The 70,583-nt window shown below is 36.3% G+C and overlaps 8 protein-coding genes, 1 long non-coding RNA gene and 1 pseudogene across 14 annotated transcripts; 6 read left to right on the forward strand and 4 right to left on the reverse strand.

Annotated features, from left to right (window-relative positions):
- The window catches only part of LOC18777738, a 5,838-nt pseudogene extending 3,000 nt beyond the window's left edge, over positions 1-2,838 (forward strand).
- On the reverse strand, positions 8,251-8,970 carry LOC18777466 (E3 ubiquitin-protein ligase AIP2). The gene has a single exon (XM_020564714.1). The coding sequence runs from the start codon at positions 8,968-8,970 to the stop codon at positions 8,251-8,253; it is 720 nt and encodes a 239-aa protein (XP_020420303.1).
- On the reverse strand, positions 11,534-14,956 carry LOC109949231. The gene is made up of 3 exons (XR_002271780.1): positions 14,712-14,956; positions 13,761-13,824; positions 11,534-12,670 (listed from the first exon to the last, which is right to left on the reverse strand). It is a non-coding gene; the product is annotated as an uncharacterized LOC109949231 (long non-coding RNA).
- Positions 24,892-28,131, forward strand: LOC18775810 (probable enoyl-CoA hydratase 2, mitochondrial). Its single transcript, XM_007209333.2, has 8 exons — positions 24,892-25,318; positions 25,424-25,593; positions 25,826-25,900; positions 26,546-26,636; positions 26,746-26,797; positions 27,130-27,233; positions 27,320-27,396; positions 27,745-28,131. The coding sequence occupies exons 1-8, from the start codon at positions 25,150-25,152 to the stop codon at positions 27,919-27,921; spliced, it is 915 nt and encodes a 304-aa protein (XP_007209395.1). The 5' UTR covers positions 24,892-25,149; the 3' UTR covers positions 27,922-28,131.
- On the forward strand, positions 31,170-32,048 carry LOC18776258 (AP2/ERF and B3 domain-containing transcription factor At1g51120). Its single transcript, XM_020564715.1, has 2 exons — positions 31,170-31,708; positions 31,823-32,048. The coding sequence occupies exons 1-2, from the start codon at positions 31,170-31,172 to the stop codon at positions 32,046-32,048; spliced, it is 765 nt and encodes a 254-aa protein (XP_020420304.1).
- On the forward strand, positions 35,883-40,358 carry LOC18777875 (ubiquitin carboxyl-terminal hydrolase 3). Its single transcript, XM_007209484.2, has 9 exons — positions 35,883-36,084; positions 36,974-37,105; positions 37,260-37,298; positions 37,711-37,816; positions 38,648-38,706; positions 38,826-38,900; positions 39,004-39,052; positions 39,170-39,246; positions 40,028-40,358. The coding sequence occupies exons 1-9, from the start codon at positions 36,010-36,012 to the stop codon at positions 40,124-40,126; spliced, it is 711 nt and encodes a 236-aa protein (XP_007209546.1). The 5' UTR covers positions 35,883-36,009; the 3' UTR covers positions 40,127-40,358.
- Positions 40,916-45,922, reverse strand: LOC18776399 (U4/U6 small nuclear ribonucleoprotein Prp31 homolog). 6 transcript variants are annotated; one of them, XM_020563420.1, is made up of 10 exons: positions 45,828-45,922; positions 45,350-45,735; positions 45,224-45,268; positions 45,015-45,080; positions 44,739-44,876; positions 43,265-44,157; positions 43,118-43,188; positions 41,682-41,784; positions 41,455-41,530; positions 40,916-41,294 (listed from the first exon to the last, which is right to left on the reverse strand). In XM_020563420.1, exons 2-10 carry the CDS (start codon positions 45,377-45,379, stop codon positions 41,211-41,213), a joined length of 1,506 nt encoding a protein of 501 aa, XP_020419009.1. In that variant the 5' UTR covers positions 45,380-45,735; positions 45,828-45,922; the 3' UTR covers positions 40,916-41,210. The 6 variants fall into 6 exon arrangements, with proteins under 6 accessions (XP_020419009.1, XP_020419008.1, XP_020419007.1 ...); XM_020563419.1 differs by having other exon boundaries at positions 40,916-41,318; positions 45,350-45,429; positions 45,828-45,921; XM_020563418.1 differs by having other exon boundaries at positions 40,916-41,318; positions 45,828-45,921.
- On the forward strand, positions 46,120-52,480 carry LOC18777991 (COP9 signalosome complex subunit 7). Its single transcript, XM_020563423.1, has 9 exons — positions 46,120-46,491; positions 47,242-47,317; positions 47,852-47,940; positions 49,692-49,781; positions 49,944-49,988; positions 50,087-50,157; positions 50,609-50,753; positions 51,441-51,532; positions 52,047-52,480. The coding sequence occupies exons 1-9, from the start codon at positions 46,333-46,335 to the stop codon at positions 52,066-52,068; spliced, it is 789 nt and encodes a 262-aa protein (XP_020419012.1). The 5' UTR covers positions 46,120-46,332; the 3' UTR covers positions 52,069-52,480.
- LOC18776415 (ethylene-responsive transcription factor 1A) lies at positions 54,507-55,997 on the reverse strand. The gene has a single exon (XM_007209387.2). It carries the CDS (start codon positions 55,700-55,702, stop codon positions 54,857-54,859), a length of 846 nt encoding a protein of 281 aa, XP_007209449.1. The 5' UTR covers positions 55,703-55,997; the 3' UTR covers positions 54,507-54,856.
- On the forward strand, positions 67,621-69,004 carry LOC18777605 (ethylene-responsive transcription factor 5). The gene has a single exon (XM_007209252.2). It carries the CDS (start codon positions 67,756-67,758, stop codon positions 68,812-68,814), a length of 1,059 nt encoding a protein of 352 aa, XP_007209314.1. The 5' UTR covers positions 67,621-67,755; the 3' UTR covers positions 68,815-69,004.

A 70,583-nucleotide genomic window follows, 5' to 3' on the forward strand; every position in this document is an offset into this window, starting at 1 on the left:
TAGAAAAAGGACGTAGCGGGAATATGCAGTTTTGTCGTCCAAGCTCCGATTAGGACGCAAAATACCTTTTCGGAAAGGGAACGAAGCCACGAGTGTAACTCACAGCTTTGCTGTGACATAAGGTGGATTTTGGCATTCTGCGGTCGTTTGGCCTTCCAAAACTGCAGTTAAAGTTTGGTAGTTAATTTTCCAATAAATTCTGTTTTGGACAGTTTAGGAGTTACGTTATTAAGACTCCAAATTAATTCTGTTTTTTTCAGTTTTATGTAATAACTCCCCTAGTAGTTGAAGGGTTGAGGGTTGTTGAGAAATGTGTATTTAGACAAGTTTGTCTAATGTATCTGCAACTCAACTTTTAATCATATTATTCCAAGAGAGCTTCTCTTAATTTTCTGGTGGAATCCAGTTTTATTGTTACTCACGGTTTCGCTTGAAACCTTTGTTGCTTGTGCTGCGTCATGTCAACTGCACTAAATTCAGGTTGTTGGTAAGAAAAGGTTAAGGCCACGCCACTGACTAGCGTGGCCAATAAAAACCTCTATTTTTTATGTTTAGAGATCTCCCCCGCGGATGCTTATCTAAATTATAACTTTTTGTTTCTATTTAATCTGCTTAATAACATTCTAATATCCAATATGGTGATGGAGCACAATAATGCGCATCCCATAAATCTTAGAGCTATATGATTAAACAACAAATCCATAATTTTTGGATCCTAATATGGTTGACGGGGTGATGACTTGTACACTTATTAATTTTCTGTATGTGGGGCACATAGTTTAAGATACACATAAATGCAGCTAACACACTTGCACTGGATCTCCTCTTATGTTTTATGTCATCAGGAGTGCTGACTCGAGATATACTTCATATTTCAATTTCAGAATCTTGGTTGAACAACTGGAGAGGGTGAATGTCCCTCTGATGGAATTGCATGCCCAAATTGCATTTTGGATCAACACATACAATGCTCTTGTTATGCATGTAAAAGTCTCTTAACCAACCATTGGTTTTCTCTCATTGATTTGTAAGTCTCTCTAAATTTTCTCCTTACCCTTGTGCAGGCATATTTAGCATATGGACCTCCCCACAGCTCTCTAAGAAAGCTGGCCTTATTCCACAAGGTAATTCACTTATTTACCAGTACAATGGGTTTTGCTGGCAGCCTAAGAAGACTTGTGCAACTCATTACAAATGAATATGCTTTCTCTTGAAGTCCTGTCCACCAAGTGTCATTTCGTTTTTTTTTTCTTTCTGAAAGATGGATTAATACATTCATTGGTTCATCCCATTTTAAAATTAAAAGTTAGTTGGTTTGATCTTTGTTTCCTTCTTTTATATTCAAGTCTATTGCTCTTGCCTTTCAAGACATGGACTAGAAGATTCCCATTAAAGACAATCAGAATATTATCTTACCCTTTTTGGCCATTAAGTAAAATGCTCAATTACCTTTTCATTTTCTGTTGTCAATGTTTGAGAAGTTATCAGGATATTTGGTTTTCATGCCCAAAAAAAAATGGTTGAATCTAAAATAAGTGGAGCAAGAAAAAAGAACCAATGCTTTGGTCTATCTGTGTATTCTAAATTTGAAAAGAAAAAGAAAAAAGATGATGAGCTTTTTGGTATAGTGCAGGCTGCTTACAATATTGGGGGCCAAGTTATCAGTGCGAATGCCATAGAGCAATCCATATTTGGCTTCCAAACACACTGAATTCGACGGGTACTTACTCACCATACTCTCTCTGATAATGCAACAGGAATGCTGACATCCATTGAATTATTTCATTTATTTCATAATTTAAATGGTGTGGCAAATCATTTGAGCTCTTCTTATGAATGACAACTTGAACAGTGGATTTTCATTTCTTTCTTTTTTTATCTTTCTTTAATATGAATAAGAAATACCAGGTTTTAGAATACTCATTTGATCTACTTTTGTGTTTCCAGTGGCTTGAAACCCTCCTTTCAACTGCCTGGAGGAAAAAATTTGGTGAAGACAGACAACTTCGCAATTCCAAATTGGGTCTTCTGGTTTCTGAACCCCTTGTTTGCTTTGCTCTTTGTACTGGAGCCTTTTCTGATCCTGCGGTAACCACTTTGCTTTTATTGGTCCTCTTTTCACATTATATTGAAGATTTAATATATAATTGTCTAATGAATGTTAGGTTCTTATTTTCAGTCTTTTCCCCTAAAGCTACACATGTTTATTGGTCAATTACAGTGCTTTGGCACATGATTTTCCCTTGAAATTTCTGTTCATAACTTATCTTTTCTGCCTTATCTCTATGTTTAAAGAAATCCGGTGCTGCTGCAGAAAACTACTTTAAAAACAGAATAATTTTTTTTATAATGGTAGCAACTTTTACTACTAAATTGTTTTGATTGTAAATCATTCTTCTAAAAACACACTCTAATCAGTGATATACTGCTACGACTATATATTGCTAACGGCATTAACGTTTGCTTGTCAATTACTTGTAGCTAAAAGTATACACAGCCTTAAATGTTAGAGATGAACTTGAAGAGGCAAAGGAGGAGTTTATTAAAGCAAATGTAGTGGTAAAGAAGTGAAGGAAAGTTTTTCTGCCAAAGATACTTGAAAGGTTTGCAAGAGAAGCATCTTTTGGCTCTGATGATCTTCTCAAATGGGTCAGTGAGAATGCTGATAAGAAGCTTAATGATTCAATACATAAATGCATTGACAGTAAATCCAGCAAGAAGGCATCTCAGATCATAGAGTGGGTGCCATACAATTCAAGGTTCCAGTATGTATTCTCCAAGGAACTATCTGAGAGACCATGGTGGTTGTTATTCATTCCAAATGCTGGAAGATGTTAAAGTATAAGAGATTTAGCTGAGTTTGTTACTTAAATTATGAGCCTTTGGATCACAGTCCAAATGGACAGCTAGGATATATTCTTAGGTGTAGTTGATTTGTGCCAAGTGTAGCTATCTCATAGGGTAGTTAATGATTGGTTAGATTTGCTGATGTAAGAGAGAATATTCTTTTCTTTTACTGTTATATTGGTATGCACAGATTGTGCATGACTAAGTGTGAGAATACAATCTGATATTTTCATCTTCTTCTTCTCCAAGTTTTCTCTCTACATTTTACTAGAGCTTCATTCACCTATAATCCAAAAACATGGCAGATCATAGTCTGCAAATGCTAACATGGTATCAGAGCCAGGTTTGATCGTTTAGCTGGGCGTTTGAATCTGTGAAGGAAGTGAGCTGCGTTTTTTCTATCAAATCTTGCTCTCTGTGAAATCTGTGTCTAACATGGCAGGATCTGGAGGTGGTGAGCTGCGTGCTCCAATCTTCAATGGTGAGAACTATGAATTCTGGAGCATAAGGATGAAAACCATTTTCAAATCTCATGGGATTTGGGAGCTGGTTGAGAGAGGAATAGAAGGCTCAGATTCGAAGGGAGCTGATGAATCTGATACAAAACAAAAGGAAAAAGAGGAATCAAGTGGTTCTGGGAAGATGGCTATAGCTGAGATCCTGATGAAGGATGCTAAGGCCTTGGGGTTGATTCAAGGAGCAGTATCTGAGGTGATCTTCCCCAGGATTTCTCATGAAGAATCATCTCATGGAGCCTGGAACATCCTGAAGCAGGAATTTCATGGTGATAAGCAGGTAAGAAGTGTAAAACTGCAGGGACTTCGTAGAGAATTTGAATACACTAGAATGAGAGAGGATGAATCTCTATCTGCTTATCTTACAAAGTTGTTTGATCTAATAAACCAAATGAGAGGTTATGGGGAAGAACTATCTAGAGAAAGAATTGTGCAGAAAATGTTAATTAGTCTGCTGCCTGGATATGATCCAATCTGTTCTGTGATTGAACATTCAAGGGATCTAGATGTAATTGAGGTTCAAGAGGTGGTAGCCTCATTGAAGAGCTTTGCTCAAAGGTTGGAAAGACATCATGAGAACAAAACTGAGAAGGCCTTTGCTAGTCTGAGTACAGATACCAAATCTGCTAAGGCCACTGGAAATCAGAATTCCAAGCAGCAGAAGACTTGGAAAGACAAAGGGAAAAAGTGGGATAATAAACCTACGGATGGAACTAAAACTCCTTGCAAACATTGTGGGAAATTGCATTATGGAGAATGTAGGTTCAAGGGCAAACCAAAGTGCTATAACTGTGACAAGCTTGGTCACATTGCCAAAGACTGCTATAGCAAGAAACCTGAACAGCAGCAGCAGCTTCAGTTTGCTACTCAGGTTACTTCTTCACCAACCATGTTCTATGCTAACAATGCAACTGAGAAAAGGTCCATGGAAGAGGTATGGTACTTGGACAGTGGGTGTAGTAACCACATGACTGGCAGAGAAGATGTTTTGATTGATATTGATAGGAATGTGACTGCAAAAGTTGCTATGGGAACAGGACAGTTGGTTGATGTTATTGGAAAAGGAAGCCTGATGGTTCAAACTAAAATGGGAAGGAAATATATCAAGGAGGTGCTATTGGTATCTGGTCTCAAAGAGAACCTACTCAGCGTTGGACAAATGATGGAGCATGGATATTTCCTAATTTTTGGAGATAATAAGGCAGAAGTCTATGATGATAGCTCTCTTTCAAATCTAGTGGCTAGAGTGGATATGAAAGGAAATAGAAGTTTTCCTTTGAAACTTCAAACAGATTTACATATTGCTCTAACTGCAAGTATTAACCAATCAACCTTGCTTTGGCATAGGAGAATGGGGCACTTAAACTTGCAGAGTTTGAAACTGCTGCAGAATGAAGACATGGTGTTTGGTCTGCCAGAAATCAAAAATACAAATGCAGTGTGTGAAGGCTGTACTTTTGGAAAACACTGCAGGAAGGCATTTCCAAAAGAAGCAACCAGCAGAGCTACATCTCCACTGGAATTGGTACACACTGATGTGTGTGGACCAATGCAAACTGTTACCAAAGCAGGAAACAGGTATTTCCTCACCTTTATAGATGACTGTACAAGAATGTGCTGGATCTATTTCTTGAGATGCAAATCTGAGGTATTCACAGTGTTTAAGAGGTTTAGAGCCACTGTTGAATTGCAAAGTGGATATAAGGTGAAGAAACTAAGAAGTGATAGGGGAGGAGAGTACACCTCTAATGAGTTCAATAAATTCTGTGATGAAATGGGAATGGAGAGGCAGCTTACAGTGGCATACTCACCACAGCAGAATGGTGTGGCTGAGAGGAAAAACAGAACCATAGTGGAGATGGCCAAGTGTATGATGATTGAGAAGGGCATGCCACTTGAGTTTTGGGCAGAAACTGTTAATACTGCAGTGTATATTCTAAACCGAAGTCCAACTAAAGCTCTGGACAAGAAAACACCATTTGAAGCCTATAGTGGGAGAAAGCCAGGACTTAAACACTTAAGAGTGTTTGGATCTTTGTGCTATGCACATGTTCCAAATCCACAGAGGCAGAAACTGGATTCAGCAAGCAACAGATGTGTGTTTCTAGGATATGGCAGCTGTGAGAAAGGGTATAGACTGTATAACATTGCCACTGAAAAGGTGATTATCTCAAGGGATGTGGTATTTAATGAAGAAGCTAGCTGGGATTGGAATGCAAAGCAAGAATGCAATGTTTCAGTGCCATTTACTGAAGTTGTGTCTGAAAAGGAGAAAGGGAGCAATGACACAGCTGTGAAGCAAGCAGAACATTCAGTTGAGAATGAATTGCTAACAGAAGACAATGAAGAAAGATCTGTGGTTGATACAGGTACTCAAGATATTGACCACACTCCATTGAGATACAAAAGTCTTACAGAGATCTATGAAAGCTGCAACATCTGCATCATTGAACCAGAATCCTTTGAAGAAGCTGTCAAGGATGCAGCATGGCAAAAGGCAATGGAAGCAGAACTTGAGATGATTGAGAAGAATGAAACTTGGGATTTGGTAAAAAGACCATCTGATAAACCTATAGTTGGAGTCAAATGGATCTTTAAAGTCAAGCTAAATCTGGATGGATCTGTTCAGAAAAACAAAGCAAGGCTAGTAGCTAAAGGCTACACTCAAAAGCCAGGAATTGATTTCAATGAGACATTTGCACCCGTTGCTCGGCTTGACACAGTTAGAACACTGATAGCTCTGGCTGCTCAGAAAAGGTGGAAGCTGTTTCAGCTTGATGTAAAGTCAGCCTTCTTAAATGGAGTGCTACAAGAGGAGGTGTATGTGGATCAACCTCCAGGATTTGTGGTTCAAGGCAAGGAAGACAGAGTTTATAGACTCAAGAAGGCTCTTTATGGTCTCAAACAAGCTCCAAGAGCTTGGTATGAAGAAATTAATTCATACTTTGCTGCTGCAGGATTTCAGAAAAGTCCTAGTGAGGCTACATTATATGTAAAAGCTGCAGAAAGTGGAATCCTAATTGTTTCACTATATGTAGATGATATCATCTACACAGGAAGCTCTGAAGAATTGGTGATGAGTTTTAAAACTGAAATGATGAAGAGATATGAAATGACAGATCTGGGATTGTTGCATCATTTTCTGGGATTGGGTGTGATACAAGCTGAGTCCTACATCTTCTTACATCAGAAGAAATATGCAAGAACACTGTTGGACAAGTTTGGTTTAAAGGACTGTAAAGCAGTGTCAACTCCACTTGCTATGAATGAGAAGTTATCCAAGGAGGATGGAAGTGAACAGGCTGATGAAAAGCTGTACAGACAGATTGTTGGAAGCTTACTATATCTGACTGCAACAAGGCCAGATATCATGTTTGCTGCAAGTCTCTTAGCAAGATACATGCATGGACCTACTAAGAAACATATGGGAACTGCTAAGAGAGTACTTAGATACATTCAAGGTACTCTAGACTATGGCATTGCATATGAGAAAGGAAAAGAGGCAATGCTGGTTGGATATTGTGACAGTGATTGGTCAGGATGTGAAGATGATATGAGGAGCACATCTGGCTATGCCTTTCACCTTGGATCAGGTGTTTTCTCTTGGGCATCTGTTAAGCAGAGCAGTGTAGCTCTATCCACTGCAGAGGCAGAATATGTTAGTGCAGCTGAAGCTACAGCTCAAGCAGTCTGGTTAAGGTTTGTTCTATCTGATTTTGGTGAAGAACAAGTTGAGGCTACAACAATCCTATGTGACAACACTTCTGCAATAGCAATAACAAAGAATCATGTGCATCATCACAGGACAAGACACATAAGCAGAAGGTTTCATTTCATCCGAGATGCTTTGCAAAATGGTGAGATTGATCTGCTATACTGCAAAACTGATGAGCAGAATGCAGACATCTTCACTAAGGCTTTGGCAAGGAATAGGTTTGAATATCTAAGGAGCAAGCTTGGAATTATTTCAGCTAAACACTTAGAAGGGAGTGTTAAAGTATAAGAGATTTAGCTGAGTTTGTTACTTAAATTATGAGCCTTTGGATCACAGTCCAAATGGACAGCTAGGATATATTCTTAGGTGTAGTTGATTTGTGCCAAGTGTAGCTATCTCATAGGGTAGTTAATGATTGGTTAGATTTGCTGATGTAAGAGAGAATATTCTTTTCTTTTACTGTTATATTGGTATGCACAGATTGTGCATGACTAAGTGTGAGAATACAATCTGATATTTTCATCTTCTTCTTCTCCAAGTTTTCTCTCTACATTTTACTAGAGCTTCATTCACCTATAATCCAAAAACATGGCAGATCATAGTCTGCAAATGCTAACAGAAGAAACAAACCTGACTGACCACTTGAGGAAGCTATCAGACTGGTCAATCAAAACCTTCTAATTGTTTTCTTGTTGTGCATCTGATCTTTTCTTGTTTTGAACTCGTTTCTTGCCCTACAAGCCTCCGTCTCACAAGTACCTTGTACTAACCAGGCTTACCATTACTTGCAGCTGTTGTATAATTCTAGTTTCGCACCATATTTGTACATTAATAAGGTTGCTTGGTTTATGCAGTAAGGCAGTAAAGTGTAATTGTTTGTCATTTCAACTTTATCCATGCTTCTAAAGTCTAATGGCAGCAGTATGAAATTATCACCCAAAAAAAAGAAGGTAGAATTAGAAGTAGAATCAACTTCTAAATTCTAATAGAAAATTGTCACAACAACCAAAAAGTAGAATTAAAGAACTGAATTGGAACAATAAATCCGATTACATGAAATGAAATTAAGAATTTAATTGGAAGAACAATGAAATGAATCAGATAAAATACATGAAAATTTCAATGTGGAAACCCTAAACTCTACGTCATCATCATCATCGGCTAGGACTAGGACTAGGCAGGCAAAGAGAAGCGACACAGAGGGCAGAAGTGGCTTTTCTCCAACCACTCCACGATGCAAGCCTCGTGGTAAATATGCGAACATGGCAGACCACGACCTTCCGAACCCACTGCAATCTCCGCTATACAAACCGAACAACAAACCCCAGCCGTTTCCACTCTCACCCTCTCCAGCTTCTCAATTGCGGATTTACTCGCCGGTACAAACGAGGGCTGCACTTCATCATCCGTGGCCACGTCCTCAACGATCGCATCAATCTTGATGCACGCCTCCATATGCACACGTAACCCCCGGCTGCTGCTGCTACACACTCTCCCAACAAGACTCCGTGAGGCATCATGGACTATAGTAGCAGCGACGCACCGAAGGTCCTGGGACGAGACGTGGATAGACTTGGATAGCTCGTTGGATATAGTAGCCAAAATCGATGACGTGGATCTGTCGTCCATTAGTAGGTCAATCTCGATTTTGTCGTGGTAATCGAAGCTCTCGGTGGGTTGGCCCATGTGATCGTCTTCTAACATCATTAATTTGTAATGGTCTTCCAAATCCTCATCGTCCTCTAAATTCGAGGGCAACACAATTTGTGTGACAGTAGCATTGATGTCTAGCCACAATTGAGATTTCATGGCGATTTCGGGTAATTCGGAGACTTCGAGGATACGTGTGGCGTAATAGGGATCACCCAACATCTCCCAATACTCGTCGGCCATAACAACAAGAAGAGCAGCGAACTCTGAGAAAAATGGAACAATGAAGAATGCGGGTGAGCAGCAAACTCTAAGAAAAATGGAAAAAGGAAGAATGCGGGTTGAAAGGAGACGGTGAGACTTAAAGTGAGGCGTTGAGAATAGAAATGAGAGATGCACGGCTAGCTATTAGGATATATATATACATATACTAGTTTCCTAGTTAGATAAGGATTTTGGGGTTCTTGCTTGGCAATCAAGTCACGCGGGTTCTACTTTTCTAATTAATTATGTTTTTTTTTTTAAAACCGAAACTCAGGATTCCTTTTTTTTTAATTTGTTGGAATTTAAACTCAGGATTCAGAGATGTATTTTCAGATTATCAGTTATGATTTTGTACAGCTGTTCCCGCATATCATGACTTAGACAAGTATGTCATCAAATCAAATCCCACATCTCGGATGTAGATATGGATACGAAAAAGTTGAGTGGGATATGTCTCCAACTCTCTTATCTCCCCATACTATCTTTCTTTCCTTTGGCTTTTGTTTGTGAAAAATGTCTCTGCTCGGCGCTCGCTCATTTTCTCGGCCTCAACCTCTCCGATTTACTCTATTTTCTCCCTCCCTCTCTGTTTCTCAAATCTTACTAATGAAAACTTGCTTTTGTTGGCGTATCAAGAAACCGTCCACGCCTCGCCCTCGCCCTCGCCCACCGAACCCGCGCCCGAAGCCTCCACGTTCTCCGCCGCCGCCTCTTTCAGCCATTGTTTTGCTCTACTTTGTTTTGTTTGAGACTTACGTGGCTGAAAAATGAAACGGTAGATGAGAATAAAAAGACTGATCTGTTTTCTTTTGAACATAAACGACGTCGTCTCACTCGCGTTAGGTTTAAAGGGCTCAAGATCAAAGGGATGACAAAAGTCCACAAGAGAGCTGGCCCAAATACCAGCCGTGCTAAAATAACTAGCTCAATAAACAACTAAAGCAAATTTAATAGTGATTATTTTCATAATACAGCAATGTCAAATTAGTCCTAAAATCTAATGGCGTTTTAAATAAGAGTGATTGTTGTTCAATTATCTTACTTTCGGCGTTTTAAATAGGAGTGATTGTTGTTCAATGATCTTACCCAAGAAAGAGCAACACGATAATTGGTGCTCTAAAAGGGATAGATGAAGCTTCATTTAGAGCTCCGATGAAATCTAAAATGGTATCCCAATGATTGAGCTCTAAAATACAAAATGAATGTATGGGGCCATTGGTTAGGGCGCAAAATACAGAGAAAATAAGCTCCAACTTTTGTTTCGTGTAGCGCCCATTGGGTTTTAGGGGCTTCAACCACGCCCAAATATTTAAGCATTTAGTTGCAGTACTCCGTTGGGCTAAAGCATTTGGTGACCCAGTTTTGCTCTCTATTTTTTGGGCTCCATTGGGGATGAGTTTTTGGCATGGGTTGGTCAGCCCAAAGATGGTGCAGTTTGATTGAGAATCCTCATTGGGCTTGCCCTAAGCTAATGACTGAACCTTTTTTATTATTTTTTATCCTTAGTTCGTAGATTATTTTTTTATACTAAATTTTAAAATATATACATATATAAACGAGACCTAATTAACAGGTTAGGAAAAGCGGTTGTCTTCTCCAAATTTGATATGAAAAGTGGCTTTTGGCAAATCCAAATCAATGAGTCAGATAGATATACGACTGCATTTGTTATCCCTTTTGGTCATTATGAATGAAATGTAATGCCTTTTGGTTTAAAAAACGCGCCTAGTGAGTTTCAAAATATAATGAATGAAATATTCAATCCTTTCAGTCATTTTTCCATCGTCTATATTGATGATGTTCTTATCTTCTCCCAATCAATAGAACAACATTGGAAGCACTTGCATAAGTTTCTCTAAATAGTCAAACAAAATGGATTAGTTGTCTTTATTAAGAAAATTAAATTATTTCAAGCTAATATTCGTTTTCTTGGTTTCAATATTTGTCAGTCTCAGATTACTCCAATTGATGAAGTCATTCAATTTGCTAAAAATTTCCCAAATCAAATCACGGATAACAGTCAACTCCAAAGGTTCTTAGGATCCCTTAATTATGTTTCTGACTTTTATCACAACCTGAGAACACAATGTAAACCCCTATTTGATAGACTTCAAAGTAATCCTCCCCCTGGTCTTCAACGCATATAGAAATTGTCAAACAAATTAAAATCCATGTCAAGACACTTCCCTGTCTTGGTATTCCCTCAGTTGATTCATTCAAAATAGTTGAAACTGATGCCTCTGACATAGGTTATGGAGGCATTCTCAAACAAAGAGTCAATCCAAATCAACCAGAACAAATTATTCGATTCCATTCTGGCATTTGGACTTCGTCACAATCCAATTATAGTACTATTAAGAAAGAAATATTATCTATTGTATTATGCATCTCAAAATTTCAAGATGATTTGCTAAATCAAAAAAATTTAGTCCGAGTTGATTGTAAATCTGCAAAGCATGTATTAGAAAACGATGTTTAAAATATTGCATCTAAACAATTTTTTGCACGATGGCAAGCAATTTTAAGCATTTTTAACTTTAATATTGAATATTTGAGAGAAAGTGAGAATTCTATTCCTTATTTCCTTACTAGAGAATTTTTGCAAGATAAACAATGGCTGCCAGAAAAGACAAACAAAAAGAGCAAGCCAATCAAACTAAGTCATCCCAGTCGCTCAGAATCCTTCCCCCTTCAATAAACCCAGTCAAAACAGAATTACCATCCCAGATAGTCCTTTTCCCGGGATGCTCTCCAATCCAAATCAGTAATAGATTTTCCAGTTTAGGGACCACAGTCGGTCAAATCCGTCTCAATTACCAGTCTGCTTTAGTCTCCAGTTATGATCCCTTCCAAATCCCCTCCCAAGTTGCCCAATCTCCTTCTCCCCTCAAAAAATCATCCCCTTATTTCCCAAAAGATAGTTCGCACCTTTTCATTATGAGCCCGTTTATGACAAAATCACCAATCCAGTCGAAATAGCCAACATCTTATTTCCCTCCGAATCATCATTTTATGCCCCCAAGCCCTTACAAATCCCTCAAATTTTACAGGGATATTCTCAATGAGACCTATTCAGTTGAAATCAAACCCACCAAAGACTGAGAGAAACCCCAATTATCCTTTACCATTCTCTCTACATCCACCGAATCTTAAGTCAAGAAGAATTCAGAAGCCACCCTTATGATCTGCAAACCCTCCAGTCAACTCTCCAATACAACTATGCCGATTATATTGAAGCATGGTATAAAGCCCCCTGGATTTTAAAATGGTCTTATCAAGCCAACTACGACAGGACCCGACCCAATTTCCGCTTTGAAATTCGAGCCAAGTCCTGTGCGTGTCCGACACCTGGCGAATGTCGGGCACAAAAGACCTTCTTACCCTTCTCGTTCAAAATTCTTTTAAAATTTCCCTTAGACTTCTGCCGAAAATTCGGCAGAGTCTCCCCTGTAATTTGACCAAACCCAAATTTTTTCACCTGTCCAACAAACAAAAAAATCTACACCAACTGCCAGAAGAGAATAACTAAGTATTCACCAGCTCCAGTTTTCCACTAAAACTAGATATCAGAGCATTTTCTAAAGTTCACAGAGTTTCAAGAACTTTTCCACAAAACTCAATACTTGGTGGCGCGGAAGCTAGGGATGGCCCGGTGGTGGATCCTGCGCACTTCTACGGCCTGGGGGCGAAAAACAGGTTGAAAATGTGAGTGGACAAAAATTAAGTTCTTGAAAATAAATTTTATAAACATAGTAACCCCCATTTAAAAATAAGCAAGGATTTAACTCGAGGGTTTGTCTATATTTCAATACAAGGTATTCAAATAAGCATGTAAAAACCTACTGATGAATGTGCTCGTATAACTGAACAAATATGTAAAGATATAAATGCACGAATATCAAAGAAACTGATATAAAATAACTGAAAGTCATAATCGAATAAAAGAAAACTCAAAATCCTTTGAAAATACCACCTATTTGTACCCCTGTCATATCCGTCAATTCCCCTGACAGGTCTCGGGCGTCACGCAGTCTACCCGAGCCACAAACTGGTGAAATCAGGGGACTATGATCAGCCTGATCTGCCGGCAGATTCCTCGATGACACCAAGTCAGCTCGAGTCGCTCTGGCAGGATGCAGGGACCGTAGTCAGCCTGATCCGCAATCCTGGCAGGTCTCGGGGACACAGAGTCAGCCGAGCCGCAATCCTGGCAGGTCTCGGGACACCAAGTCTGCCGAGCCGCAAATCCTGGCACTCACGGTCCGAGCGTCCCCGAAACTCGTGAGGCAAAGTCAAGTGCACTGACATAAACTGAAATCGAACTGGATGTCCGTAGACATCGGTCCAACTCTAGGTAATCACCAAGTAAAGGGTGGGTACATGGTGGTTCTAAAATAAACTATTTTTAGAAAAATCTAATAACTCACTGCCTTTTTGTGAAACTGAAATTTAACTGCTGTCTCCTCTGATAGAGTTCTCAAACTCTGCTTTTTATATTACTGAGCTTCAATAACTGAACAACACGTAAATCAAAGTATTGTACAGCACAGATCACGTTCGAAATGAATAGTTCATAAAACTTCTTCAAGATCAAATAATGACATTAACCCATATAAACTAATTTGGAAAAGGTTATTTGTATAAACTCATTATAAAAAAATCACTTAAATAATCTCATTTATATAAATCATTTATATAAGTCATGCATATAAAATCGTTTAAGATACAACTCATGCATATAAAATCGTTATGAAAGAAAGTCCACTCACTGATGGTCCGAGCTAATTGGACCCTTCGAAGGTCCTTCCTGCAAGTCGATTGGACTTCTGGTGCCTGATTATCCATGAATAATAAATCAATAAACTGCTGAATAAAAAGAATCAAATTAAACACCCTGCCCCCGGCTCCTAGAAATACGTGCACTCATTTTAAAGTTACTCTTATGCCCACATTAGCTTTTTAGACAGTTAGAACGACCTTAAGAGACCCGAAGCCTTACTAAGCGATATACTGCAAGATCGGCCGATCCCGGACCCCGTGGGTCCACGGTCTCCGATGGCCAATCTGGGCTCCTCTGAAGGTTCCTTACAGAGAAGGAACCATGTTCTGCGAGTTTGGTCCGAAACGGACGGTCGGATTAGCCAAAATCGCGTTATCGCTTAAAATCCAAACCCTAGCCCCAGGGTTCGCGATTTCGGAGTATCCGGGACTCCAATTCGCAATCCGTCGAATCCTACACGATCCTGAAATCATGTAGACCGACATATCCGAAATTCAGCGCGATCCGACGATTTGACGACACTGCACCCAAGGATCGCGCGATATGGAAAATCCGTTCGGGGCTCAAACGGACTCCGAATCGAGATCCGCGAAATCCTACGCGTTCGTGATGACACGAGGATCTCAAAACTGCCCAGAGTTACTCCACCACCCTCGCCCACGCGCACCAGCACGCGCGGACAGATTCGGGTGTCTAAAGCGATACCGAGTGGCCGAAAAATCTCGGAACCAAGACTCCAAACTCCTATCCTAGGTAAAACACCCCATTTGGAGTCACTTTTGTTCTTGGACATACCCCAAAAAGTGATCGAAAACAGTAGATCACGGCGGCCGAAGTTTCGGCCAATTTTCAAGTCGAAAATCGAACCCTTTAGAGCTAAAATCGATCGAAACCCATACATCCATTAGCTAGAACACGAAAAATATCTGAGAAACCATACCTTACTCGATCGATTTGGTGGAGAAGTGAAGGAGAAAATCGAGCTCAAAGTTCAAACTGGAAATCCGGCGAAAATGGAGTTTTCCGGCGATCACCGGCCACGGAAACTCCGGCGAAGGGTCAAGAAACGTCGGCGGTCGAGTGGTGGTTCGTTTGGTACCAACGGCAGAGATCGGTTCCAAGTGTGGCGGCCGTGGCGTCAAGGAGAAGGAGGAAAGGTTGGGGGGCTGGAGCAAAAATCGGGAGGAGAGAGAAATGAGGAGAGAGAGAAGGAAAAGGGTTAAAAATCTGACTTTTGGCCAAATTACCATTTTGCCCTTCACGGTATTTTGATCGTATCTTCTTCGTTACAACTCCGATTCGGGTCTACTCCATGTCTACGGACTCCTCTCGCCGTGCTCTACGCAACGGCGCAAGCGAAATTGCCAAAATTGTCTTTTATGCTAGAAGATATTATCCTTACTTTTTAGATATTTTATTTCCTTTTAGATATTTTGTTTTGGGTTATTACAAACTAGACCTCCAGAGTTTTTTCTCGCCAATTTTCAGTCAAATGGTGGGATAAATTCAAAGTTGATATAATAGCAGATTATGTCTACCGAGATTTTCCTCAAGCCAAGAATCCCTCAGTTCCTAAGCCTTCCTCCTCCGGTGGAACGTCTCAAGCCTCTCTCCAAATCGAGGGAAAATCAAAAGCCGAGTTGCAGGATATTGCACGATAATTGATCATCCAAGCCTCCCAAATGGATGACGAAGATTATGAAACTTCCCCAAGATCACAGTCTTCTACCAGCCAGCCCCATTTGTCTCACAGTCAAAAGAGTCCAGCTCAAAAAATGCTTTGAGCGGATTACCAAGATAGTCAGGATCCTTATGATTTGGATTCAGACTAAAAGTATTTTCGCACTCAATATAAGCAGATGCTTTCGCGTGCCTCTACTGTCATTATTCCTCGACAGCAATCATGAAAGTTGATCAAGTTAAAACAATAGTTCAAGATAAAGCAATAGTTGAGCTCTCGTGCCTCTACAGTTAGAATCTCAGCATCATATGCTACCCCCAGTCTAGTAGCTTCCTCTTTATAAGCTGGATATATATATACACTCTTTTTCCAATAGAATTTTTAAACAATTCTGATTTACAATATTGAATTTTGATTTTAAAACCATCAACAAATTAAAATTTGATATGCGTCAAAGCATTACATACCATATTTTCTTTCGTTTGCCACACTAGAAGCGAATAGTTGAGAACATTCGGTTGGTAGATATTGAATAATACATTTAAGTTTAGTATGACCTCAAGTCAACAACTTATTCGGTACCCCGCCCTACTAAAAGTGTTGATGTTATTTCAGCAATGTCCTACTGGATTTTGCATAAATTTTCTGCGAAACTCCACTACATCGTTTTAAAATTCAAATGCCAATATATAGATTATAGGAGTTCAGGGGTTGGTGTTTGGGTGTTTTGATTCTTGTGTTTTCTTACTAAGGGTGAGGGTAACTAGAATAATCTGGTGGGTGGAAGCCTCCAGATGTTACGTATTGTGGTTCAATAATTTTTTACATCCTCACACAACAAATGGGCAAATCAGGCTCTGATACCATGAGCAAATTAAGGTTCTAACTCCGAAACCAATTTACAATAAAAAAAGCGAGTCAACTCCTTATAACCTTCTAAAGCGAAACAATTGTTCCCATTCTCACATATAGGTTTTCAGTTAACTTGACAGATGATTAACAGAAGGAAAGGAGAGTGCAATGCATGACCACTATTTACATGTCTTCTCAACATCTACGTCATTTAGTGAAAAAAAAAAAACTCTTGCATATATGGTCGCCATTTATGTGTTTCCTTTGCCTAGCTCTCCCTGAAAGTTGGAAAGTAAAACAAGTTATGTGAGCATAACAGAATCGCATTTCGAAAAATGCATATATGGTCTGCATTTCCTACTAATAGAAACTTTAATTACTATGAATAATCTGCGAAGAAAAGTCATTTTTGCATGAACAAATTCTAGTTTTCTAAGGAGGCTATATCTTCTAAACCCATAATATATATGTAGACGTAGAGATTAATTATGCAAACGAAACTGTCATTACCATGATTGCTCTTACCGTGTTGAGGTCACAATCTTTAGTCCCTTGGATAATGCACTTGAATATCAAGGTTTTCGAATTTTACGTCACATGGCTGAATCGGTGACAAAATGCGTCAAGAAAGGCGTCGAGGAGCCCGATCTCGACGTATATATGCCAAGCCAAACAACATTCTTATTTCTTTGTCCCTCCGAACTTCATCGACGTGGGGACCTTGTCTACGCCCGATTTTCCAACCATGGAGCCTTTGTGCTAAAGAAGATGGACGTATTCTATGCGCAATACTTGCATAGATACTCGTCCTCCGAAATTAACTGTAGCCATCCACAAACACGCACCCATATAAAATTCATACATGCATATGCTTTAAGAAGTAAAAAGAGAGTATGTAATATACACTATACCTTTACATTTTCTGGTAAATCATAGATTCGATAATATCTCAAGCAAGTTTCTTGTACCACAAATTTCTGTTTGGGCCTTCTTCCATTCATGTTGTAGCAGCCGACTGTTTTCTTCATGCGTGCACAAATTAAGACTCTTTCTAGCCAACTCTCCTGCTACAATGATAAACATAATTTAATTAGAGAAGCAATAAGAAAATCCAATTTCTAAATAAAATTATTTGAAAACTACATCAATTAAATGGATATCAAAATATGAAAATAATTATGTTTTAAATCAGAAATTTGTGAAAATAATTATGAAAATAAGGTTTTCGCTATAGATCCGGGAACTGTTTGTTCGTATCGTTCTTCTTTGGAATGCGTCTAATTGAAAACAAACAGTAATGAAATCCTAAGATATGAATTTGTATGACAGTGATCCTTAAAATAAATAAATAAACAAGAAAGTTCATGCTCAAGTGATACAGTAGGTCAATGGTTACCTGAGGAGACGCTGAAGGAACTAACAAAATTGTTGAAAACAATGTGTGTTCACAAATTGTCTGAGACCACCGTATTTAAAGAATAATTATTTGATTAACTGGTAAACCGAAATAACCTCTGTAATATAAAAAATAATTTAATAACAACAAAGAATGATTAGAATGCATGAATCTAATTTAAAATTGTCAAATCTCTCCTAATGGGAATTCATTTCAGCAAAGATTAATTTGTATATATGCATGAATCTAATTCAAAATTGTCAAATGTCCTAATAGAAATCTATTCACAATAAAGAATGATTTGCATGCATGAATCTGATTTAAAATTGTAAGTTTCATACTGGCGCATGCCTAAATTATTTTTCATTAATGTTCTATTATAATTTGTTGGGAGATAGTTTGAATTTGTTTTAATTTCCATATATACTAGCCCTTCACGCATGTGCCAATTAATTTTCTTTTTTCTTTCTTATTTTATTTTTAGAATTAAGAAAAGATAACATGGGTGATTATGTTCCATAAAAGTAGGACCTATTATCTGATTTTGTTTTTAATTTTAATTTTTTTAAAATATAAAATATGTGAATTTACCATATTATCCTCATTAATTAATAATTTCAATTCTTAATGTTTGAATTAACCAAGGGCATTTTCTGATATTTTGAATGTTTCACCATTCTCCCGTGTTGGAATTAACATAATTTTTTTTTATACAAGCGATATTCTACTTTAATCTAATTTAAATTACAGAGAAGGAAATTCAAATTCGGGTATAGAGTTGGGAGCACATCCGTTCTAACCTATTATAAGAATAACCAGTTCCTACTATGATGTTATGATATAATTACTTTTTACAAACAAGGAAATACAATAATCGCTAAGAATGTGGTAGGTTTTTTTTTTATGTTTTTGTTTTTTTATAAAGAAGATAAACAGAAAGTTACAAACGGACTCCCTAAGAGCAACTTCACCCATTTGCCCTTTGCCATGGCAAGGGGGGAACTAGGGCAGCTACTATTCACGTGAATAGTAGCTGCCCTTGTAAAAAGCAATGTGTGGTTCCACCCGTTGCCATGGCAAAGGGCAAATATTATTCATTTTTTTGTTTTTTTCACAAATTTGTTTATCTAAAAAATTAATTTGGATAATATTTTCTAATAAGATTTTTGGGTTCGTACGTGTCAACATTTATTATAAAACTCATATCTCAATCGGATAAAATTTTCAGATAAGATGATAAATAAAAATACAATTTAAAAGTGAATTAAATGTTGAGTAAAAAGTGAATAATAGTAGAAGTAGAAGAAAACGTATGAGGATTTAGTGTTGAAAGTGAAGAGTATTGGTTGGTATTTATAGAAAAAAATTCCATAATTTTTTGGTATTTTTTTAAAAAAAATTTCATAATATTTTCATAATTTTATAGCAAAAAAAAAGCCCAAATAATAGTATAAGTAGAAGAAAATGTATGAGGATTTAGTGTTGAAAGTGAAGAGTATTGGTAGGTATTTTATAGAAAAAAATTTCGAATTTTTTTCATAATTTTATAGCAAAAAAAAGCCCAATCGTTAGATTGGAGGAGAGTAGGCGATCGGAGCGCCCAGACGACGACGCATGTCCTCTAGCTGTTGGTGGAGCTCAGGGCTGACGTCATCCCCCCCCCCCCCTCGGGCTCTAACTCGGGCTAGAGCTGCCTTCGGGCCAGCCCTTCTTCATGGGTCCCACTCCCAACCCGAACTTGGGCTCCTCGCTGGAACTGGGTTTTTTTTTTCTTCCCCCAAGCAGAAGCTGGGCTCCTCGCTGGAGTTGCTCTAAAGACCTCAAATCAAAATGAATTTCAAAAGCATCATATGACGGAAGAATAGAAAACTAAAAATGAGGAAAAAGTATTAGGGCTTGTTCAGTAACATTTTCGGAGAATATTTTATGAGAATGAAAACTAGAAAAAGAATTTGCATTTTCAGAATTCGAAAATTCGTCTGGTAGATTAATTGAAAAACATATTCAGAAAATAAAAATAGTGAAAACGTGTCTGGTAGGACAATTTAAGAATAATAATTTGTGAATTATTTTCAAGTATATTTTTTGCTAATTTATGTCCTAATTTTTTTTTTTAATTCTGATATTTTAAAGGCTAAAATTATTACAAACAATGAAAAATGTATACTTTGAGAATAATAATGCATAATTAAAAAAATTAAAAAAAATTCTAATTTTAGAAAAACCTAGATAATAAAATAATATTATCTTTAGTTTAAAATCAGAGTAATGCTACACTTACCACATTTATATCCCACATTTTCATACCACCTTATGTGGCAGATGAAGTGGACAATCCTATCAATTAAAATGTGTCAATAAATCATAAAAGATAAGAAAACATTAAAATTAATTTTAATTGATGTGTTGTCCACCTCATCTACCACATAAGGTAGTATGAGAATGTGGTATACAAATGTGATAAGAGTAGAATTATTCTTAAAATAAATACTAGCCTCTTCGCACACGCTCACACGCCAGCGAGAGACTTTTTTTTTTTTTTTAGAATTAAAAAAGATAATGGGTAGTTGTGTTCCATAAAAATATGATCTATTATCTGATTTTTCTTTTAATTTTACTTTTTTTAATATGAAAAAGTATGAATTTACCATATTATCATCATTGAATTAATAATTTCAATTCTTCATGTTTGCATTAATTAAGGACATTTTCTGGTATTTTGAACGTTTCACCATTCTCTGCCTTTTGCTTTATATATAAATATAAATGAAAGTGAATAATATATGATTGTTGTAAATGCATGAGTTGGTGGATGACCACCATACCTCTTAATATTCCACCGTTGGATTTTATGTAACCTATGCATTAAGTATTTGTAATTAGTACTTGTAACCTATAGGTATATTGTAAATGATGGTATCCAATCTTCTATCTTGTAAGCCTATAAATAGGTGGTTCTACCAAAGATTAAGAAAGGAATAAACATGGTGAAACTTTGTCTTTAGCATATCACTTCTCTCTACATTTTCTCCCTCTAGTTTTATAACACGTTATCAGCACGACATTGCTCTTGGTATGTTTTCTTTCTCTGAATTTTCTTTCTTCTTATATGAGCTAGAGTCATCACATGGTATAGAGTTTCTTTGTACTCACCATCAGACTTCATCATGCTTGTTTAAGAAAAAAAATTCTTATTCTTATTACACATGAATATAATGCCATGTTTTTGTTTTTATTTGTTTGTTTATTTAATTTTAAGTATGATCTTAATTATTATGATGAGTTTAAATTATACAAAATATCAGGGGCCCGAAGTTCCGTGATCCTCATCATATAACTGGATTAGGATATAGAGTCCTTTTGATTGAATCAGAACCTGAAGTTCTTTGATTCCAAATAATTGAGAGCGTGAAGTTCCGCGAATTTAAAGAGCACATAAGTACATAAAACTCCTCGATTTTGTATTAATCAAAATCAGAATTCCATGAGGCCTACATATGTCAAGAACTTGAACCAGAAGTTTCGAGTGCATATACATCGATTTGAGTATGAAGTTCAAAGCACAACTATTAATTCAATTTATTTAGATCTACGTATTCGTACCTGAAGTTTCGAATATATATTGATATGAACCTGAAGTTCATAGTTTTTCATGGATCTTAATACTATATATGAACTTGAAGTTCATTACTTATTTGTGCCTATATGAACTTGAATTGGTTGGAAATCCAATTCTTAAACTTGTAGTTTTATCTACATATTGAATCCACATTAATATTGGATTATCTTGGAATTTCATAATCTTTAATTGATTTATTTTATTCCTTGTTTATACCACTTTACTTATTTTATTTTATTTTATTTTATTTATGTTAGGTTATTAATTAATTTCGTTTTACAATGGTAATGTTTTGTATTACCGCCCCAATATTGATAGCCAGAGGCGTCTATTGGAGAAACTTTCTACTTTCTTTTGTGGGTAGGAAGTTTATGATGTTATGAACCAAAAGTTCTTGAGGCCCCAATATTACACAACTATTATAGTTGAAGATTATGATGTCATGAACTAGAAGTTCATTGACCGAATAACTTTTATGTTGTGACATGACTATCTTGGCAATCCATGTCCCACAATGATGCATAAGATTTTTATAAATTTGTAAGGACATCGTTTAAAGACTCAAATTATTGTCTTGTCCAACAATATCATTACAAAGAACGCTCACAACTAAAAGCTGTCATAAGATCACCTCAGTCAAAAATTGACTTTGAGCCATCTTTCCTGAAATAATTCAAGGGGATATTTGTGAGCCTATACAACATCTAATTATGGATCACTTCACCAGTTTTACTGAATGTGCCTACTAAAATGGTCACATATTTGATAACGACTGTGAGTTTATTTTCCTACATTTTGAGACAATTTTCCCGCCGTTAGGGGAAGAAATGACAATTCCTAAAGAACGTCGTGAAATAGTGTTGAATCAATCCGCTTTTGTCTCATCAAGATAATGCATATATAAGTTGTACATATGCTAACATGGATTGATATTCTCGTATCACAATCCATTAACATGGTGACTATATATATAATGCATGCCTGAAGCATGTCAGAAATATAGGTTCTAAAAACTTAACTCCCTAGAAGTGGAGATTATTTGAAAAATTCAAGCCCTATAAAAAAAAATAACGCTCTATAGGAGGTTATGATCCACATATTCTAAATAATTCATTGTAAAAGAGGTGTTTGTCCCATAAGTGACAACATAAGCCCCTGAAGAGGCATTGGTACCCCAAAGCAATGAGATGATTATAAATTATGCATGCACATGCACATAAGAATTGTGGGATCACAAATTGATGATACATTTGGTTTATTAGTAGCTACTACAATCATCAAGGGCTATGATTATATTAAATCACGTTTCATGAATGTCGACAAGTTAAGTGATTGGCCAAAAATGGAAATAGGCAATTCCATTTATCACTAAATAAGAAGAGTTGGATATTGAACCTATAACTCAAACACCAAATTACAAATGCTCAGTATGAAGGTTACGAATTGGTGTTTGTGAAGTGAAATAAGATCACTAATATGACATAAGGTTTCCTGGGAGAGACATGTGGTTTTAGTCTCCAATCTCATCGTAAATGCATCCACATTTCTATAAGTGCGGTTGTTACTTTAACGCAGAACTTATAGTATGTGTTAAATGCATATTTATTAAGACTATATGGTACATGGAAATCCGCAAAGCTCATGAAATATTTGAGATATATCGGATGAAGCAACCTCTTGAAGGATATAAAGTACCACAATATTCTTAATTAAGAGTTAACACTAAGAGTTTGAGTATTTTGAATTCAAATTTGATATTGTTGTAACATATTCTAACTACTAAATTAATTGTTGATACTCCTAAAGATTTCAATCATTTGAAAAGTGAAAAGCAGGTTGAATAGTGTGCTAGATGATCATGTATGAAGACAATGTTGCTTGTATTGCTCAAATCAGAGAAGGAGAGATATTAATCAGTGGGAGATATCAATCAGGGGGAGCATCCCAATTCTACTACATTCAAGGCAGATGCGCGTTGTACTCTTTTTCTCTTCGACTAGGTTTTTGTCCCACTGGGTTTTTCCTAGCAAGGTTTTAACGAGGCAATATAAGTTCATCCAACACCATATCAATGATTCAGAAGAAAGTTTCACTCTTTTTCCCTTCGCTTTGGTTTTGTCCCACTGGGTTTTTCAAGCAAGGTTTTTAATGAGGAAACAATGTCATTGTATGGTGGACATCCAAGGGGGAGTGTTGTAAATGCATGAGTTGGTGGATGACCACCATACCTCTTAATATTCCACCGTTGGATTTTATGTAACATATGCATTAAGTATTTGTAATTAGTACTTGTAACCTATAGGTATATTGTAAATGATGGTATTCAATCTTCTATCTTGTAAGCCTATAAATAGGTGGTTCTACCAAAGATTAAGAAAGGAATAAACATGGTGAAACTTTGTCTTTAGCATATCACTTCTCTCTACATTTTCTCCCTCTAGTTTTATAACAATGATGGTTTTATCATAAAATTAATATAAAATGATGTGGCAAAATAAAATAATGCAGTGGAACAACAAAACTGAAAATTGGAAGAAAAAAAAAGAAGACAAATTTTAAAAAAAAATGAAAAATGAGAAATTAGACCAACAAAAAAAAATGAAAAAAAGAAGGCAATCAAACCAATATATTGGGTAGAAAATGAAAACGATAATTTGGTGTTTTCAGTTTTTGTACATGAGATTGAATTTTTTTTCAGAAAACAATTTCAGTGAAAATGAAAAAGACATACCGAACGTGTTTTTGATAAAAAATAGAAACGGGGCCTTGAAAACGTTACTGAACAACCCCTTAGCATGTCTCATAGCCGCCAAAGCTTCAGCCACCAAATTAACCTCTAGATGTGAAGATAACTGAGAACATGAACTTGAGTAGCCGGCGTACGAATATCCTGAAACAATGTCTAAATTCGCCAAGGACAGTCTTTGTGTAACCGTAGCAGACGTATGAGCACCTGTGAATCACCTTCAACAGGAATATTTTTAAAAGCAAATCGTAGTGCAGTAGCAAGACCAAACTCTAGACCTGCTGCCTCGGCCTTCAACACTGAACAATAACCCAAAGGAATAGCCAGCAAGTTTAACAATTCCCCAGTGATCACGAATAACAAACCCTGCAGCGTCAGCTTTACCTGTACCATGCACAGACCCATCAAAATTAAGGTATCCATCGAATAAAATAAATTAAGTCGAATTTTCGAGGATGTGGTAGTTATCTCCATCTCTCCACTTTCTTTTCTTTTCCTTTCCTTTTTTATTAATTAAAACTAAGAACATAGAACATATATAGATAAAAACATATTAATTATGAAGAAAAAAAAATCTTGACAACTAAAATAAAAAAAAAATAAAAAAGGATTGCGGGAGCAAGTTCGAGTCAGTTTGAATAAGGGTGAAATTGACCAATAAAGTGTTAGTCGGATTGGCTCATACCTATGTCCGTGTGTGTGAGTTTCCTCCTACTCCTTCTAAACTTTGGCCAAAAAAAAAAACAGAAGGTGAAATTGAAAGTCTATTATTCATTAAAATGTTAGGTTTACGTGTGAAAAAATTGGGTTGAATCAAATAAAAGGCACTCAATTAAAAAATCCTAACAAAAAATTGAATGTAGACTTACTTGATTACGCTTGTATTGAAGTCCTCTCTCCTCCCAGGGCGCTCTATCTCTGCGCCACTCTTTCTCAAACTCACGCAATAGCTGACTAGTCCGACTGAACTCCAACCGTCGACAAACCACTTCAACCGCCGAGTCCGGCGCTGAGTTCCCTCCAGTTGACGAACGTAAGATTTGTGTTACTCTGGAACCTCTTGAGCTTGAGCTTGTGAAAGAAAATGGTGGCTGCTTTGAAAGCCGTATGCAGGTCACCGAGACATTACAAACCCAGAACCTCTGCATTTCCAGAGAGTCAGCAATGGCTTTACATAGCTCGCCGCGGTCTAATTTTGGATCAAGCACCTTCTCACTCCGTCAGCCTTCACAGACTCTCTGACTCCGATTCAGGTAAATTTCAATTCCAAATTGCTTAAGAAGAAATGGGTTATTTCTGTTTATGCCTATTTTATATGACCCACAAAGCAGAAACTGATTTGGTTGTTTTGGCAACAGGGATTGTTGAGGTTAGTTTGGAGAGGCCTGAGGTGAGAAATGCAATAGGGAAAGATATGCTGAGAGGGTTGCAGAATACCTTTGAAGCTATCAGTAAGGACTCTTCTGCTAATGTTTTGATGATCCGCAGCAAAGTGCCCAAGGTATTCTGTGCTGGCGCGGATTTGAAGGTAGGAGTTAATTATGTTTTTCATCGAATCAATGTTATGTTTCGAATGAAATTTATGTTGGATGTGCAAAGAACTCTTCAAATTTAAGTTCTCTTAGTTATGCTTGTAACTCTTTTCTGTTAATTTTTTTTCCTTCTTTGATTTACTTAAGTTGTATTGAACTGTGGTCATATACACAGGAGAAGATGGTGCTCACTAGTCAAATTGTCCTTCCCTTTTAATTGATTGACAGGAACGCAAAATGATGAGTTCATCTGAAGTTCGAGATTTTGTCAATACGCTGCGTGCCACATTCTCGTTTTTGGAGGTTACCTTTTCTACAATTGCTTTGTATTAAAATCTCTTTGAGGATGATAATAATTGGAACATCTTTTGGAGTTGAGTAGTTGGTTTTGACATAGCTGGAACTTGGTATGCTCACCTGTCCCAGAGGGTAGCAGGTTTTCCTTCAATTTGCATTTTGGAGGTCGGAGAGCAGAGTTATAATTAAATCTGCCCAATAAGATTTTCAAGGTTTCTTGTTGGTTTTTGTGTAGTCAAATTGAATGCACAATGTGCTATTATAAAATGTGGAATTTGCACTGATCTGGTGTTCAAATCATGATAGTGAGCTTCTGATGATGAGATATGCTCATTCTTATGCCGAAAGTGTTTCCGATTCTGTACAACACTCCAAAAATGCAATTGTTTTGGTATCATACATAGTATAATGGTGGACACCTAATATGTATACATGAGTGTTGTATAATGGTGGACATTTAATATTAACACTGTGCACATAGATAAAAATACATAGATACTCATGTCCAGGATATGTTGAGACTTCAATAATGTACTAATTTTACACTATCATGCTGTTGGTGTCTAGTGTGGTATGTTCACTTCCATAAAAAGTCCTGGTTCCATTTTTCTGTTTGACACTTAACTGACGTGCTTAAATTAATACAATTAGGTACTTTGTATTCCTACTATTGCTGTTATTGAAGGAGCAGCATTGGGCGGTGGACTTGAAATGGCTTTATCATGTGATCTCCGGATATGTGGTAATTCCATTTTATACTGATCGCAATTGTGCTCATTGAAATATCAAGCTACTTAAATGCTTTATAATGTTTAGTCTGTGGTGTTTTTTCCCCACCATATATGGCTTAGGAGAAGAAGCAGTGATGGGCTTGCCAGAAACAGGACTTGCTATAATTCCGGGGTATGTGCTAAATCTCAGTAATGAGTTCAAACTCCTCAAAGGACTGCAGATCACCTGCATCTTGTTTGACGAACCCAACCTCCTGTTTTGTTTCAACTTCTTATAAGAGAGTTTATAAGCAGACACTTGCTTATCCCATAACAGATGGGAGGCTTTTAATTCCCAGTCAAACTATTGATATCGTTTACCTTTCTGGAAAAATTTCTTTCCACACAATTACTTCTTATTTTACTATTTCTTTTCTTTTTTTCAATTGTTTTTCTCTTCTTTCCATTCTTTGGAATTATTCTTGAAGTGACAGATCAACCTCTCTTGATTACGTCCATTCACAGGGCAGGTGGAACACAGCGACTTCCTAGAATTGTGGGAAAAGCATTTGCAAAGGAACTCATATTCACTGGCAGGAAGATTGGTGGCAGAGAAGCAATGTCGATTGGTATCTCTACTCCAAAGCTTTGATTTGGTCGTTTGTTTTGTTTTTCTTTTTTATTTCTTTTGACGCGAGATTGTACCTTACTGCAGGTCTGGTAAATTACTGTGTTCCTGCTGGTGAAGCTCATCTAAAGGCACTTGAAATTGCTCGCAATATAAATGAGAAGGTATGAAATTATTTGATCCACTAGAGCTTCACTGAGATTTTATTTTATTTCACTTTTCTATTTTCTAGTCGATGGGGGAAGGTTACTTGTAGTTGACAGCAATCTAAAAATGAAATCTACACTCTAAAATCTCTATCAAAGTGGATGTCTATAGCTGAAACTTCTTTATCATGTGAAAACTGAACAATTGCCTCTTTCGTTTTAATGACCAAATTATAATACGTGCATGGAAAAGAAAAATCATGACTGTAGAAACTAAGATCAACTTGAAATTGTCATATTCGGCAAAGAAAGAAAAAAGTTATAAGTAATGGTTGCAATCAAATTTATGAAATATAGTTTTAGCAGGGTCCCATAGCAGTAAGGATGGCAAAAAAAGCTATTGACGAGGGCCTGGTGGTACATAAGACCTCAGCTTTGGCACTAGAAGAAGAATGCTATGAACAAACCTTGAACACAAATGATCGCTTGGAAGCCCTAGCAGCATTTGCTGAGAAGCGCAAGCCAAGGTATACTGGAGATTAAGACGATAAAATTGCAATAAATCTGTCTTGGATGAGTTTATTTGTGTTATGAAAATAAAGTTACTTGTCAGCAATGAGAAAAGGACTGGTTCATAGATGCCCTAATTTTATATGTGATCATAATTTACTGTTATCTCTATATTTGAATGAATTTAGAGGTCGATGAAATGTTTTTCATTGGTTTATGATAAATTACTTGCATTTGGAATTATCGAACATGTTTATTAATGAGTCAATTAAATTCACTCTTCAAGTCCTTTCTTTTTGACATTCGATGACAAAGTGGTGAATCTCTTCACTGAAACCGTTCACAATGACAGAGGGTGGTGGTTTTCGATGTGAAAAGTTTGTGCTAGAAGTCGACCCCTTTAAGTTTAAGCTTATTGGGGATTCATGCTTGAAATCAATGGCAAAAATCATTTTAACCATCTAAGACCAACATTTCGTCGCATAAGACCTACAGCGACAGATTGCTGCTTTTTGATATCCTTATAATTGAATTAGGAGGGACGCTATTTCCACCCGCCAGTCCTAATTTCCACTCATTTTGAAAGCTTTTTTAACAACTTTCCTCTTATATAAAATTACTAACGAGGACAAACTCTTAAAAAAAAAACACTGAGAGATCTTACACTGCAAGCATAGTTGCCCATCTTCAATAACAACTCATTTGTTGGGTCCTACACACCTCACACTAGAACACAAGAACGAAAAGTATTGAAACATAGTTCCAGCCATTTTACACTTCCTGTACAAATTTGTAGAAATCAAACTGAAACAATGGATGAACTTCCAACCACGACATTGAATTGGGTATCGAAAAGAATATTTGCGACAGTATACATTACAAGAGATGAATATTTGCTAGCATATTGTTAAGAACATCGAAATTGTGAAATGCTGATAATCATTGCAACTCAACCAAAAGGAATCTGATGGTAAGATTCGTAGAAATTTCCAGTTACACCCCACCATATCATTCCTAAAAAAATCCAACATTATGTTTTGCATTAATTGATTTAGTAAGATTTAGAATATTAACAGAAAAATTGGGTAAATTTCTCCAATTTTGATTTAACAAACGTATCATTGGGAATATTTTCAATCTTTTCCTTTCATCTCTTAAGAAACCTATGAAGGGGTGAACAAAGAGGTTTATACATGCATGGGTTTAGGGTTAGAGTTAGGGAAGCGGGAAGGGAAGGAGAAGGTAGAGAGGATGGAAAGAACAATTGTTGTTTGGGAATAATAATGGTACTATTTTTCAGTTTCTTTTAAATTTTATGTCGTCAATACTGTTGATTTTTTTAATGACAATTTCGATTATAATACACCGATTTTTGGATAAAATTGAAAATTTAGTCAATTAAATTTGTGCAATAAATAAAACATAAAATATATATCATGCCTGGGTTTGTGATGGCGGTTAAGATCCGGTAGTCATGGTCGAATCTTGTCACAACCCCCAAATAATTGCCCTAAACCCTTCAATTGTTTGGCAAATACATTTGAATCTTTGTGCCTGCCATCATGGTTATTGTAGTTTTCCCTGAGGCATTTTACTATGCTTTCTCCCTGTTGATTCACATATTCGTATGGAAGAAGAGCTCATAAATACCAAAGCTACAAAGAAATATAAAACATCATATATTACATGGAAGAGAGCATGTATGGCAACAAAAAGTTTTGTTGCAAATTTTTTTATGCGATGAAAGTTAAGGATGTAACAACCTAAGGTCTCATCTAAAAGTGCTTGTTGAAGTTGACTTTTGGACTCTACACCTTAGGTAAGGCCACAGATCCTCCCCAACGATTTACCATCGTGCATGGATGGTGGCGCCTCTTCCCTCGTTGTTAAGGAACTGTCATGATAGCCATGGCCCATGAGTCCCACATAGGCAATGTGCTCTGCTACCATTTGTAACGACTCAAGCGTCATCCAAAAGTGCTAGCTGAAGGTCACTTTTGGATTCCTAGACCTTACTTAGGTACCCAGGATCTCCCCAATGCTTTATCGATATGGGATTCAGGGTATCACAACGGGGGAACTTAGATTGTGCTGTTGCAAAAGCTTTGTTAGAAGTGGAAGTTCGGAGTTGAAAATGACTTTTACGACGACAATGCTTCTTCACAAAAATATGATTTTTCTCGTGCTGTTGCAAAAGCTTTTGCTATTATTTTGTACAACAAACATTTCATACACTAGTCGACTGATAATTACTCTAGCAGGATCACTAGTAGTAGAAATTAGGTCTAATGTAGTATAGCACTAACATCATTCCCCAGAATAGGTCATAACTGTTGAAAAAACAACGTCGACGTCTCATCTGGTCCCACAGCTTTTATAGAATGTATGACCAGTGCATCTTCTATTATCTAATCACTCTCTTATCAAATTAAATACAGTACTTAAAAAGATGAATTTTACATTGAAGGAAACTGAATAAATTCTGAATAGATAAACCTAATTTGTTAGTTTATGCCTACATATAAATAATTACGACTTTTTTATTTTTTTATTTATGCAACTACAATTTTTCTTTGTGTATTCAATTGGCAAGTTGCTTTATGTTAATCATCTCACTCACAACATTACTGAAGGAGCCAACAAAAATGGTTTTTGGTATGCCAGATTGACAAGGATTGTCTAATTGATGGCATTTTCTATTGAAACGAAAGAAAAAAAAAAAAGCAGAGTTGGCTAGAAAATTCAGAGTATTAGATTTTTAAAAATGAAAAAACTAAAAATTAGAGGGTTTTCTAATCTAAACCTCCCCCCCCCCAAAAAAAAAAAAAATTGGTGTTTGCATTTTTTTGTTATGATGGACAAAGCATGACTGTAATTGAAAGACATGTTTGCTCGTCAATGCAGACGCCATTACAGATTCTGTATACCTTTTTACAATGAGGTCTATAGAAGAATTTCCTGCTGCAAGAATATGTTTTGCACCATCCTTTTTGTTGTCATAGTTGAGGATCACAATTTGGAACTCGTGTATACTATAATCCATGCCAAAATTGCATATCCTTGGATGAGTTCAAAATACAAAATTGATTTATCTGTGTATAGCTCAAATTTCCTTATTTAGCTTTGGTATGTGTTATACTATTAAATAGCAACAACACAGCCACTTGTTAAATAGACTTCAGCCTTGCATATTTCACCATATCAGTTTTTCTCTGCCGTCAACATTGTCTTCAGTTTGTGAACACCTCTCTCTCTCCTTCTTCCCCCTTCCCCCCGAGTCAATGGAGGCAGAGTTTGTATCTGAGTCAAGGGTGGATATGGTGTTACAAAGAGGCCCTTCCTCCAGATTCAAAGGGGTAAGTCTGCTGAAAAGTGGTAACTGGGGTGCTAGGATCTCCTATATGTACAAGCCATACTGGCTTGGAGCATATCAGATGGAGGAAGAGGCAGCTATTGCTTATGACAGAGCAGCCGTCAAGCTTCAAAGAGGTGATACCCAACTCAACTTTCATTGGAGTAAATACAGTGCTGAAGAGAGCATATTCCAAAGTCAGTACTCAACTGAGGAAATTCTGAGTATGTTAAAGGATAAAACTTACTCATCCAAACTTATGAATTTTCTTTCAAGGCATTCATCAGGTTTGGGAACTCGAACAACAACCTTCATGAATGAACAAGGGATTTCATATCACTTTCTCTTTCAGAAGGAACTGACTCATAGAGATGTCACTAACAAGTGCTTTCTGATCCCAAGGGAATTTTCATTTCAATACCTTCCCCCACCTGAAGGCATCATCAATGCAGGAGAAGATGAAGCTAGGTACGTTAAATTAACCTTTTATGATAAACATGGCCGTTCTTGGACATTTGGATATTCATATTGGCAGAGTACGCGGAACTTTATGTTTACAAATGGCTGGGGACACTTTATCAGGATGAATAACCTGAACCAGAAAGACTTAGTAATGTTTTACAAATGCGAGTATGAAGGGGAGGTTCTCGGGAGAGAAGTTTACATGATAGACTATCAAAGAAGCAATGGGGAAAACTATGTCCTAGAGCATTCTTCAGGAAGCAGTACCATAGAGTTAGAGGCTGATTGCAAGCAAAAAGAGACTAAGAAAGGATTCAAGCTATTTGGTGTGGAGATTAATGGTTAATCACCGGCCAGAATCCCATTTTGAGGGTTTTTTCTCCTTGTCCTTTTTTTTGGGAGAAAATAGGATTTATTTTATTGCATCTTGTCTGTTTGTCAAGTCAACTTCATGGTTTGAGCAGTTTTTCATTTTAGTTGCAGGTCATGGGAAACATTGAGTAGGGAAAATTTATTTCAGCTGTGTCATACGTTGTCCTAAAACTTTTAATCAATGTCATTTCAGTTCTGCCCATCAGCAGCATAATGGACCATCTCTGCTTTTATATGCAGATCCGTACAGTTTATATAGGTTATGAGAATTGCTCAATATAATCTAAATAGCTTTTACATCAGATATAAGTCTATAATTTTTCAATTAAAAATCGACAAATTTTAAAAGTTGATCCTGTATTTTTTTTCCGAAACAATTTGCTCACAGAAAAAAGCAGTTTTCTTACATGTTGGTCACAGTTAGCTAATAGTTAATTCTTCTGATTCAAGATTAGCATGAAAAATGGTATGCAGACACAAAGTTCTGATGATATTTTTAGATTTCAGAAAAACATTATGTGATGAATGAAGCATGGTGGAAAACAATCCACTTAGAGGCATAGTTCACAGTTACACAAAAGATGAGAACAAGGTTTTCTCCTTATGGCAGCAGAAATTTTCCCATTTACTCGTCAGTCCAATAGGGGGCTTCAGTCCTAGTCCGTATAAAAATGGGTCTTCAACACATTCAGATGGGTTGGAGTATAACTGCTCGTTAGTAGTTTGAGGACACTTTTTTATAATTCTGTTTTGGAGAAACCAGGATGTAGTTTATGCATCTTCTATTCGTTTTGAGCATGCTTTTTTATTTTTATGATACTCACTATCCTCAATCAACTTTGAGGACTCCTTTTTGGAGAAATTAGGATGTAGTTTTTGCGTCTTCTCTCCATTTTGGGGACATTTTTTCATAAATACAAGGGCACAGGTCAGCATCTTCCGTTTATTTTGAGCATGCTTTTTCATTGTACAAGGATGCAGTTTCAAAATCCCTTACCAACTTTAAGGATGTGCTTTCTACGTCCTTACACCATCAAAGAGGGTGCATTTCTGTCGCGTCCTTTAATTAAAACAAGGGCACAGTTTCTGTGTTGTGTCCTTGTAGGTGTTTTTCGTAGTAGTGCTAGCAATAAATAGTCATACTTTAACTGGAGGAACCAATTCTCTTAATCTAGTAAATGGACACCTTGAGAATAAAAGGCAATGACAAATCAGCATTAGAACCTTCAGTGAATCCAATAAACCGTTCGTTGCTGAGAAAGAAATTTGTGTATGCTGAGAACTGTCTTGTCATTTATAAGGAAAGACAACTCAAACAGTTCATCAGTTGCCATTAACGATATATAGAGCCTTATTATCATTTAAAATGTGGAAGCATGTCTTAGTTCACTGTCTTGTGCCATAGACTACTTTTGGCCTTCTATTACCTTGTTTGGAACCTTCAACTTCATGGACACCTCTGTTTCGTCATCTTCCGTCCAACTTCATTGACATGCATTCAATAGTTGTTCATTCCCCTCGCCCCTTCTCATTATTCATGTTCATTTCATTAATGTTTCTGTTTTAACTATAAATAGATTAATTTTCCTTCATGTTAAAAACTTTTTAAAAAAAATCTAGTTAAACCTTATAGACGTTCTTCAATTTTGTTTGGAGTTAATGCTGTCTTAATATAGAGTTGAAAGTAGAAAGAATGGTTGGAAATTGTAGGCTACCTTTATTATGCAGAATTATTGTTTTCCATATATCTGCATAACTTATCTACTTTTTATTTTTTATTTTATCTGAGTTTCAGAGTGGAAACTCATATATGTCTCAGAAAAAACCTGATAATTGAATACAATAAATGATTTAAACTTGTCTGTGAGTAACTGGCCAGAATATTCTCGTTAAGAGATGTTACTTGGACTTGCCATAACTGTTTCATGTAAATTGATGTAGCCAATTGTCATTTGCCTACTCACATGTACGAATGAAGTGCAGATCATTTTTTGTTTGTTCAAGTATTTATAGATGTTCTGCAATTTTATTTGGAGGAAATGCATTGTTAATATGAAGTGGAAAGTAGAAAGAATTGTGGGAACTGTAGGCTACTTTTATTATACATAATTATTACACATCTGCATATAATTTATCTCCTGTTTCTTTTTCAGAGTTTCAAGTGGAACCTCATGTCCCAGAAGAAAAAAAAAGTGATAATTGAACATAATGAATGAAATAAACTTGTTGGTAACTCCCTTGATCTTACACCACAATGGAAGGGGTTAGTGCTAAGTTCTAATGATGAAATTAATAGCTGTCACTTAGAAGGTTGCTCAAATGATGAAATTAATTCATGCAAAAGAAATACGCGACAGAGAGCGTGCGTTTGTAGATGTACCATTGCAGAGATGTGGAGGGATAACTACCATTACTGAAAGCTTGTGGATGGCGAGCTGCATTCAGGACTCAGGAGGCAGCTAGGGTCTGCTGCCTTGTTCTCGTTGCAGCGTTCCAGCTACCTGTCTAACTAATCACTGTCCATGAGCCAGCCTTCCCATTCTTTCAGCTAAAGAAATATGTTGTGGCACACTGACCACCCGGGAGATGCACTAGCTTGGAGGAAGTCACAGTGACAAAAATATCTCAAGGCATTTATCTTAATGGATGTGGAATTTTAAGTATGAATAATGGGAGAGTAGTCAGAGCCTTGTGATTACAAACTTTTAGCAAATTTTTCAAGAAGCAAATGTTAATGAAGGAGAAAGATGTGGTTGTTCTCTTTTAAAGCTCTGATGAGAAGAAAAGGATTTTCTTCATCAAAGTCATAGGGACTGAAAAAAAATCAGTATTTTTTATAAATGTGGTTTTGGTCAGAGAGCCCAGATGCAAAGCAGGGAGGAGAGATGACACAGAAGCCAAAGATATTTTGGCGTGGATATGAGTTCATCAAACCCCAAAGCCACAGCCTCATGTGATCACCTGGTTATTATGTTTGTGCAGTCTATCAATTGAACTTTTCTCCCTTCTCTTTTAGTTGTGAGTCATATTTTCAGCTGCAGATGAGCCAGTTGGACCAAAAATATGTAAGAACTATCATTGTCGTTGTTGTTTGCGTGATCTTTAGAGCCAATTACACTGAATTAATTTCCTATAAGAAACCGAAAAAAAAAATGGTTTGGAAGTAAACTAGGAGATAAGTAAATGCTTTTATCGACACAAAATGGAAACTGAAAATGCTTCTTGCACATTAAAACTTGCCTCGACTATGTTTTTTTTTTTTTGGAAAAGGTTGATTCATTCCATTAGAAGGGAGGAATAGTGGGCATGTAATGCGCGGCCTCGTTAAAACCTTTTCGAAAAAAACCACAAGGAAAAACTCTGGGATAGGAAAGAGTACCACAGATGCCCAAAACCGTACACAACAAGGAAATTACATAGCATCAATGAACAAAACATCCTGTAAGAAATCTAGAGGATTAGTAACTCATTCTGCCTCGACTATGCTTGTGAAGAAGCACTTACCAAATGTGCTTGTGTAACTGGAATATGACTCTCAAAATCACTTCCAAACTGCCAAAGGCTCTTCTGTCCATCTCAACTCAATGTTATAAAAAGTGGTTTTGATCATTTGAGAACGTTTTCGGCAATCCTAAGTGCAGTGCCAAACACACCCTAAGCATGATTTTTTTCACAAAGGAAAAAAAAACAAACAAACAAAAAAACAACTCTGGTGGAACTATATATCACTATTGGGCCTAGAAATGACCTTTGGCAAGGCCTGAGTCTCTTGAAAATTACCCACCGCCCAAAACCTATATATATAAAAGCATAGCAAGCACCAAGCTGAAGGGCCATCCTGAACTCCTAGTTTGCTTAGCGTAAAACCTCAGGAAAGGAAAAGGGACGAGAATTCGAATCGAAGAAAGAGAGAGAAAAAAAAAAAAAAAAAAGCGATGGCGGCTTCGGATGAAACTCCATCGGCTAAGAGATGGCTTCCTCTTGAAGCTAACCCTGATGTTATGAACCAGGTAATGCAATTAATCTCCTTCATTTTCTCATCAAAGAAAACCCATAATTATTTGGTGTTCTTCGGATTATGCACTGTTTGTTTCTGGATAAAACTTCGGAAAATAAAATCATAAAAAAAGTATATAAATTTTCTTAGAAAACAGACGGAGAGCTAGGGCTTGTGCGTATTTGATGTGGAAAATGGAATGCTTCGATTAGTCTGACATGGGTTTTAAAAAGTCATTTAAAAGTTGTTTTTTTTCATGTGTGTGATAAAAATAGTATGGGTTTTTGGAATTAGTCAAGGACTTGTTGGGTCTGAGACTCTGAAATGAAATATTCTATAGTAGTTTCAACTGACCCTAAACCACTCTATCAGAGAATCTGTTTAGTTTCTGTAGTGGAAAATGTTTTGGCAAAGAGGTATGATCATTTTCCTTTTTATTTGTAATGAAATTTTTGCTTTGAGGGAGACCTAATTAGTGAATATTACCTTAATAAAAAAGTTGAAAAAGAAATCAATTTTGGAGATAAGTGAATAATGATAATGATTTGTACTCAACATAAGGGACGTATTTGGTATATTATGAGGGATGGAATTAGTTTGGGAAGTTAAGTAATATCGCCGTATTGTAAAATGATCAAGTTCTTGAGAAAGCATGCTATTGCTCATTAAAACTCCAAAAATAAAGAACAAATTAAAAACCGTACTTTTCTTCATTTTAATTACATGCACTGTTGTTTGTTCTAAATGCTTTATTGTAACTTAGTTTGTTGATTTTTCATAAAGGTTATATCTTTATAAAAAAAAATCCGTTGTATGTCCTTAAGAAAGGTTACCTCACTCTGTAATTTTTAATATACATAACTACCAAATTAGATGTCAGAAAGGGTATTTTTTCAATGCAGTTCCTTTGGGGTCTGGGTCTTCCAGAGCATGAGGCAGAATGCTGTGACGTTTATGGGTTGGATGGAGAACTCTTAGAAATGGTTCCAAAGCCTGTACTTGCTGTGCTGTTTCTTTATCCTATAACCTCTCAGGTTCTGTTTCGTTCCTTGAACTAAAAAGTAATTATTCGTTATTTTTGTTTGGTGATTATTGTTGATCATAAGTTCTCTGCTCTATGTTTCTTTCGTTTAACTTTATGAAAATGTACTTGTCTCCTGATTTGAGGGAAGTTTCCATTCTTTTCAGTCTGAAGAAGAGAGAATGATGCAGGCTAACGAGAAACAGGTGAGTGCAAGGAAATTTGGTTAGATGTTCTCTATAAAACGAAAATCTTTTATTCTTGAGCATGTTATTGGGCTTGTGATCTCTCTCTCTCTCTCTCTCTCTCTCTCTCTCTCTCTCTCTCTCTCTCTCTCTCTCTCTCTCTCTCTCTCTCTCTCTCCCCCCTGTATGTGTATGTACGGGGATGCATATTTTCATGTTCATGCGATGAGATTAACTTTTTATAGAAGAGTTTTATGTTGAATTCATATTCATAATCAATCATACTTTATGAATTTTTACCTTGCTCACTTATTTTCAACTGTATCAGGTGGTTTTTACATGTATACTTCTTCACTTGGTAGTTGCTACTTGGTGTCTTGATCTTGAGTTGTATAATTTAACCAGGATCCTTTGAATCATATTCTGGTTGTAGGAACCCAAAGGTAGAGTTTATTTTTTGAAACAAACCGTGGGAAATGCTTGTGGAACTATTGGGCTTCTACATGCTGTAGGAAACATCACTTCCGAGATCAAACTTGGTAAGTTTACAATTTTCCTGTGATGGACGAGTTCGGATTTATAATGATGCGTGGCAATTATGCGTTCTCCATCATTGGGGGTGTATATTGCAAACAAGTATTAATTTATGCTGGTGATTCATAGATGCTAAGGTGTGCCTTATCTTTTATGAGTGGCTGCTAGAAAATCTTTGTTTCTTTTGGAGGGAGGGAGGGAGGGAGGGTGTATATTGCACACAAGTATTAATTTCTGCTGGTGATTCATAGATGCTAAGGTGTGCCATATCTTTTTTGAGTGGCTGCTAGAAAATCTTTGTTTCTTTTGGAGGGGGGGTGAGGAAGGGAGGGAGGGAGGGAGGAAGGGAGGCCAATGATTCCGTAAAATGCAAAACAGTTGCATGATCACCTTGATCAATAAAAGTATTTTTAAAAAAAGATAGAGCTAAGCTACCTTGTAGGTGAGTTTCTTTGGTATCTACCACCTAGGTGTCTGCCATCCTAGTTTCCAACTAGGACACTGCAGGTACTTGGACCACCTAGTTGGAAGGTAGGATACACAGTCGTAAAACTACACAGTTTCCTTATAATTAATACCATGGGAGAAATGAGCTTGGAAGGTAGGGACACACAGTCCTGAAATTAGGCAGTTCTAGATGCCATCGTTGTTACCTTGAATAAACACCATTGGAGGAATGAGCCTTGCTTTTGTTTAAGTACACAGCCTTTGAAATCAAACTTCTGTGTCAGAGCGGAAGCCAATTATTTAACTTCTTTCTGGCTAATTGTTTACTATTTATTTTTAAACTTTTATGACTTTACTTTTTCCTGTTGGTGTGTGCTTGTTTTTCTCAGTTGAGGAGTCATACTTGGATAGGTTTTTCAAAACTACTGCAACAATGGATCCATCGGAGGTTCTATTTTGTTTTCCTTTCTCTCTACATCATTTTTTGTCCTTTCAGTTTGACCTTTTCATATAGAACATATGAAATTTTTCTTGCTTGTCATTGTCATCTATTTTCTGTACATTTAGCGTGCCGCATTCCTTGAAAAGGACAGAGAAATGGAAGTTGCTCATTCAGTAGCAGCTACTGGCGGTGAAACTGAGGTGATATATTATATATAAAGTAGCAGAGAAAATTATATAAAGTGCCAATATTTTCTCTGTTCTTTTCTTTCTTTTGGTTCAGATGGTTTGTGCTTCTTTGCAGGCATCAGATAATGTGGACACTCACTTTATCTGCTTCTCATGTGTTGACGGTACATGCTTAAATTCTTCTATCTATCTCTGTCTTTGTGTGTCTTTACTACCATGTTCAGATGTATCTTCAGTCCTTTTGATCTTATTGTTCTATAATAATAAAAATTTCTATGTAGGGGAACTTTACGAGCTTGATGGGAGAAAATCAGGTCCAATTTCTCACGGTCCATCATCACCAAACAGCCTATTGCAGGTATCTAAAATTGCCATGATGCGTTCTGATTTAAAAATAAAGGGAGGAAAACACAAGGGATGCCAAACCATATACCAACGCTAATCTGTTCCGCATCTATTTTGTTTAATTAAGGATAAAGGGTGGAGAAGCATATGAAGATAGATGAAATAGTTGGGGAGAGAAGATAAATAACACATCAAGTAGATATTAAACTGAAAAACATTTTAATATTGTTATAATATCCCCCCTCTTTTCCTCCCATCTCCTATATATGTTTTCTTTCTCATCTCCATCTGCTTTATTTTTCTTTGATTCAAAAAAACCAAAGCATAAACATTTTCAAATGTGCCCCTAGTTCTAATGCTTTTATTTTGGAGTGCAAGTCTAGAAGAAACCTTTGAGATTGTTGTAAAGCTGCAAGTCTTAAACCTAAGCATGTTGAACCAGAAAATGCTGAGGCCAGCAGCTCCTCCTAGCAGGCTTGGGTAGGGTGATTGTGCACATACTGGCTTTTGGTTTAGAGTAAATATGCGAAGAGGAGCAAGTCTCTGTTCCCGCACATGCGTACATGCCTTGGAAAATTTATTTTAAAGAAAATATTGAGTAGGTAATTCACATATGTTCGGCTGTTTTAGAAAATTAAAAGAGTGTGTCAATATGGGCGAAGGAGCGTTTTGGCCCTTCTGATTTGGTCTTTATGTGCAGTTCGCATCCTTTAATGGAACATTTTTTTTCCTTGATTATAGTCCATTGCATTGACCCTTTCATGTATTTGATTGCTTTTTTTATTGTTTAACAGGATGCAGCTAAAGTCATACAGGGCATGATCCAAAAAAATCCTGACTCCCTCAACTTCAACGTCATTGCAGTTTCGAAGAAATCGGGGGGCTTTCCTTAAGTTGGAGCACATTGGTGCCCCTCAAAGGTGGTTCAAAGTTTAATGCAATAGTAGCACTTGATGTACGCATCTTTGTACTGAACAATTCCTTTTCCCTGTTAACACGTGTGGTAGCATCTTAGCATAAGCTTACTCAACTAGCGTTAAACTGGTTTTAGACTTTGCTGATCATAGCATTGATGTACTGGCCAAGCCTGTTGGGTATATGGATAGATTTTCAGTTTTGCTTAACCTGGTACTGAATGTGTTGGTAATGATCCTGGCAAAAGAAATGATTGTGTATGGTAGATGCAAGTGGAATTTTGAAAACCAAACGCGAACTGATTTCCAACTTTTAGTTCCCTAGATTGTAAAAACAGTTTGTTTGATTGTCGGCATGGAATATGTGCCTATTGCAATGATGTGACAGTGTACATGGTAGATTAGATGGGTTGTATTCAGAATATTTGGAGGCTTGATGGTGCCCTTTTACACTAACGTCAAAAGGCATTGATGATGGTGGATCTTAAGCATTCTGTGTACCATTTCGAATGTGCTGCCAGGACTGCGCTGCTTGGTCCTTTACGTTAGGACTAGCTTACGAGTTGATTAAGGGTGGGTCTGGTTGTGAAACCCGCATGTAGAGCCCACTCTTCCGTGAGAGATCTGCTAGGCAGCCCTACACAAGAATTTCTCCCAAGGAACATGTTGTGGCAGCTAAAATGGTCTTCTATCTATCATGACATGTTTAGTTGTTGGACGTCATTATGAAACATGGCTGATACCCTAATAAGACAATGTAGCAGTTACTCAAGAAAATAAATTGCCACCGATAAAGTGAGGCTGATCATTAGTTAACTAACAAAGACGGGTACGAAATTCTTCCTTTAATCTCTACAAACAGGTCATGAATTCTGTAAGGTATATCAACTTCGATTGGGACCATAATGTACATCGGAAAAAATTTGGTCTCTAAAGCATGAGATAACAGCGATGTAAAACGACTTCATCTAGTAAAAATCATGTACACATTCAGACTAAGGTTATTCATGGTATTGGCAACTAGCGAAATCTCATGAATATAGGAAAGTTTCTCTTGCGTGGATCAGATCCTCTTGATTTTTGAAAATGTTCCCGTTTCAGAGAAGTAGGTGCTTTGAGTTCCACCGCCGAGCTGGTGTGCATGAGCCTGTGGATTCGAGAGCTCAATCCCCTGTACGAAAATGGCAACTGTTATTGAGAAAGAATTTCCTAAATGTAAGAAGTAATTTTCTATGTCACTAGCTTGGAAACCAATGCATTTGTGAATATGAGAGATTTTTCAAATGTAAGGTAACAAGTGATGTTACCTGCACAGGCGTAAATGCTAAACTTGAAGTAAGTCCAGATGTAGCACCACTGCTTCCATAATTCTTTTCCTTGAACCTGAAAAGAATATGCAGCTCATGATATCAGGTCAAGGATCATTATCTCATACTTTTACCAGTAAAACAGCACAGAAACACAAATGGCAATCCATATTAATCACTGGGGCATAAAAGAAAACAACAATTAAAATCAGCAAGGAAAAGCGTACTTCTTAGCGACTTTGGCAGCAAGTTTGCTCTGACCCATTGATACACGCAGCTTGCCACTCCCAGCTTGACCAAGCATTCCATAACCTTCACCCAGTCCATCCCCTATTATCAAGAGAAAAAAATGAGTATAAATATTACGAACCCAAATAGCAACATATCCATGCAATTGCACAGATACCAACCATTCATGTAAATGGAAACCCCACTACAATGGACAATTCAGATCCTCATTGTAGGAAGTGTAAGAATGTAAATGTTATTGGCAAACTTCAAGACAAAAATCCTGTTTCCTGGAGGAATTCACAATATGCAGCGAAAAATATTACTCAATTTTTGCCCTTTTTTTTTATTGGGTTATAAATGAAAATTAGAGAGAAGGTGGACTCTCTGACCACCTAAGAAGCACGGACACGGATACGGATACAGGGATACGATACGACACGACACGGAGATACGATAAATTTCTAAAAATTAGGATACGATACGTCATGGATACGGCAATTTAAATAATATATAATAATTTAAAAATAACAATATATATAATTTATAACAAATTTTAAATAACATAAAAATGATAACATACTTCCACTTGTCTTGGTTATAATATTATTACTTTTAATAAGACAAACAAAACAAAATCCTTTTGTCAAAACGATAAGACCAGCCATCACGTGGGGTGTGGGTGAAACTGTGAATATTAAACAAACAAAATCCTTTGACCAAAAAAACAAAAACAAAAACAAAACAAAATCCTTTTGTCAAAAGAACAGAGAAGCACGCGTGAGAAAACAAAATGAAAATGGAGAAGAGAACCCGACGCCGCCGACAATAAAGAATGAAGAAGAAGAAATTGATGAGTAGGGGCGCCGCTGGATGAAGAAGAAAAAGGAAGATCTGGGCTTCTTAAGGACGAAGAAGAAGAATTGATGAGTGGGGGCACTGCTGGATGAAGAAGAAGAAGGAAGATCTGAAAGAAGAAGTGGAGACGTTTCCTGATACGCGTATCCTAAACATCAGATACTCGTATCTGTAGTGTCAGATACGAGTATCTTTTTGTCTTTGACCGTATCCGTTTACTCGGATACGTATCCATCGCGTATCCACACGTATTCACAGCGTATCGTATCCCCTAGCGTATCGGATACGGGATATGCACCTCAACCAGCGTATCCGTGCTTCTTAGCTGACCACAAGTTTTGAAACCCCCCACCCCCCAAAAAAAAATCCTTCAGTATAAACCATGCATATTGGACCTGTGCATTCAGGACAAAAAAGAAAAGATCTCGGCATGCCCACACATTTTTCCTCACGTAATTGGAAAATTAATAACGAGCACTCAAATAGGGCATAGTGACTCCCCAACAGATGTGTAAAATAAAAATGCAACATAAGAAAATATAAAATCTAAATTTACTAACAGAAGACAGAAAATTACCTAAGGAACTCTCTTCAGGTATACCAAATTGCATCCTATTTGCCAGCTTCCTCATGTCCGTTATCGCATATCTGTAAAAGGAAATATCAGTATATGAATCAACAATTACTAAACAGTAAGTATAAAACAATAGAAACACTGCACTACCTTTCCTTCATCTTCCTTAACCGGCGACCACCTCTCTTCTTTTTAGGTTCAGAATCAGGAACCGGAAGTGGTTTAGGTTGTTTTGCAGGAGGAGGCTCCTGCCATTTCTCAATTTTCTTACGAATCTCCTCCCGGAATGCCCTTCCAGTGTTTCCAGATGAATCTCCTCTTGTGGAATCCACCCGTGCTGCAAGTGTTGATTTTGCAGCCAAGAGCCGGCAGGCACGCATCCTCAAAGAAGGGGGTGTAGTTTGAAATATTTCTGTCTGTTCAACATAACCAACACGAAATTGTGATGTTGCAGTGGAAAACCCAGCAAGGTTTTTTCTCTTAGCACCAAGAAGCTGAACATTACAAGCAGGCATCTTAGCTAAGGATGTGAGACCGCCGGCTGTCCCCATAAGTTTTGCCGCAACAGCACTCCCAACTATAGCAGAAAGGTTTGGTGCAATAAAGCCCATTCTACTTTCAACGAAATCAAGAACCTTCTTCTTTGCTGAATCAAGCGCAAGGGCTCGATCGCATGCCTCATTTGTTTTTGTAAGGACTTCCTCTGGAAGCGGTTTGCCACTTGTAGTTGATGCTGTAACTGACACAACCATAATAATTGCGGAAGGCAAAAGCCCCTCCAGATCAACAAGGGTTACATCCATTTCATTCCCAATTTTCTTAACAACTCGGGCATAATCAATTGGATGATGCACAAGTGATTCAAGCTCTGGAAACTTTGGGCGATACTTATCACGAATAAAATTGTGGATGATTACAATTTCATTCTCAATGTCAACTGACAAAGCATTACAGTCCACAATCAGCTGGTATTCTGGATCATCTTCTAAAACTATTCCATGACTTGACATATCAGAACCCTTCACCAGTGCCTCTTCCACTTTCTACAATTTAAACACTGTATTCCAATTACATACATGTCATTATGCACATTCCAGTAATAAAAATGGAAAAAGAAGATGGGGCAGGGGGAACATAGAAGAGTACTGAACCACAAAGGAAGAAACACATACAAGTACTTTTAAAATAACACCAAAATTAGTTTCAATTTCAATTTTAAAATAACATCTTCTCTTCTGTACCTCTCTTGTATTTCTTCTATGTATTCTCATTTTTAACCACCTTCTGTCTTTATTTAAAAAACAAAAACCAAAATTTTTATCAAACAGGGCATACTGTACATGTTTAAAAAACCTAAAATAAAGGCAATGTTGAAATCTAAATACACAGATATATGTGTCAACATGATGAAAACTTTATTTTAAAAAACCCCTACCAAAAAAAAAAAAAGTTAACTGCAAGAGCAGTCATCCTAAATGCTAATGCATCAAAGAAAGGATAAGCATTAAGAAAATATAAATACAGTAAAGAAGTTAAAAGATCAAGTTTGAGCACAAAATAATATAAAGATTTTGATTAGAAAGTACTCCATGAAGAAAATCCGGACATTCCTACTACAACAAACCTGAATTATATCAGCATATCTTTGTGTTTTTTGTAATTTTGAAACACTATCCAGATCATCGTAATTAAGTGTTTCCAAGTCTGCCAAGTCCCCATCAACATCTTCTTCCATGTTTTCAGCATCAGCATCATCTTCAACCTGCGAAAAATAAAGTAATTACTTATAGTGCAGAGATTGAGAATTTGAGGAAAAAAATGAAATTTTAACATCTCATTGACTAGCTTTGTAAATGTTGGTCGTCATGATTTTCTCATATGAAAGGCAGAATATACTCACAATAACGTCAGCTTCATTGTCAGATAGTTCATCAAGGTCTGCAAGAAATGAATCAGCAAGAGTCGCCTGCAATTACCGCAGAGAAATGTCAAAGTTATGTAGCTCGCTCTTGAATTTGTCACAGCATCATTAAACTACGAAATAGTTTTAGTGCAGCTGAGAAACCAATAAAATTTGGCAAGGAAAAAAAAACCAAATAAATAACTCACCATCCTTTCAGGTTCAAGCGGCGTCAGCTTCCAAACAGTTGGTGCCTAATAAAACTGAAAATCAAAACTCAAAAATCTTCAACAGACGAAAAACTTAAACGTATTACAAATATAATGGATTGGTACCTTGGCAGATCCAACCAGTGCTCTGCTCATTCAAGAATCAAGACAGCATCTAATTTCCTTGTAGTTAACCACTTCACACACTAATATGAAATTAATTGCAGTGTACCAGTATCACATATTTTGCATTCATACGCAGCATATTATAGCATTGGCAACCCTTCCCATCCTCTTTCACTTCACTATCCAACTCTTTCCTTCTCTCTCTCTCCTGTAATGTCTGTCGTCTTGCTCAGTCACAATGACCTCAGCCCAGTATTTTAATCTCTCACAAAGCCGTATATGTTTTCCATTAATGCATCTGTCTTTTTCCTTTTCATTCAATTTCAATCAAAATATATGGAAAGTATATATGTGCTGAAATTTGAAAGTAGTGAGCGAGGGAGTGACTGAGGCAACAAACAGACAAACAAGCCATAAATTTAAGCAAAAGGGAAAACACCATAAAATCAAACAAGAAAAATAAATAGGAGATGCGCACCTGGTAGAGAAGTTGATAACTTGCTGTGACCTTAGGGAAGATTCAACTGAAAGTAAGAAAAATATTAAAACCCTAGGAATTAAAAAGAAAGGGAAGAACGAAACTGAGGAGAAATCAACCCAAAAAGAGCGTGAAAATATTTGGGGCTATTTTCGGAATTTTACTTGTTTAAATTATTTTTCTCTTCCAGTAACAAATTCAGCTTGTGCTTAGGGGTGGTCGTGTAATTTCAAAAAAAAATTCCAAAAATTTGTAAATAATTCATTTTATAATAAGCTCGCGAAGGTTATTTTAAAAGGTTAGAATTGGAACTTTAAAATAGCATAATGCTCTAAACACCGCTGTACATAAATAAATATACAGCGCACCCAAAATTCTCTCCGCCAAAACCCATCAAAGTCATCCTTGTTCGTCTTTTCAAGCTCTCTTTCTGAATTCTTTTTCTTCTTTCTTTCGAAATTTTGGTTTTCTTTTTTCTTTTTTTTCCCCTCAAAGAGGGTTTTCAATGGAGATAGAGCAGAAACAAGCCCAAATGATCGAGCACTTTGTGAAGCAAGCCTCTAGTCTGCAAGGGTCTTCTCTCGTCAGCCTCATAGTCCAAGTCACTTCTCATTCTTCTCTCTTCGCTTTCTCTGAGATTTTGGCTGTCCCCAGTGTGCTCGAGGTCAGTCTTACATGCATTTATTTATTTATTTATTGTAGTCAATTTCCTTTGTTTGGTTTTAATTGTTATTTGCTTTGCCTGATACAGTTTGGGTGTTGACAACAATTTATGCTTTTGCCTTTGTTGATTTGGATTCTGTTAGTCCCATGCTTTATAGCTTTTGGGTATTTTCAGATTATCGATTTGTTTAATTTTTGATCTTGTGTTCCTATTTGGGTTTTATGTGCGGTTATAAATGTGGGTTTGATTTAGTATATGATCTCAAAATGAGAAAGTGGCTTTGAATGCCAATTTAGAATGGGTTTCATTATATCTATGTTCCTTTTGGTTTTTTACTTTTCCTGTACTTTCTTTTATGTTTTATATTCTTATCAAAAATAGAATCTTAGTTCTATATCAGATTGTTATATTGTGTGTTTGATCCAATATGGATATCAAAAACATCACTTAACAAGTCTTAAATCCCGCGTCAAAATTGGATTCTTGTAGATTGATTTTGACTTCGATGAGCTAAGTGACTGTGTTCGCTTACTGTTTACAGACCTTAGCAGGCATATTTCCTCCTGTTGTATCTGACCATGTCTTCAGTAGTAGTTAGGGGATGTTAAGTACCCAAACCAATATATTTTCTTTTAATTTTTGGGTTAATTGATATAATTTTGTCTTCAGCATGGCATCCCATTTTATTTTCTTTCTTTATTAACGTAGTTAAGTTTTACTGATTGGTTCTTGATTCAACTAACAATGCAGCTTCAAGGAACTGATTATGCTGTATACATTGATCTGCTTCGTCTCTTTGCTCATGGTACATGGAGCGACTACAAGAGTAAGAGATTTTCATCACCACGGCTTATTTTTATTCGAGTCACAAGCTATTATATATTTTCTATTTATCTCCACCCATGTAATTTACTGTCCTCCTATAAGCCACTATGTTTAACCCTTGTTCAAATGTCCAAACCCTCATAACCTGTTCTATCTCATATTATCTCCAACTGGAACTAATTTAGCTTTCTTGTGTATGTGACTCTATCCTTCTTTGTTTTACCACACATCCATCACAACATCCTCATTCATGTCACACTCATTTATGAATATGTTGTTTTTTAACCACCTATCATTCCGTCTTTTATATGTGAGTTGAATTTTCGGGAACTAAGTAAGGTCTACTTCTCTTGCTACAACTTCATAAATTATCTATCTATATAGGACGAGAAATTGTTTAAGGAGTCCTAAGATCTTAGATCAGTAGTGTTTTAGTAGTTTCATTGGATTCCGACATTAGTAGTGGTACTTGAAAATTTTCTATTCCTTGTTTCACATGCCTATGGATGAAATTTAATGACTGAATGTGTGGCAGGTAATGCTAGCCTTCTTCCACCACTAACCCCAGATCAAATCACCAAGCTGAAGCAACTTACTGTGCTCTCTCTAGCTGAGATAAACAAGGTATAACGATTAGTATTATATCATACTCTATTTCCTCGACCTTCTCTTTTTTGATAGTTGCAATCTGATTCATACTCAAAACTTCTGATTAATCCTTGATAGATGATGGTATTAAGTATTAAGAGTAAAGCATTTTAGTCCATGTTTTATTCTTACGTAGCCTAGCAACAGATGTGAAAATTCCCACTTCAGTCAAACCATTTCACATAGGTACCAGGCAAAAAGCCACTTTATTTTTCCGTGTGTAGAATATACGGACTTTGGTGGGTGATATTGCACTAGTTAGTCATTTTTTCTCAAATCAATGTTCATATGAGATTTCTCAAGGTCTTGTTGCCTAGGTAGCAAAAAGCTTGCTTTGAAATTTTGTGAACTAATTAATTCTACGATTGTTTCATAAACAAAGTTAGAAGTTTCATTTGATGAAAAAAACGATTGAGAGAAAAAGGAGGAAAAAGGGTGGCTCAGAAAAATTTGCAACAACTGCCTCTCCGGTTTATTTGTGTGTAACATAAGAGAGTGGAGGGCCTACATTCTGTTCCTAAGAATTAAAAAAGAGTGGACCTACTTTCAAACATATTTGAGGGGTCCCAAATACTCACACAACAGATTACTCACATAAGTATGAAAACAGGCTAGAGGCAGAACTAAAAATGAAGACTTGTGATATTATCCAAAGTAGGAGGCCTATTGTAATCCTTTCTGAATTGTTGCATCATGTGCAGCAGGAGAGCTGAAAGTTTAGACCATTTGTTTCTTCACTTCCCTATTACTTTAAGGCTGTGGCATAAACTGTTTAGACCATTTGTGTCTTCTATATAACCATGACTCCAGTATTGCTTACACAAACATCACAGCCACCATGGCCTCTGTGATCACCATTAAGGCCTCCACTAGTAAAAACCATTGTTAATGTTTTCTGGGGCCTGTGAGGAAACCTCATGTTTGTGCTGATAAATAGGAAAAGGCTTGGGCAGCTACAGGAACATTTTCACTTAATAAAATTTTGGTTCTTGTACAGAAAATACTCAGAATTCAACATAGACATCAAGAAGGAAAATAAGGGAAGGATAGTACCTGTCCCTTGACTAAAAAAAATTCCAAAGAAAAGGGAAACACTTTTTTTTTTCTGCAAAAAATTAGGTGAATTTGGTTAGAAAAGCAAAAGGGGTTTGCCATAAAATCGCAGTGTTGCCTAAAATCGAGGAGAGGAACTGCTACTTCTTGCTGGAGGAACTGCTTAACGGTTTATTCAATGCTCTATAAATTTGTTTTGTGGTGTGGGTTTGACCTGGAAACTGCTACTTCTTGCTGGTGGAAAATCACTTTTTATCCCTTGGTGATGCCCAGTGTTGGATTCTTTTTTGGTTTATTTGGTGAGAAAGAAGTAGGTTGTTTGATGATAAGGTAGAGAATGTGGATTCATTTTGGGTAAAATTGGATATTTTTTGGCTTAACTTTTGCCATTTTTGTTAAAGCATTTTCGTAATATGTCTTTATCTTGATTTGAGGAAGGGGGCTCAGTGTTTGAATTGAATGGAATGGGACTTTTGTTTGTTGTTTTATCTCTTGAATATGCAATTAACAGGAGGGATGCCATTTTTTTTTTCTTTCGTTAAAATTGGGAGCTACCCCTATATTTGTTTCCTTCCTAAATTCCGATCATAGTGTAACATAGCATGGATATGTCGACCTCTGATTTATAAGTACAAATGCAACTTCAATTTCTAAATTTCTATTTTGTTTACCAGGTTTTATCCTATGATCAACTTCTTGAGCAGCTTGATCTTTCAAATGTGCGCGAACTTGAAGACTTTCTTATCAACGAATGCATGTATGCGGTAGGTGCAAATCATTAATGGGAAAAATATGTCAAATTCATTTGGTTATCAAAGATTTGTTATGTGTTCTTATCTATGAGACGATTTCTTTAGACCAGTAAAAAAGAGATACTAAAAGGGTTGCCAGCCGACAAGGCTAATATTTCATTGTCTTATGTATAGGGCATAGTCAAAGGGAAGCTGGATCATTTGAGAAGATCTTTTGAGGTTGAATAGTTTCCCTTAATTATATTTGCTCTTTAGATAATTTCCTGGATACATGTTTTGAACTCATTGTTTAATCTGGACCATCATTTTCTTTCCAGGTTCAATTTGCAGCTGGCAGGGATTTGAGGCCTGGACAACTAGGGAATATAATACAGACTTTAGATGATTGGTATGTATACTTCTGTTTCTTGTTGGATGTTCCATGTCTAAGGTCTTTCGACTGTGTTAGTTAAGGCTGGCAATTTTCACACTCCCATTTTGTCTATTTGCACTCCTCCCCTTATTTTTATCCTTTCATTCTCCTTTGATTTATTCAAATAAAGCATGGAAATAAGAGAAGGGGTGTAAATGGATAAAATGGGAGAGTGAAAACACCATCTTAAAATTCCCTCTCCAACTCAAATCCTTTTTGTTATGTTAGGCACCTTCTTACTTATGCCTTGCCTGGTGTTTGTACCCCGGGATGGTGGTATAAATAATGTTACCGCCATCCTGCAGCTTCTCTTTCTATCTTTTCATTTATAAGCCATCTGTTGCTATGAAATCTCTGTACATTCCCATAAAGAAATCTCTTTACATAGATGATATTTTACAGTAATTTTTTGGGAAAAAAAAATCAGGTTAAACACTACAGACAATGTGCTTCTCACAATTGAAGAGAAGATCAAATGGGCAGATAAAAAGTGTGCGTTGAATACAATACACCAAAAGCAAAAGGCAGTCAAGGACAAGGTGGAAGAAGTAAAGAAGTCTCTTTTTAACAGGGTAAGTTGAATCTACTTCATCAACCTATGTAATTATGATTTTGTTTTGAGTTATCGTTATACACATCTGTCCTACCAAATTTGCAAAGCAATTTATATTAGATGCCTTTGTAGAGTGAGCATGCATTGGTTGGCTTTTCATTTCCAAATTTTGGACCTCCATCCTTTTCATGTCAAGGAGACATTTATCTTTTGCTAAGTATGGAAGAGTTTTTATCGAACTTGTCAGCATGCTAGGACCAAGATACATTAAAATCATGAAGCTTGAACATGTCAAAATTCACACTTCCCAAATAAGAGGGGAAGCAATTGAAATTTTCTCATATTAAATCCTGAGGATTCCATGTTATCAAATCCTGGTTTTTGTCCCTTTTAAGCTATTTACTTCCGTATCAAAAGCTGTGAAAAATAAGGGTTCCTACTCTCGTGCACCTCAAAAGCTCAGTTAACTAAATAGGAAAGAGTATTTTTCATGTACTTCCGAAATGGCACGGGCTTTACCTCATTGGATCATTCAACCTTAGAACTAGTTTTGCGTATTCTACTTATATTTTCAAAAAAGTTATTTAAAATGTGTTTAATGATTTCACTCAAAAAACTGTGCGCATGAGAGAATTTTTCTTGGTTGTGATACTGGTATATTGGTCAACATGTTTTACGTACATGGCAAAGTTTGCACTTTAAGCAGGGTGGGCGTGACTTCCAAGCACTCGATGACGTCCTGTTTGGTGAAACAGCTGGGTTAATGGACTATGAAGAAGATCGCACCCGAACCAAGAGGTATTACAATTCAGATATCTCGTACACCACATCATGTGTGTTAATCATATCTTCCCCCCTTGAAAAATCAATTTTAATTGAGTAATTCTACACTTACCACATTTTTATCCCACATTTCTATACCACATGATGTGGCATGTCCATATTATATGCCACGTCAATTAAATCAATGAAGTGTATTTTAATTAAGACAATTAGAAAAACAAATATTGGAATAAATCATAAAAGAAAAGAAAATATTAAATCATTATAATTGATGTGGATGTCCACCTCAACTGCCACATAAGATGGTATAAGAATGTTGTATACAAATGTGGTAAGAGTAGCATTATTCATTTTAATTTTATGCTACGTCAACCTATGTATTAATTGCGATGAACCTTCAAAGTCATGTGTGTTAGTGACCATGGTCTCAATATGAGGGCATTTGTACTTCTTGGTTCAGGCTAGCATATACCGTATGCATTGAATCCAAAATCATTCCCATTTAATCTCATGAAATTCAATATTGCAGGAGAAGGTCGCCAATATATTGAGAAGTGCAGGGAGGGTGGATCCGTTTGATGTCTTTTAAATGACGTTCTGGTTAATTTTTTTCAGGGCATATTGCAATCATAAGATATAACTCCTGATTGAGCTTAATCTTAGTCATTGTTTCAATTGAACCATGGAGAAGAAATCAAACGTTTCCGTGTTTTGTTGCTCAAGGGTGGTGCTATTGCAAGAAAACTTGCCCCCAGACATTTCGAAGCTTGACGTGTATTTATAAAGCTTATACCATATAACTGAAGTATCTCAAATTAGTAATGTTGTATCCACCTTCATAGGGTTGTGATTTTGGTTTTCAGATTGGTATTTTCATATAACATTTAAGGGGTCATCGAAAGAATTTTCAATCCCTCTTACATGGAATGCTATATATAATATGTTGCTCCTCTTGATGATTTTCATGTTCTCTCATAGGAAATGCTTCCAGTTGAGCCTGCTAAAACTGTTCAATCTTTAACAACCAGTGCAGATTAGGCACACTTGAATCTGACTGTCCTGAATCCTTTGTATGAACGAATGGACACCCCCAACAATTACTTAGCAGGCCCAAACCTAAATCACTCCACCATTCACATTTACTGGATTGTCACGGGTACTCATTGGTTCCATACTAGACCCACTGAACATTTCTGTGTGAGTTTTAGTACATGTCAAGTGGCAATACATACACTACCAACGGAATCTAGCTTAGTGAAAAATGATATTTGATTTACTTGTCTCAGGCTATGATGACCATGTAAGTTGCTGCACTTGGAAGCTCTCGAGGTTAGCAGAAAGGAAACATGTTTGTTTGAATGGATTTTTCCTTACATATGAACATTGTTTCAAAGTTTCTGTAACAAAATGTGTCCTTACCCACAAAAACAAAAAGATGGAAACATTTGTTAGCAAGTAGGGAAGAAGAACATTAATTGCTTGGGAAAGACTAAAAACAAATAAGCAGGAGCTTAAATGAGAGAGATTTGAATGGTTCAAATGTTGGAAGAAGAAGAAGAAGAAGAAGAAGAAAGCAATAAATTCGAAGTTGGAAGAGTCGTCGATCGCATTGTAGTTTGCAGCTGTCCCCTACCCTGCCCTACTACTAGTGTCGCCGTCTGGATTTGATTCTAATTTCTGATGAAAATGGCTCAAGTTGAATATTATTATTAACAAAGTCTCAAGGTCAAAATGTTTGAAAGTCAAAGGAGCTTTGCCTGCTTACGGGTCCTGTTGCAGTTGCTTGCATGGACCGTACAACTCTATTTTCTTTTATTTTAATTTGATTTAAGCCGTTTTGGCGCCCCTCGTGCGTTGAGTAAATTTACTTTTTAGTTATTGTGAGTTTGACATGAACCCCGTTTTTCTTCTCTTTCTCATTCTCTCTCTCCCTCTCTGCTAATATCTTTGAAAGATCTCAGCTCCAAGGAAAAAAAAATTATATTAATGGGGTCTAACTCAATAAAAAAGACCTTGATATACAGATCAAGACTCTTAAGTTTGAACCCCAATTGACAGTGGAAAATGTCATGACCCAACAAATAGAAAATGTCAACTTCAACCAAAAGGGAACAAATGTGCACATACACACGTGCGTAGGAAACATGTCTTAATGTGGTCATAAAGGAATTATATGTACGTGTAACTTTTTATTTTGCTGGATTATATGTGTAATTTAACAATATATATGTGAAGATTTAGCCTGGCATAAAGATATGTGTGTGTTTTTGTATGGGGATTTAAGTTACCTGTTAATAATTTATAGGTGTTGGCAATCAATTTGAGCTCAAATGGTTAAAGACAGTTACCACCTCTGCATTCAAGGTTCTATGTCCGAATTTTCATCTTTCGATGTTGTTTGTGTCAAAAATTAATAATAAATTAGAGGTCCCTATACTATCATCAATAGAATCGATCATTTTGCATACCAAATTAATGTTTGTTTTAGGGAACAAATAGATGAGGGCTTATTCTATTAATTTGGGGAGTTAAAAGTTCCGATTGCAGACAAAGAAGAAAATCAAATTTCAAAGCACAACAACTGTGTGTATGCGAGATAATAGACCATCTGAATAGCTAAGACAGAACTTGCCAGAGTGCTTGTTTTAGTCAAAGATAAATAGATGATGGCTTAAAATCTGATTTGGGAGTGTTGGAGGCGTCGAAAGAGAAAAAAAAAAATTGGCCATTTGGGAATTTAGGACGAAACTTCCCTCCCATAGTCATTGTTTTAGGGAACACTACGTCGAAGTGAGAAGCATTTATGCTGATCATAAATTCAAGTCAGAAATTCGTACATTTAAAGTGGTTACAAGTCATACTCATTTCTCACTTGTGGTCATGTTTAATTCCGTATATACTTTTTATCCAAATAACTCAACGAGGAGAACAATTTTTACAATTTGTATCCAAAATGTGTATTCCAGGGCCAAAAAGAAAATACAGCAAGATGATTGCAATGCTTGCCATTAATTTGTTCTTGTAAAAAAAGGGGAAAAACTCCACTTCAAAATTGAGTTCATCAAACAATCCACACAGAAAAGCAGCCTCTCTCAGCTCATCTATCATCAACAATCCCCCTTTTATTTTCTTTTTCTTTTTCTTTTTCATTTTTGCAAAATAAAAAAAAATTTGACTTTTCCCTCACAAGTTGGACTCCAAAATCATGGGAACCCCAAAATGAAAAACGGAAATTCTACATTTCCTTTTATATATATCTCAGATAATTACAGTGTGCCCTCCACAATTCAAGAGGTAGCTAGTAGTGCTTTTCCCTTCCCTACTCTCCCACCATCGTCATCAGCTCACTAATAACTGCTCGCCACGTGTACACGACACCACCACTTGGCCTCCCACTTGCTCCTGCCCAATTCCAGCTCCCATTTCCAACCCGGCCTGAGCCGGGTTCAAAACAGCTACCTTCTTCCTCCTCTTTGGAGAACCGCTCTCCGAAGACGAGGATGGCTCAGGCGACGACCGCTTCGACGTCACCCGAACCGGATCAGGCTCTCCCGAGTTAACCCGGAGCGGGAAATTCAACAAAGCTCTGGAGCCGCGCATTCTATAAGCGGCTCTGTCGTAAGCCAAAGCCGCATCCTCAGCCGTTTCAAAAGTTCCAAGCCAAACCCTCGCGCCATTCTTTGCCGGGTCCCGAATTTCGGCGGCGAACTTGCCCCACGGCCGTTGCCGTACGCCCCTGTAATGCTTCCCTTTGGCGGGAACCACAGCTGGACCGGCTTGAGACGGCTGCTGAACCGGTCGGGCCGGTTGAACCGGTGCCGGTTTTTTCTCCGGCACTGTACTCACCGGCGTCAAAACCTCCGGTTCCAATTTTACTGAAAAGTTTAAAGAACGTGTATCAGTCGACCCGGACCCGAGCGACGGGACCCAACCGACGTTAACGGCGTCCCTTAGAACACCGTAGAGCACCATGTCCTCGGAATCGTCCTCCTTGAGCGGCAAATCGCCCCAGTTTTCGGTCAAGCACGGGTACAGGCTGCTGAAGCTGGAGCTCCGGGAGAAAATGGGACCCGAAATCGAGTTGGCCATCGAATTTCCGACCCGTAGATCCGTCTCACCCAGCAAGTGGCGCCGAATCGAGTCGAGGAGTGTGATATCCGCGTCTGTTCCACTCTGTCCGAACATTTTGCAACTACGAAACTCCAAAATTTAGCAAAATTTCGGGTCTGGTACAAACCGAAATGTTTCTTGAAGCAGAGAGATAGAGAAGAAGAAGAAGAAGAAAGAGAGTGTTGTTGTTTTGTGAGATTTGTCTAGTTGTTCGAATTCTCTTTCGGGTTTGAAGAGGGGGAGGTTTAAATAGGTGAGGAGGTTCATGCACTTCAGAAGGCTGTGATATTTTCGGAAAAATAAAATATTATTTTTTATATTTCTAAATTATTTTAAACACTAAATATTTTCGTGTGTGGATGATATTCTAATTTTCTCGAGGTCGACGACAGCTTCTTTGAAATTTCCCTAGTGTGCAAATTGTGCACTGTGGGTCCCGCATTCCAATTAATCACGTGACTAATTGAGTTCCTTTTTTCGGAAATGAGGAGGGCCTGACGTCATCTTCTTACAGCAGCAAAATGTTGCTTGTCGGTTTGCTTGGGCACATTTCTTTGTCCGCATTCGTCGACAATTATCGGCCGTTCATCTTTTTCGCTTATTTTGGTAACTAGTATTAAAATGGAAGGTCTTTGTTTAAATCAAAATCCCCATGATATTAACTTATTATTTGCGTCATAAATTATAATAAAGTGCCACATCATCACCAATCCAGTATATTTTTTACTCTCTCCTGGATTTGGTATGCCAATTGGTTGTAAATTTATGTACAACCAATTATTTTCCTACATTCACATTTTTATTATTCACGATGTTTACGGAGATGTTTCTTTCATGACTAATTGTCTATTTTGTTAGGCCATACTTCTGAAGTCATTCACGTCCTTTGGTTTCACCTTTTTATCATCGGTTGTTTGTATAGGTTTGTTATACAGTTTTTTTTTTTCATTTGAAAAAAAAAAAAAGACTATCAGGTAAACTTATTTTTGAATGTGTAAATTTGACTGATAATTTTATAATAGAAAATAAGTTCAAATGGTTTGTAAGGTCTCGAGTTTAATACTAGCTCTCCAGTTGACTAGAGTAAAGTCCTATGTGCAGAACCATGCATTTTGTAAATACTAATTCGTAATTCGTTAGATCTAAGATATAATATAATTAAATTCATACATTTTTCAAATCTCCGTCAAGTATGATTACTGGAGGCAAAAACATCAAAACTTAACCATAGTTAAAATCTAACCAAAAAACATACTTCATACAATATAGTTATAAGAGCACCAAGTAAAGAAAATGTTGTCAAAGTTAAATCAATTTTTGCTTTGGTTCTACTTCAACCAAAGGCATGATCGGTAAGTCAATCTTGAAGAAAAAAAAGCACAGGCGAAGAAAAGTTGTCTCTTTATTTATTTATTTTTCCTGGTCAATTAGAAGACTAGGTAGGCTATTATCAGAATATATTTTCCTCTGAAATCTGGTGAGCTAAAGAAATTTAAAACGAGCTGAAAAGGACATCTTCTCATTGGTATACGGATTCATCGGTCCTAGACATCCCTACAAAATATTTTTCTTTGGATAAGGCTCCACAAATTTAAAGTCAATAAGTCCAAAATCAACGTAGAAGGATTTGTGCTGTGAGTGGGACCCACCTCTCTCTCTCTCTCTCTCTCTCTCTCTCTCTCTCTCTCTCTCTATTTGCACACTCCCACTTTAACGTCGCTTCAAGGAAGGTGATTCACTTGGAACCCTTTTTTTCTGTTTAACTTTTAATTATTTTATTTATTTATTTTAATTAAAGATGAGATATATCCAAACTTTTGGAGGATCTAAATGGCCCCCGAGTTGTTGATCCATTTGTAAAGAGCACTAAAATAGCTTTCCATCTTGTTATTGCTTTTTGGGATTGCTCAGTTGTACCTTCACTTGCATGATAATGGAGCCACTTGTGATCTTTTGTACTCATTCTCTCCTTAATATTGTATAGGATTAGTTATTGCTCTTAATCCTTTGGACATTCATTCGTATTAGTACTTGATTACATATTAGATGACAACATTAGACAGTTTTAATTTTATTTAACTTACTTAGTTAATGGATGCTTCCATTTGCCTCAACCTAATTGAAAGGTATCAAATTCAGATTCCATAGATGTTGAGAATGATATATAAATGTTATGAATTCATCGGTAGTTGATTGTTATAACATTACACTATTTGGTGGGTTTTCACAATTGGAGATTTGAAGAAATTGAAAGACCTAATAAAATGTATAATTGCATTGCCAGTTGCCTCGCTAGGTATCCTTCTTCCCTTTCAAGGGGACATGGGTATGGTCCAATGGAGCCAAAATTTCACATTAGAGGAGCACTTTATAAAACTTGTATTCTCTTCATAATTATCTTGAATTTTATATTTAAACAGAGTCCATAAAGCCTAATATTAAGGTGCACAACTCATACATAAAAAATGAAGAAAATTAAAAATTCACTAAGCTTTAAACAAAAGAGGAAGAGAAAGAAATGTTAAAACTTTAGGAGTTTTTAGTTCAAATATCATAAACTAACCTAGAAGATTTAAGGGAGATGAGTAGAAGGGAGATCAATAAATTTTATGATTAATTTATAGACAAAACGAACATGATATATTACTTTATTTTAGGATAAATATCGTAGAACTAATCTAATATATTATAATATTATATATCATATATAATATACAAATAAAAGAGGTAAAAATGGAATGGAGTCCTGGAACCACATTGGTCCATGTTGGCTCCACACCAGTCCCATATAATATACAAATAAAAGAGGTATAAATGTTCCTCTTATGATGATCTTCTGTTGTAAGTTCGTCACGCTAAGAGGCCAATCTTGATCTCTCCTACCCTGTCGAGTATGGGTCTACATTAAGATTCATGGAGTTGGTATTGGTACTTCTTCTGGCTATGTTCTGACGCTCACCACATGTTGTTTTGTACGTCGAACTATGCATGCATAAGAGTTTTCATTTGACAATATTACATTGTGGCAGGTTGTTCTTTGCGGGGCTTGGAGTTGTAATTTGTTTTGTTTATCTTCTTTCGAGTTCTTTGAAGACTCATGGAGTTGGTGTTGGTACTTCTGGTGGCTATGTTATGTGATAAGTCCATAAATATACTCATTTATGTACTCTTTTTACTTAGGTTTTGTAGGAGAATTAGATTTAAAAAGGGCTTATTACTTTACTATTTTGATTTTCAACTTTTCTGCACTCTTAGAAAGTTTTTAAGGGAAAATCAACTTTTCGGAGGAATTTTGGCGCAAAGCCAATTGAAGACGAAAGCTAACATCTTGAAGTTCAATCTGTGATTTTTCTAGAATTTTTTACCTAGCCAATTGGTACAGTATTACAAGTAAAATTAGCCCACGTGCAGACATGACAGTTTTGTACATGTTACATGAATGTGAAGAAACGGAAGCCTTCCCGAATTTTCCAAGTTACGTGTTATATATGGTTGGAAAGATAAGACATTTATCTTTCTAAAATATATTTTTACTGATTTTTCTAGGAGGCCGAAAAATCCCAAATTGTGTGACAATTGGACTGAGCTGTATTTCTCTGTGGAGTTAGGAATTGTGACCTTTACTTTCTTATTTGGATTCCTAATTTACCAAGACTTCTTGGACGACTTTTAAGTCAATTTAAGGTTTAGAACTCTGATATAAGTGATATAAAAGGCTAACCAAGACCCCTATACAAAGGATTCACGTCCTAAGGAAATCAACTGCGCAAGAGGGAAAAGCTGCCAACGAGCTTTTTTCTTTTCCTTTCTTCTTTTAATTTTCAGTTCTTATGTATTTATTTTTGAGTTCATCCAAGAACATGAGTAACTAATTTCTTGTTAGTTAGGGCTTAATGTTGAAGCCCTAAACATGATTTCAATTTTATAAACAAGTTTGAATGGATTTTCAGTTTCTACAAGCGTGATGATTTCGGTTTCTCTATGTTATGTGAATTCTGATATTTTATTTCTTTGAGTAGCTAACTTGGAAGCATGTATTGGAATTAAATTGTTGTAGAACATAGGTCAATTGCCATATTGAATGTGTTCTTATTTGCAATGAATAATTGGGTTAAGAACTAGTTATGAGAAATCGATTCTTGAATTCCTAATAACAAATGCCATGTTTTAGGGTTTTTTGTGACACTCATATTCTCTTTGATCTTAATGGATTCTTGATTGTTAATTTGAGTAAATGTCATACTAGATTTCAATTAAGAATGCACGTATGGATGAAAATGTCGTACACTTTACATACACTTAAGAGAGAATCATACAACTCGAGTCAAATGCCATGATCTTGTTGTGAGTGTCGTCATCATATGCTTGCTAGAGATTGATTATCTATTGTTGTTTATGGATTGATTGATTGTTTGGAGGTGGATAGTAAGTCCTAGCTATTGTTCTTGATTGATTTTAAACCAATTTCTCTTAAACCCTAATTTAAATTCTGTTTTGTTTTCTTTTTCTTATATTGTTTTATTCACAAAATCAAATCAAAACCTCCTTGGTGTTGGTGTGTGTGTGGAAGTCCTTTGTTTTAATTTTCATTGCGTGACATTGATAAACATCTCTTTAGATCACAATCTCTGTGGGATCGACCTTTTCTTGCTTACTATATTATCATTTGATTTGTGCACTTGCAAGGTTTTAATATTGTTGTTAAAATTTACCAACATTATGACGCTCACACGTTGTTTTGTACATTGAACTATGTGTGCATAGAAGTTTTTCTTTGACAATATTACGTTGTAGTGGGTTGTTTTATGTGGAGCTTGGAGTTGTGCTTTGTCTTGTTTGTATTCTTTTGGGTTCTTTGTAGCGGTCCAAAGTGGCTTGTGTCGGACTCTCTTATTAGGTCATGACATGTGTAGTACTCTTTCCTATTCTAAAATTTGTCCCATGTGATTTTTTTAAGAAAGTTTTAACGATGCCACTATATTCGTGCCGGTCTTTTGTATGCTTTTTTCATTTATGAATGAAATCAAATTTTTTTTTTTTTAAAAAAAAAGAAGAAGTTAAAACCGTCACCAACTTCTGAAATTAAATTTTGTTTAAAAACTAAAACTAGAAATAAATATAAATAAATAAATAAAAGCGAGAACTCTGCCTTAATGAAAAGTAAGAATATTAATTATCACGCAAGTTAGATACAAAGGAAGGGCACATCCTTCGAGGAGAAAGCAGCGCCACGTCAGCTTTGACGTTGATTACTTGACCGAGGACCGTGGCGGTCTCAGTCGACTCTGACCGCAACGGAAGGAGAACAATTCTCCCAACGTTTCCATAAATAGCAAGTTGGCTCGCTACGTGACAACATCCGCACGTGCCAAGCCCGATGATGATATATTCCCCCCTACGAAACCTTATCTACAAAACGACAAGATAAATTATTAAAATGACTTTTCACAAACAAAATGCATGAACGAACACACAACAGCGACCACCACGATAATAATTAACAAACCCTAATTCACCACATGTCTAAATTAGGAGCTTACTCGGTACCTTCTCGGCACCAAAGCAATGGGCTCCACATTTCCACTTGGAACATATTAATTTCCCGTAATATAATTATTTTAGTACAATCATGCATTTTCGGTATTTTTTTGGTTGTTTATTTTATTCAAGCGATACTGAAGATGAGAGATTCGAATCAAGAACTTAAGTGCAAAAATAATTGTTCTTACAAACCTCTTATTATTTTTATTTTTTTGTTGAATTGTATTATTTTATATTTTATTGGTCTAGTAAGATTGGTGTCATGCTATGCTATGTTAGCGGATCTGTGGATGTTATTGTTGAGTTGAATTCAAAATCCAAAAAAAATTATTATAACAAACAAAATCATAATGCAAGTTGCAACCATATTTAATTAATATATATGTACCTTTGCTTCAGATTTCAACCAAGTTGCTGATTTTTGTGTATAAAATAATTGATTTTCTAAAGATCTGAGTTTGAATTTGATCATTGGTGGTGTGTATAGGATCGATAAATTCTAAAACTGATCAAGAACTCAAAAACCAAGTTCCTGGTCATCATAAAAGACTTTCCAAGATTAGAAAGCTAAATAGATTCTCAGCTGCTTTTTTATAAATAAATAAAAAAAAAGAAAAACCATGGCTGGCACACACCAAACCCTAAGTAAACCGGGAAGAATCTGCGTTGTGTGGAAAAATAATTAAGATTTGAGAGATTCACTATTATACCTAATATGAGAGCCTAAATTATAAAAATACCTCATATGAAATGGACTTTAAAAATACACCCAAAGTCCATTTACAACATAACAAAGAGGCTTCTAAATTCTTATAAATTACAAAACTGTCATCGATTTCTTAAAACAAGTTCAACCCCAAAACCTCATAATAAAAAAACTCAAAATGCTCAATAGGTCATTAAAATAATTTAATAATTAAAATTAAATTCAACAGGGCCAATTATCATTTTTTGGATTTGTTTATAAAAATTAAATAATGTATGATTGATCTATATCATTAATGCTAAGAATGAATATATGACTAAATATCTCAACCTTTCAAATTAAATTCAAAATGTTCAATGTAAGCATGAGACAAAGTTGACAAGCAATAATTTTCAAAATGTTGTCAGCATTTGCGGCATAAATAAAGCTCTAAAAATATAAATAAATTAATGAAATATTGGTTTTATAATTATGTTATTGCAAGTTGATGAGGAAGAGTCAGAGTTTCAATTGGTTTATTAATTAAAATCACAAGATTACAAGAAATGGCTAAAAAGGATATGTACACACATATTATTCATTTGATGGCTTTATGAAGAAGAAGGAGGAGGAGATTAGAATAATAGGAATTGAAGCACGTTTTGGCTTGTACATAATAATTGTGGGCTATATGGGAATGCGGCAGCCTGGCCATTTGTTTTGGTTTTGCAACTTGCATTACTTAATTTTGAACCTTTTTTTAATTTGATATTACTTTCTAGCATTTGCTTTATTAGGTTAATTAGGGAAAAAATAATATTATTTTTACCATATTATTGATTGCATCTCTCGTAGCTAGCATTATAAAATATGTGATCAATAATGTGGTCGACATGAGTATATTTTATACCATTTTGAATTATTTCTCTAGGGGTTTTTTTTTCTTGCAAAGTCTTGATATTGGGCTTGCTCCTTGCTTGCCATAATAGGCCCAAAAGGCTTAGCGAGTGACTTGGTGCTTTTCTTTAGTGGGTCAATGGGACTTTAGGCTTGACATGAGAGGCTAGACGTGCGGGACTAGAAACCCACGCGTCTCTAGTGAAGAGAATATAATCGGCAATACATTTTAATTTTGGCTATGCTTGAGCAGGGGTGAAATTAAGCTTTTCTTTAAGAGCTTTCTTGGCCATGAATTCTCAAATGTTATGGCTTTCTTGGCCATGTAGGATCACTAACCCTAGCCATGGTGTGGTATCTCATGGATCATGGTCTTTTGCTTTGTATGGCATGGGTTTACTCTTTCTTAAATTCATACATGGTTCTCAAAAGAGTTTGCTTTACGACATCGATTTATTGCCTGTTTTTGAGGTTTAATTCTTATGATGTAATCGAAACCTTATGCTTTACTCTCTTGATACCCTTTATTTTACTCTTACGATCGTATATTATATTGGGCTTCAATACACTTGAACTTTTCTAATTTTCCTTAAGCATCAAGAAGTCCAAATTTAGGTTAAATACAATTAGCACTTTCTTTGTACCCAATTCAATTAGGTATCCCCTCTCTCTGAGAAATTCAGGAAAGTTTAGTCATTTACTAGCATCAAAGAGATGTACCTATAAGCGATATTGGATGAAGGGGGAATCGAACTTAAGACCTCGCACGTATGGATAAATACTCTTAACTACTTGAGCTGCAAGCCCCAATTTTGTAAAGTCGGAAGGCTATGTACACGGAATGGAGTTTTATATATTACTTCATCTGAATTCTTGACCCTATAAAAGCTTTTGCAGCTCTGATTATAACAGATGGTGATAACAATTGTTGTTATTGTTATAGATAGAACATGGTATATGCAAGAATGACCTCATTGGGGTGGTTTTCTAGAGGACCTTGTCATGCAGCTGGAAGAATGAGCTCAGATGTCATATGAGCTTTAAATATATTACCGACAGTGCGTAACAAGTGTAAACACTTCATCCATTCACAGTGTGAACAACTGAATATGAAGGAAGACGAAATTTTTAACTCATTAAAGAGTTAAAAGAGTATGCAATAACTAGGTTGACATAAAATATTGGGATTTGGTGTTGCTTCTGGAATACGAGTAGGACACGTCTTTCTTTGCTTCACCCTCGCAGAAATAGAAGACTGGATAAATTAAAGCTGGTAATGGGAAACAAAAAAGAAGAAGCTGTAATTTCTAAACTAATACATCACCATAACAACCTACACACACAAGCTATCGTCAAGTCCAAGTAGGCTATCATCAAGAAATTTCCATTGCGGTGGCCTTGAATGGAGCCACAGAAGGTTGATTGGTCACTAAATTTGGGACCCTCACTTCTTGCAACTTGAAGGCAATTATTTCTCAACAAATCATTGCAAGTTGCAACAGCAACTTGTCTTGCCTAACTGATATAAGACAGATTTTGTAGATGATTAATCCCAATTTTAAACACGTTTTCACTGATAAAAATTAGCTGTGCAATCCATAAAAACTTTTTGTACCTTTAGCAGAAAGTAAAACTGTATGCAAATCACCAGACAAGCAAGCATTTATGAGCTGTGTATAAAACTTTTGAAGAACATGTTGTTCCATATAAAGATATTGGTGGTCATTTAAAGATTAATGCATAAACTCTTATAAAACCATATCAATGCATAAATTTTATTTTAGCATGAAAATTCAAGCATTACATTATTTCTAAGAGAGATGAACAATACTGTCTTCAAAATAATGATCTGATATATGTTTCTGAGGCGCATAAAAAAACAGGTTAATGACTTTTTCATGTTGTTCCACATAAGCATAAGAGTTCTTCCCAACAAACAGAGAGACTTATATCTTTCTTGATCGTCAATGCCGGACAGTGTGACTCTTTCAATCAATGAAGTGTTCAAAACTTTGTTTTAATAACTTCCCCTTGTTTTAATTCGAAAACTTGGTCCACTCAGAAACCCATTAACTTTATCCGGCGAAAACCATGCATGATTTCATGTAGAGGGGTCGGGGTGGTTAACACAGACTTAACAGTGGAGCAAACATACAAAAACCATGCAACAATGAGATTAGCAAACATACAAAAATTCTAGTAATATTTAAAACAATGTCAGACTAAAAAAATTTGGTGGCCCTCCATGATTTGCATGAATTATGTTTATCTTGTTTGTTTGTTCTTATCTCTTTGTTTAAATAAAAGAAGAATGAGACTTGGCAAACTCTTGGACTTAGTAAGAGCTCCACCACTTCACTTGATCAGTGTTTTGTCTATATACTATATTAGTTCTTAAATATATATATATATTGAGCTTCAATTGAGGGATTATTTGAGGGACATCTTTGTATTGAGGGATTGTTTTTCGTTTATCTGAATTTTTAGATATTCTCTTCAAGATCATGTATGCAAAAAATCATTTGAATTCAAAATCATTTAACCACTTAAATAGATGATTGTTATTTTAATCTTTTCTTGAAGCACCGAGCTTGTCTATAAACTATATTCTTCAATATTATATATTAGATAAAGATTAGTTGAGCTGTTTGGGGCCTTGTAGACCTTTGGAATTATCAACACAAAGGTTGCTTGACTCTTTCCCTTCTTTCTTTTGGCTCTTCCCTTGACCTAACTGGCCCTACCTCATTAAGGCTGGTACTTAAGGGTTTAGATTGGGTCAGGTCAAACCAAGATTGAAAATTTATGAATTATTTTTTTGTCTTATTTCTACCTGAAGACACTTTATATTCCAATACAACCTTGTTCAGCTTGTTTGGGTTCTGCAAACAGGTGTGCGCCTACAAAGACCTTGAAAATGTATTTGGACACATTTATTTTCTGAATGTTTCCAATCAATTTTGTCAATTGTTCATTAACTCTAACAAAGAAATTAAGGGGCTCGATCCTATACCTAGGAGGTAATAACCAATAGACTTTATCAACTAGACTAGTCGGCAGACCAATCACCCTAAAAAATTAACTCAAATATTTTAATTAAAAAAAGAAAAAAAAAATGATTTCTTTGTTTGTCTTGGGATCGCTTGGTTTGGTTGGCTTTTAATCAGAGCTTCTTATTAATTATAAGTTGAAGGAATATCTTGCATGTTTGAGTTTCTAATACACGGCTTATACTACAGGTCAAGCAATGCTAAGACAAGTAGAGAAATCATTTCCCAAGGAAAAAAAGGGTTTGTTCGAAAAAAGATATATATATAGGTGACCAAGAGAGAGAAGACAAAACACAAAATAATTCACAACATTATCAAAATGGATCCTTATTTTGACAAAATGATGTTGTAAACTACTCTAATTTACAGAGAGCGAGATTTGAGATTGGATATGTAAAAGGGCGGACACACTGTCATGATCAATTAGCGTAATTCACAAATACATCACATGAATACTTTAATACTCATTTGCAGAACAAACATATTTTATGATGTACGTGGCAATAGAATGTGTACGCGTATAAAATGGAGAAAAATCAGATACTTCTACTTCTTCCCAAAAGCATTAATAAATAGAATTTGTATACGTACATTGTTGTTGGACAACGTACAAATAAAGGTAGAAGAATGAAATTTGATTTACTCAGCCCAAATTTTTTTAAAAAATAGGTAAAATTCGACCACCATTTCCGGACGTTGCAATGCAAAAATTCAAAGAGTAGAACATGGGAAATGTCATTTAGTTCACACGTCCTGCATAAATAAAAAATTATTTATAGGATAAATAAAGTCGATAACTTTGCATAAGGCGATAAATTATAATTCAAGACACGAATAAAATAAGAGAAACTCGAGTTGAAAATTTGAAACCAATTTGTTTCTGGAACCACAAAAAGACAACGAGGGGAAAGCAAATTCTCCGGAGGTTGGCTTTTACTTGCTTGCACGTTAATGTCAATTGTTTTTGTCTCTAGAATCTGAAATTATATTAAGGGCATCCAATTAAACAGCGGAGCTTAACGAAAGATTTGAGCCTGAGATGACTAAATCCTATGTTGATTAACTTTGTCTTTATCCCCTTGACCTTGTCTGGATTTTGGTAATGATTCCACTAAGCGATTTTATTAATGTTGATGATTATATTTTAACTCTAAAGATGCACTTTTGTGAAGCATCCAGGAAATCAACCACTACTTAAAACCAAACCAAAATCCTTAAAATTAGCTACCATTGAGTAGAAGACGTCAAAGTGATAAAGTTAGAATTACATATATGTGTGTATATAATACATATATATGTATTATCATCGTACATGATTACATAATCCCAATATGAATTCTTGTCGTGTGAAAAAGGTCACACAAAAGAAAAACAATAAATTTAATGACATCAACTGATATGACAATTTCTTATTTGCTTAGCGTCTAAAAATTGGTGTAATAAAGTTTTTCTTTCTATTTTATCAGTTCTCGAAAAAAAGTATAGTTATAGATAGTTTAGAATCAGAATAGGTCGAATCCAGAGAATAAATCAACAAAAAATGCTATTTACGGAAGAATAAGAATAAACTTCTAGAAAGTGAAAAAGAGTTCAATGCTTCATCATCTGATAAAACAAATCAATTACTTGAAATGAAAGAATGAAAGTGAGATTAATGTGGAGATCAAGAAAAAGAGTTATTACGTAACATTACGCAGAAGCTTGTAATGGATAGAACGGGGCCCGCACTACAAGAAAAAGTAAAAGGATCCTTCGTCTCTCTGTCATCGAACCTTCAGCACGGAAGTCCTCTCCTTCTTTTCCCTTCTCTATATATATAGAAACCCCTCCTCAACTTCCATTTCACTCCCAACTTCCACTATCAACAAAATTCAAAAACAAGAGTCTCTCTCCTCTCTCTCTTCTTCTCTCAGAGAGTAAAAACAACAAAAATTTGATAATATTACTTGTTTTCAATGGCTTTGAGCTCAGACATGGCGGGTTTAGATCAGGTCTCTGCGCTCGAACGCATCAAGAACCATCTTCTCGGTGAGTTCTCGCCCGCAGCCAAGAGCTCCGTCACTGAGCTAAGCGACTCTGCTTCCAGTTTCCCCCAAAATCAATGGAGCCCCGAGGCCAATTCGGACCTTTCCAGGTCTCAATCTGACTCGCTTTGCTCCAAATCCTCTTCCACTTTCGATTCTTCGATCGAAATCTCCGACTACTTGAATTCCAATGAGATCTTCGAGTTCGAGTTTAATTCCATCGATTTTCTCGATTTCGAAGCTAAACCTCAAGTCATCGACCTCATCACCCCAAAATCCGCCGATTTGAGGTCCCAAAATTCGTTCGAATTTGAATCCAAGCCTCAAATCATTGATGATTTCTTTGAAATCGAACATAAGCCCCAGATCTTAAACAGGACACCTCCGAAACCGGCCAAACCGACCCGGAAACCCGCGCTCACAGTCTCCCTCCCGAATAAAACCGAGTGGATCCATTTCGCGAGCTCTGACCCGGCCGCGAAGGCGCCTGTTCAGAAATCGAGTTCGAATGAGGAGAAGAAGAAGCACTACCGCGGGGTCCGCCAAAGGCCGTGGGGCAAGTATGCGGCGGAGATCCGGGACCCGAACCGGAGAGGCTCCCGGGTCTGGCTCGGGACCTTCGACACGGCGATCGAGGCAGCCAAGGCCTATGACCGGGCGGCGTTCAAGCTGCGCGGCTCCAAAGCCATCCTCAACTTCCCGCTCGAAGCCGGCAAGGCCGAGCCGGTCGCGGCCGTCGAGAGAAAACGACGTCGTGAGGAGGACAGAGAAGAAGTGAAGGCGGTGCCGGTGCCGGTGAAGAAGGAGCGGTCGACGGAGGCGCCAGAGGCCGTTGGGTGTATAAGGGATATGCCCTTGACGCCGTCAAGTTGGACGGCGTTTTGGGACTCTGAGTCGTACGAAGATGTGAAGGGGATATTTAGCGTTCCGCCGTTGTCGCCGTTATCTCCCCACCCAGCGATGGGTTATCCACAACTTATGGTCGTGTGAAGGATTTTTAACATCGAATTTTAATTGACGACGTGATGTGTTATTATTAGATTAGAAGCTGGTTTTTTTTCATTTCTTTACATTAAAAATTTCGACCAAAAAAAAGTATATAAAGTCCCGTATATAATATGATTGATATATATATAAGTGAGACTTTCTGATAATGAAAAGAGGATTTGGTTGATTAAAATTTTTTGTTCTCGGCGATTGGTTTGATATTTTTGTCACTTTTATGTATTTATGATGAGAAATTTGACAATGTAGTTTGTGAAATACAGACAATTATGACATTCTGTAAATAATAAAAAAATCATTATGAACTCAATTGAGTGTTTCAAAAATGACAATGTTATCTATATATGAGAGTTCGAGCACATAATCAACTGAGTCTCATATGTAAAGATGATCGTTTAATCTTCTGAATCTTAATCTAAATCGTTGATTACTTCTATTTGAGTTACAGATAGGTTCATATTTAGGGTCAAAGTTAGACAAATTCTATACAAAAGAGCAGTACAATCTTTTTTTCTTTTAATTTCTTAAAAGAAATAATAATTTCCATTGAAGAACTCAAGCAAACACCATTTTCCTCTGTCAACAAAAAACACCCTTGTGATATATTACTACGATCTGCTTTTCTAGCTAGGACTTTTATACGTTTTTTTTCAAACATTCGTAACTTTTTGAACTTTGACTTAGATAAAACAAAAATAATTTAAAACGTTTCTTTGAACTCGGTCATTAAATGATGCAGTTGAAGATGATACATCAATATTCTATTCATTAGAAATAATTAAGATTTGAAATACTAATTTGGATTTGTTTTCCCATAATCTAGCATGTGTTTTTAAGTCAATGATCTAGCGTTGCTGTTTTAACATCTGAAGCAAGTTGACGTTTTCATTAATTTTAATTATGATATTGGTAGAAGGGCATAGCTGGAAGGACCTGAAATAATATTTTTTTAATTTTTTTTTTTATGAGTATAATATTTTCTTATTGATACCTGTAAATTTATGTTGGTAACTTAACTTGTTAGAGTATGCAAAATTAAAGCGGAATTGATACTTTCGATGTCTTGCTGATGCTTTTACGGATACTATTAAAGTATATTTAGTGAAGTTTATCTTCAATTAAAAAAAAAAAAACTTATTTGAGTATGCGATACATAACACAATCATAAATAAATCTTAGGAAATAAAATAAGGTAAATATTAATCGCCTTTCTAGAGTCGAGATAAAAATGAAGTGTGAACTTAACAAATCTCTTCAAGTAATTATATACCAATAATTTGTTTCACATATAGTGAGAGAGAGGTTGCGTATAAGCCGTCATTTAAGTATGCTTTGATTTGATGCTTCGACAATAAAATTAAGAGCACGTGTCTGATATACGTATAAGTTAATAACTGACTAGTCTCCATTCGATGTATTGACCAAGATTACAACCAGCCTATACAGACCGCTACCCAATTGACTTGAAATTGTCCCTTTGTCTTCTGTGTTCAGATTTCATTTGGTTAAAGTTTGAATAAGTAGGCATCCAAAGTCAAAACATGTGATTTGTGAAAAGCTTTAAATAAAAAAAGCGCTTTTGTAAAGTTGTCACATGTCAAAGTAGTAGTGAGATTGAAGGATATGTTAATTAGATAATGACTGAAATTGAATTTAAGATGTAAACTAACTCCTAATTTAATGATATTTCTTTTTTTTTTATATTGAATAAAAAAAAGAGATATTTAGTGATATACCCATTTCTAGCACTAATA

Source organism: Prunus persica, chromosome G5 (genome assembly GCF_000346465.2).
Source record: "Prunus persica cultivar Lovell chromosome G5, Prunus_persica_NCBIv2, whole genome shotgun sequence".
Classification (NCBI taxonomy): Eukaryota; Viridiplantae; Streptophyta; class Magnoliopsida; order Rosales; family Rosaceae; genus Prunus; species Prunus persica.

Coding starts and splice junctions, on each gene's coding strand:
- LOC18777466 (XM_020564714.1), bottom strand. CDS start 8,970: ATGGCCGACGAGTATTGGGAGATGTTGGGTGATCCCTATTACGCCACA.
- LOC18775810 (XM_007209333.2), top strand. CDS start 25,150: ATGGTGGCTGCTTTGAAAGCCGTATGCAGGTCACCGAGACATTACAAA. Junction 27,234..27,319: donor CAGAGAAGCAATGTCGATTG/GTATCTCTACTC, acceptor ACCTTACTGCAG/GTCTGGTAAATTACTGTGTT. Junction 27,397..27,744: donor CTCGCAATATAAATGAGAAG/GTATGAAATTAT, acceptor TAGTTTTAGCAG/GGTCCCATAGCAGTAAGGAT.
- LOC18776258 (XM_020564715.1), top strand. CDS start 31,170: ATGGAGGCAGAGTTTGTATCTGAGTCAAGGGTGGATATGGTGTTACAA. Junction 31,709..31,822: donor GCAGGAGAAGATGAAGCTAG/GTACGTTAAATT, acceptor ACACTTTATCAG/GATGAATAACCTGAACCAGA.
- LOC18777875 (XM_007209484.2), top strand. CDS start 36,010: ATGGCGGCTTCGGATGAAACTCCATCGGCTAAGAGATGGCTTCCTCTT. Junction 37,299..37,710: donor TGCAGGCTAACGAGAAACAG/GTGAGTGCAAGG, acceptor TTCTGGTTGTAG/GAACCCAAAGGTAGAGTTTA. Junction 39,247..40,027: donor CACCAAACAGCCTATTGCAG/GTATCTAAAATT, acceptor ATTGTTTAACAG/GATGCAGCTAAAGTCATACA.
- LOC18776399 (XM_020563419.1), bottom strand. CDS start 45,379: ATGAGCAGAGCACTGGTTGGATCTGCCAAG. Junction 45,269..45,349: donor CACTGGTTGGATCTGCCAAG/GTACCAATCCAT, acceptor CAGTTTTATTAG/GCACCAACTGTTTGGAAGCT. Junction 45,081..45,223: donor CGCTTGAACCTGAAAGGATG/GTGAGTTATTTA, acceptor CGGTAATTGCAG/GCGACTCTTGCTGATTCATT.
- LOC18777991 (XM_020563423.1), top strand. CDS start 46,333: ATGGAGATAGAGCAGAAACAAGCCCAAATGATCGAGCACTTTGTGAAG. Junction 46,492..47,241: donor CTGTCCCCAGTGTGCTCGAG/GTCAGTCTTACA, acceptor CTAACAATGCAG/CTTCAAGGAACTGATTATGC. Junction 49,782..49,943: donor TCAACGAATGCATGTATGCG/GTAGGTGCAAAT, acceptor TCTTATGTATAG/GGCATAGTCAAAGGGAAGCT.
- LOC18776415 (XM_007209387.2), bottom strand. CDS start 55,702: ATGTTCGGACAGAGTGGAACAGACGCGGATATCACACTCCTCGACTCG.
- LOC18777605 (XM_007209252.2), top strand. CDS start 67,756: ATGGCTTTGAGCTCAGACATGGCGGGTTTAGATCAGGTCTCTGCGCTC.